The sequence below is a fragment of the Drosophila montana genome, unplaced genomic scaffold (assembly GCF_035044405.1).
Source record: "Drosophila montana isolate Dmon_TW-CO22-7 unplaced genomic scaffold, ASM3504440v1 contig_2257_1, whole genome shotgun sequence".
Classification (NCBI taxonomy): Eukaryota; Metazoa; Arthropoda; class Insecta; order Diptera; family Drosophilidae; genus Drosophila; species Drosophila montana.
Genome location: NW_026997145.1, coordinates 25,238 through 97,326, shown reverse-complemented (window position 1 = coordinate 97,326; position 72,089 = coordinate 25,238). Strand labels below are relative to the sequence as shown.

The 72,089-nt window shown below is 38.6% G+C and overlaps 1 protein-coding gene and 1 long non-coding RNA gene across 3 annotated transcripts; one reads left to right on the top strand and one right to left on the bottom strand.

The window, feature by feature from the left end:
- Positions 1-20,820: 20,820 nt before the first annotated feature.
- Positions 20,821-47,327, bottom strand: Mrgn1 (Mahogunin ring finger 1). 2 transcript variants are annotated; one of them, XM_064681353.1, is made up of 4 exons: positions 46,002-47,327; positions 22,143-22,293; positions 21,347-21,962; positions 20,821-21,285 (listed from the first exon to the last, which is right to left on the bottom strand). In XM_064681353.1, exons 1-4 carry the CDS (start codon positions 47,255-47,257, stop codon positions 21,116-21,118), a joined length of 2,193 nt encoding a protein of 730 aa, XP_064537423.1. In that variant the 5' UTR covers positions 47,258-47,327; the 3' UTR covers positions 20,821-21,115. The 2 variants fall into 2 exon arrangements, with proteins under 2 accessions (XP_064537423.1, XP_064537422.1); XM_064681352.1 differs by having other exon boundaries at positions 21,347-22,293.
- On the top strand, positions 43,945-44,916 carry LOC135427753 (uncharacterized). Its single transcript, XR_010436127.1, has 3 exons — positions 43,945-44,059; positions 44,134-44,349; positions 44,412-44,916. It is a non-coding gene; the product is annotated as an uncharacterized LOC135427753 (long non-coding RNA).
- Positions 47,328-72,089: the final 24,762 nt, after the last annotated feature.

Below are 72,089 nucleotides of genomic sequence, written 5' to 3'. Positions count from 1 at the left end.
CAAAGAAAAAATGAGAACGATGGTGAAATAAAAAAGATCTGCGACGACATTCTGAAAGTGACGCGAACAGGAAACGGTTGCATTTTATTTGCGTCAAGCCCTTCCTACATTTATTTTAATTACTATTACTGATTGGGTTTCAGCTAGACCACAAGAGTAGTCGCTCCGGCCGCTAAGAGCGTATATTATAAGAGAACACATGAAAAGAGCGAGTACGAAAATGCATCTGTGCTTAGATCAGCCGCATTGAGTAATGTCTTATCACTCAATGGATCAGCCGCTATCGCGGTTGAGTGAGCTGAATTTAGTGGCTCTCTTTTAAGCGTTCGAGCTTTAAGTCCTGCTACTTTAAGTTATCTTATTTTCTTCTATTTGTAATGATAATTACAGACTTAAAAATATATAACAATAATGGGAAAGGGATGTTTAAGTGATGCGCCTCGTTGGTAGGTCGTCGGGGTGTAGCCTTCGGAGGCGCCTCTCACTGATGGGCTCAGCCAGGGCCCTTGCGGCCGCGTTCGGATGCTGCACCAATTTGTCGGAGTATCGGCTGCTGAAGAAGTTGAGCTGATCTCCGACCTTTGTTAGGCGGAGATCGCGTTCGATGGCGTCTGTTGTTACGTACCATGGCAGGCCAGCAACCTTGCGTGCTGCCTTGGCTTGGACCACTCTTATGCGACGGAGCTGGTGTGCTGATGCCGTGCCCCAAACTTGGATCGCATATGTCCAGATAGGCGTTACCATCGTTTTGATAAGCAGTGTCTTCGTGGATATGTGCAGCTTGCTTTGAGGCTTTAGTAGCCAATCGAGCTTTTGAAGTCTTCTCAGGCATTTTGCTCTCGTTGCTGCGATGTGAGGCCCCCATATGAGCCTTTGATCCAGGTGGACACCCAAGTAGCAGAAAGAGTTGGTCTGCTCAATGGTTCCTCCATCGAACCGTAGCCCCTGGCAGCTGTCTGGGCGCAGCGTAAAAGTGACGCAGGCGGACTTGGCACAGTTTATAGCGATGTTCCACATAGCTGTCCAGGTTTCGATCTGCAGCAGCCAGTCCTGCACTGCACTTGTAGCGGCTTGCAGATATTTGTGCGAAACTAGGAAGGCAGTGTCGTCCGCGTAAGTTCTGCGTGAAGAACTCAAAAATTAAATAATTTACTATACGGTATTGTGCTATATTGTCTGTCGATCATTTTGTTCTGCAGATGGAATGGACCATTGAATGTTGAATCATTTCGACAAAAAAAAATATTTTTTTTTCTGGTTTATCTCTCGTAAATGGTGCAAATCGGATTCTGTGACTAGTTGTCATATCCTATAACAACTTATAAATAGGGCATTCGAAAAATATAGGGACCACAGCTCGAGAAATTTTGACTCAGAGGGCTCAGATAGCGACGACATTAGGCGGTTTCAGCCTCGAAGCGCAGGCAAGGGCATTGAATGAAAGAGATGCAGCTCTTAAGGAGAACTTCAACCGGCAAATTGCTAAGTTAACAAAAAAAAGTGACAGATGTGAAGGTCACAGCGCCCCCAATTGATGTGTACGAAGAAATACAATATCTCTGGCCTTAGGCGCAGTTTCTCCGATATTCCTGCTTTAGCACTCGCACAGGAAATCGAGGCTAATCACGACAGATACGCTATTGCAATCGGTTCGGAAACCCGACTAAAAGCCTAAATCCCAGCAACGATAAAAAGGCCCAGATGCAGTCGAGGCACCTACATTACACACGGCAACAAAGGTCCCAACAGCCCCAACAGCCAACAACCCAAACAGAGCAAACTGCTAAAGATTAAGAGCACTTGTCCTTAATAGAATTGAATTACCCAGTGGCATGGAGAATGCTGGTGGATCTATATGAAAATAAATGCATATTGGTTTTGCATTTCATGGATGTTTTTGATCTTCAGTTGGCAGTTCAAAATGGATACGCCGAATGTTTAAGGCGGCTTGTGCAGACCTGCCGCTCATGTGTGAATTCGTTGGAGAAAGCTGGAGTTGAGGTAAGGCAGCAATATCAAGTTTTGGTATATTATATGATGAAAAGGCTACCAAGGCAATTAACAGTGGATTGTTCATTAGTATCGTCACCAGATCTACCGACATTTGAAGAGCTTTGTGTTTAACTCGAGTCCCAAGACAGAACAATGATTACGCCATCGTCGGTAAGTTATGAGAAAACGCCACCAATAGATAGCCGCATATTGGCCTAAAAAGCAAGGCGTATATGGCTTACGTGCAAGCCAAAGAGACACAAAAGCTTCATTTATTACTCGACAAGCGGATATATGCATCGTCTGCGGCAAGGAGGAGCACCCCATTGGAACTTGTAATGTATTCAAGGAAATGTGTGCGTCGGATCGTAAGGCAATTGTATTGAAACATCGGTTATGTTTTAAGTGTCTTAGTCCGAATCATCAAGCAGCTACTCGAATCCACCTGGATAGAACGCGTGGTCAAATGGATGCGCTAGAAACGGTGCCCCAAGGAAAATGGATACAAGTGCACAGCAAGTATCTACAAAAAACTAGAGCAATTTGACAATGAGTCTCCATGTCTCTCAGCGTAGGAGAGGTGGTGCGAGGACTTCTTTGTCAATACTCATCGTCGCTTATCTTCGCGAAAATATCTTGTACGTCTACACTTTTTGTCCCATCTGGACCAAACTATGGTGATTGGTTGGTCATATCGTAACGCACTGAAGCGATTAGATTATCTGGTCAGGCACCTGCGTGCAGACCCCAAGTTAAAAGAAGCATATTGTCACACCATTAATGAGTATCTGGAGCTGGGCGAAATGGAACGGGTTACGCCTAAGGTTTATAACATCATGCAATCATCATCTGAAGGAGGAGTTCAACATTGTTATCAACTACGAAGGTCCGAGTTGTGTTCGACGGCTCGAGCAAGACAAGTAATGTGAAGTCATTGAATGACATTTTAGCAATTGGGCCAAAATTACTCTTGCAGCTACACGAAGGCATGGTCTAAGATTCGTGTTTATGGCTGATGTAGAGAAAATGTACAGGTGCATCACTATTCCAAGAGACGATGCCCAGTATCAGCGAATATTATGGAAACCCGATAAGAACGATCACATCGAGGAGTATGCATGCTTAACAGTTAACAATGGAGATATGTTCTCTGGTATGATAAATCTGCCCAGCATCTGAGTCGGGCAACTGGCGTATCTAAGATGACGTCATGTGAATTGTGGTGCCATGGACCGCAGTGGTTACAAGGGCCGCAAGAAGGATGGCCTTGCAATAACATTGATCAACAGTCACTCTCACATGTGAGTATTGAGACAAGAAGCTTGGCTTTCCACACGATATAATTGGAAAAGATGCAAGCTAGGCATGCTCAATATTCAATAGTCAATATTCATCGTATACACGACTTCTTTGGATAATGGCATATATTAAACGTTTTATTCGAAACTGTCGCATATGAATTAGAAGAGAGCTTCAGAGAAGTAATACAAATGATGCTGAAGGACTATTTTGAAAGGGAATGGAAAGCACTCTCTTCTAGCAAGCCGGTCCCAAGAGATAGAAGTTTATTACCTCTCAACACTTATTTTGATTTAACGGCTCGGAGGAAGATTGTGGGATGCCTTGTTGCCAGTGAATGAGAAGCATCTATATATATTACCCTATAAACATTATTTCACGAGTCTTGTCATAAATTATAGTCATGCTTGTACTTTGCATGGAGGCTCATCGCTCACACTCAATTATATAAGAAAGAAATTTTGGATCATCAATGGGCGTAACGCAGTTCGTTTTGGTATACATAAATGTATTACATGTTTCAAAATGAAGCCTCAGTTTTCAAGTCAACAAATGGGAAATTTGCCAGCGGTGCGTGTGCGGCCCTCAAGAGCTTTCTCATCTGTCGGAGTTGACTATACTGGACCTATTAACATTTGGCCATCAAAGGGAAGAGGACGTGTAGCACAAAAGGAATACGTTGCCGTGTTTATAAGTTCGGTGACCAAGGCCATACATTTAGAGCCAGTTGGAGATTTAACGTCAGATGCGTTTTTAGGAGCCTTACATCGATTCATAGGCAGACGTGGTCTGTGTACAGATATTTATTGTGACTGTGGTACAAACTTTGTTGGAGCTAACAGAAAACTACAAGCTGACAGGGAGGCATACTATTCGTACATTTCAAGATTGATCGCGCCAAAATTACTGAATAAGGGAATCACTTGGCATTTCAACCCTCCATCAGCTCCACACTTCGGTGGATTAAGGGAAGCATATCAAGAGAACCATTGGAGATCGAGTGTTAACCTTTGAGGAAATTGCGACCGTGTTAGCACAAATTGAGTCTTGTCTTAATTTAATGTCCCCTATGTCCTATTTCGAATTATCCTGAGATGGTGTTAACCCCCGGTCACTTTCTCACTGGTGATGCGCTCTTGCCGCCTCCTACACCTAAGGTACCTCAATTGAGTTTAATGTATCGGTGAAGAAACTGTCAATACTATTCACAACAATTTTGGAAAAGGTGGAGTTCGATGGCCGTTGGGTCGAATTACAATCACTCACACTGGTGCAGATGGATTAGTTTGAGTTTTGACTCTAAAAACAAGCAGTGGTGTTATCAAACGGCCAGTAACAAAGCTCTGTCCATTACCCGTACAAGAGAATTGGTTTGATAATGACACCATACCTTTACGTAAATGTTAAATTGTACTCTTCTATTTTCAGCTTAAGTTAAGGTACCAAGCCCGAGACTCTGAACGTTAGTGGACGTGAATTTGATGATGGATACTGCCTTCATCAAAGGGGGGAGAATATTTGGGCTATAGCTATCCGCAAGAGCAATCGCAACGGCCGAAGAGGGTATATTATAAGAGAGCGCATGAAAAGAGCGAGTAACGAAAAATGCATCTGTGCTTAGATCAGCCGCATTGAGTGATGTCTTATCACTCAATGGATCGCGCGCTATCACGGTTGAGTGGAATTTAGTGGCTCTCTCAAGAGCTTTAAGTCCTGTTACTTTAAGCTAACTTACTTTCTTGAATTTTGTAATTCTATTGAGCTTTGAATTTTCTAGCCGAGTAACAGCGGAATTTGCGACACATGTCGAAGTCTGTGAGCGTCAGTCCAAGTCACCGGACGCATGCTCTGTGTAGGTCAGTTTAATTAATATAAAAGTTAGGTTAAATTCAATAAAAGTTGAAGTCTTTTTAAATGAATAACCCCGCTCGTGAACTGGGACTCTTTTTCTAAATCTCAACATTCGCAACAATCGTGCAAAAATCTCAAGGCCGCCTCGGTTGGTAACCACGCCGCAGGCCGCATCATATCTACGGGCAGTTTGGGGCTCCGCACATGGCGCAGCCGATATCCAACATATTTTTGGTGCCTCCTGTGAGGAATGATTCTTGGCGATTGGACGCAGGAGCTTGGGATTGGACACTGGATTGTTATTGCTGAAAGCAGTGCGACTTAATTGAAAGGATGAGTGCAATTTGACACTAACGTGTTAGGTTAGGTGATCAGAATGGCCGAAAACCGCAGCCAATAGATAGCCGCAGGCATAAAAAGCAAGGCGTATATGGCTTACGTGCAAGCCAAAGAGACACAAAGGCTTCATTTATTACTCGACAAGCGGATATATGCATCGTCTGCGGCAAGGAGGAGCACCCCATTGGAACTTGTAATGTATTCAAGGAAATGTGTGCGTCGGATCGTAAGGCAATTGTATTGAAACATCGGTTATGTTTTAAGTGTCTTAGTCCGAATCATCAAGCAGCTACTCGAATCCACCTGGATAGAACGCGTGGTCAAATGGATGCGCTAGAAACGGTGCCCCAAGGAAAATGGATACAAGTGCACAGCAAGTATCTACAAAAAACTATAGCAATTTGACAATGAGTCTCCATGTCTCTCAGCGTAGGAGAGGTGGTGCGAGGACTTCTTTGTCAATACTCATCGTCGCTTATCTTCGCGAAAATATCTTGTACGTCTACACTTTTTGTCCCATCTGGACCAAACTATGGTGATTGGTTGGTCATATCGTAACGCACTGAAGCGATTAGATTATCTGGTCAGGCACCTGCGTGCAGACCCCAAGTTAAAAGAAGCATATTGTCACACCATTAATGAGTATCTGGAGCTGGGCGAAATGGAACGGGTTACGCCTAAGGTTTATAACATCATGCAATCATCATCTGAAGGAGGAGTTCAACATTGTTATCAACTACGAAGGTCCGAGTTGTGTTCGACGGCTCGAGCAAGACAAGTAATGGGAAGTCATTGAATGACATTTTAGCAATTGGGCCAAAATTACTCTTGCAGCTACATGAAGGCATGGTCTAAGATTCGTGTTTATGGCTGATGTAGAGAAAATGTACAGGTGCATCACTATTCCAAGAGACGATGCCCAGTATCAGCGAATATTATGGAAACCCGATAAGAACGATCACATCGAGGAGTATGCATACTTAACACTTAACAATGGAGATATGTTCTCTGGTATGATAAATCTGCCCAGCATCTGAGTCGGGCAACTGGCGTATCTAAGATGACGTCATGTGAATTGTGGTGCCATGGACCGCAGTGGTTACAAGGGTCGGAAGAAGGATGGCCTTGCAATAACATTGATCAACAGTCACTCTCACATGTGAGTATTGAGACAAGAAGCTTGGCTTTCCACACTATATAATTGGAAAAGATGCAAGCTAGGCATGCTCAATATTCAATAGTCAATATTCATCGTATACACGACTTCTTTGGATAATGGCATATATTAAACGTTTTATTCGAAACTGTCGCATATGAATTAGAAAAGAGCTTCAGAGAAGTAATACAAATGATGCTGAAGGACTATTTTGAAAGGGAATGGAAAGCACTCTCTTCTAGCAAGCCGGTCCCAAGAGATAGAAGTTTATTACCTCTCAACACATATTTTGATTTAACGGCTCGGAGGAAGATTGTGGGATGCCTTGTTGCCAGTGAATGAGAAGCATCTATATATATTACCCTATAAACATTATTTCACGAGTCTTGTCATAAATTATAGTCATGCTTGTACTTTGCATGGAGGCTCATCGCTCACACTCAATTATATAAGAAAGAAATTTTGGATCATCAATGGGCGTAACGCAGTTCGTTTTGGTATACATAAATGTATTACATGTTTCAAAATGAAGCCTCAGTTTTCAAGTCAACAAATGGGAAATTTGCCAGCGGTGCGTGTGCGGCCCTCAAGAGCTTTCTCATCTGTCGGAGTTGACTATACTGGACCTATTAACATTTGGCCATCAAAGGGAAGAGGACGTGTAGCACAAAAGGAATACGTTGCCGTGTTTATAAGTTCGGTGACCAAGGCCATACATTTAGAGCCAGTTGGAGATTTAACGTCAGATGCGTTTTTAGGAGCCTTACATCGATTCATAGGCAGACGTGGTCTGTGTACAGATATTTATTGTGACTGTGGTACAAACTTTGTTGGAGCTAACAGAAAACTACAAGCTGACAGGGAGGCATACTATTCGTACATTTCAAGATTGATCGCGCCAAAATTACTGAATAAGGGAATCACTTGGCATTTCAACCCTCCATCAGCTCCACACTTCGGTGGATTATGGGAAGCATATCAAGAGAACCATTGGAGATCGAGTGTTAACCTTTGAGGAAATTGCGACCGTGTTAGCACAAATTGAGTCTTGTCTTAATTTAATGTCCCCTATGTCCTATTTCGAATTATCCTGAGATGGTGTTAACCCCCGGTCACTTTCTCACTGGTGATGCGCTCTTGCCGCCTCCTACACCTAAGGTACCTCAATTGAGTTTAATGCATCGGTGAAGAAACTGTCAATACTATTCACAACAATTTTGGAAAAGGTGGGGTTCGATGGCCGTTGGGTCGAATTACAATCACTCACACTGGTGCAGATGGATTAGTTAGAGTTTTGACTCTAAAAACAAGCAGTGGTGTTATCAAACGGCCAGTAACAAAGCTCTGTCCATTACCCGTACAAGAGAATTGGCTTGATAATGACACCATACCTTTACGTAAATGTTAAATTGTACTCTTCTATTTTCAGCTTAAGTTAAGGTACCAAGCCCGAGACTCTGAACGTTAGTGGACGTGAATTTGATGATGGATACTGCCTTCATCAAAGGGGGGTGAATATTTGGGCTATAGCTAACCGCAAGAGCAATCGCAACGGCCGAAGAGGGTATATTATAAGAGAGCGCATGAAAAGAGCGAGTAACGAAAAATGCATCTGTGCTTAGATCAGCCGCATTGAGTGATGTCTTATCACTCAATGGATCGCGCGCTATCACGGTTGAGTGGAATTTAGTGGCTCTCTCAAGAGCTTTAAGTCCTGTTACTTTAAGCTAACTTACTTTCTTGTATTTTGTAATTCTATTGAGCTTTGAATTTTCTAGCCGAGTAACAGCGGAATTTGCGACACATGTCGAAGTCTGTGAGCGTCAGTCCAAGTCACCGGACGTATGCTCTGTGTAGGTCAGTTTAATTAATATAAAAGTTAGGTTAAATTCAATACAAGTTGAAGTCTTTTTAAATGAATAACCCCGCTCGTGAACTGGGACTCTTTTTCTAAATCTCAACATTCGCAACAATCGTGCAAAAATCTCAAGGCCGCCTCGGTTGGTAACCACGCCGCAGGCCGCATCATATCTACGGGCAGTTTGGGGCTCCGCACATGGCGCAGCCGATATCCAACATATTTTTGGTGCCTCCTGTGAGGAATGATTCTTGGCGATTGGACGCAGGAGCTTGGGATTGGACACTGGATTGTTATTGCTGAAAGCAGTGCGACTTAATTGAAAGGATGAGTGCAATTTGACACTAACGTGTTAGGTTAGGTGATCAGAATGGCCGAAAACCGCAGCCAATAGATAGCCGCAGGCATAAAAAGCAAGGCGTATATGGCTTACGTGCAAGCCAAAGAGACACAAAGGCTTCATTTATTACTCGACAAGCGGATATATGCATCGTCTGCGGCAAGGAGGAGCACCCCATTGGAACTTGTAATGTATTCAAGGAAATGTGTGCGTCGGATCGTAAGGCAATTGTATTGAAACATCGGTTATGTTTTAAGTGTCTTAGTCCGAATCATCAAGCAGCTACTCGAATCCACCTGGATAGAACGCGTGGTCAAATGGATGCGCTAGAAACGGTGCCCCAAGGAAAATGGATACAAGTGCACAGCAAGTATCTACAAAAAACTATAGCAATTTGACAATGAGTCTCCATGTCTCTCAGCGTAGGAGAGGTGGTGCGAGGACTTCTTTGTCAATACTCATCGTCGCTTATCTTCGCGAAAATATCTTGTACGTCTACACTTTTTGTCCCATCTGGACCAAACTATGGTGATTGGTTGGTCATATCGTAACGCACTGAAGCGATTAGATTATCTGGTCAGGCACCTGCGTGCAGACCCCAAGTTAAAAGAAGCATATTGTCACACCATTAATGAGTATCTGGAGCTGGGCGAAATGGAACGGGTTACGCCTAAGGTTTATAACATCATGCAATCATCATCTGAAGGAGGAGTTCAACATTGTTATCAACTACGAAGGTCCGAGTTGTGTTCGACGGCTCGAGCAAGACAAGTAATGGGAAGTCATTGAATGACATTTTAGCAATTGGGCCAAAATTACTCTTGCAGCTACATGAAGGCATGGTCTAAGATTCGTGTTTATGGCTGATGTAGAGAAAATGTACAGGTGCATCACTATTCCAAGAGACGATGCCCAGTATCAGCGAATATTATGGAAACCCGATAAGAACGATCACATCGAGGAGTATGCATACTTAACACTTAACAATGGAGATATGTTCTCTGGTATGATAAATCTGCCCAGCATCTGAGTCGGGCAACTGGCGTATCTAAGATGACGTCATGTGAATTGTGGTGCCATGGACCGCAGTGGTTACAAGGGTCGGAAGAAGGATGGCCTTGCAATAACATTGATCAACAGTCACTCTCACATGTGAGTATTGAGACAAGAAGCTTGGCTTTCCACACTATATAATTGGAAAAGATGCAAGCTAGGCATGCTCAATATTCAATAGTCAATATTCATCGTATACACGACTTCTTTGGATAATGGCATATATTAAACGTTTTATTCGAAACTGTCGCATATGAATTAGAAAAGAGCTTCAGAGAAGTAATACAAATGATGCTGAAGGACTATTTTGAAAGGGAATGGAAAGCACTCTCTTCTAGCAAGCCGGTCCCAAGAGATAGAAGTTTATTACCTCTCAACACATATTTTGATTTAACGGCTCGGAGGAAGATTGTGGGATGCCTTGTTGCCAGTGAATGAGAAGCATCTATATATATTACCCTATAAACATTATTTCACGAGTCTTGTCATAAATTATAGTCATGCTTGTACTTTGCATGGAGGCTCATCGCTCACACTCAATTATATAAGAAAGAAATTTTGGATCATCAATGGGCGTAACGCAGTTCGTTTTGGTATACATAAATGTATTACATGTTTCAAAATGAAGCCTCAGTTTTCAAGTCAACAAATGGGAAATTTGCCAGCGGTGCGTGTGCGGCCCTCAAGAGCTTTCTCATCTGTCGGAGTTGACTATACTGGACCTATTAACATTTGGCCATCAAAGGGAAGAGGACGTGTAGCACAAAAGGAATACGTTGCCGTGTTTATAAGTTCGGTGACCAAGGCCATACATTTAGAGCCAGTTGGAGATTTAACGTCAGATGCGTTTTTAGGAGCCTAACATCGATTCATAGGCAGACGTGGTCTGTGTACAGATATTTATTGTGACTGTGGTACAAACTTTGTTGGAGCTAACAGAAAACTACAAGCTGACAGGGAGGCATACTATTCGTACATTTCAAGATTGATCGCGCCAAAATTACTGAATAAGGGAATCACTTGGCATTTCAACCCTCCATCAGCTCCACACTTCGGTGGATTATGGGAAGCATATCAAGAGAACCATTGGAGATCGAGTGTTAACCTTTGAGGAAATTGCGACCGTGTTAGCACAAATTGAGTCTTGTCTTAATTTAATGTCCCCTATGTCCTATTTCGAATTATCCTGAGATGGTGTTAACCCCCGGTCACTTTCTCACTGGTGATGCGCTCTTGCCGCCTCCTACACCTAAGGTACCTCAATTGAGTTTAATGCATCGGTGAAGAAACTGTCAATACTATTCACAACAATTTTGGAAAAGGTGGGGTTCGATGGCCGTTGGGTCGAATTACAATCACTCACACTGGTGCAGATGGATTAGTTAGAGTTTTGACTCTAAAAACAAGCAGTGGTGTTATCAAACGGCCAGTAACAAAGCTCTGTCCATTACCCGTACAAGAGAATTGGCTTGATAATGACACCATACCTTTACGTAAATGTTAAATTGTACTCTTCTATTTTCAGCTTAAGTTAAGGTACCAAGCCCGAGACTCTGAACGTTAGTGGACGTGAATTTGATGATGGATACTGCCTTCATCAAAGGGGGGTGAATATTTGGGCTATAGCTAACCGCAAGAGCAATCGCAACGGCCGAAGAGGGTATATTATAAGAGAGCGCATGAAAAGAGCGAGTAACGAAAAATGCATCTGTGCTTAGATCAGCCGCATTGAGTGATGTCTTATCACTCAATGGATCGCGCGCTTGACGGTTGAGTGGAATTTAGTGGCTCTCTCAAGAGCTTTAACTCCTGTTACTTTAAGCTATCTTACTTTCTTGTATTTTGTAATTCTATTGAGCTTTGAATTTTCTAGCCGAGTAACAGCGGAATTTGCGACACATGTCGAAGTCTGTGAGCGTCAGTCCAAGTCACCGGACGTATGCTCTGTGTAGGTCAGTTTAATTAATATAAAAGTTAGGTTAAATTCAATACAAGTTGAAGTCTTTTTAAATGAATAACCCCGCTCGTGAACTGGGACTCTTTTTCTAAATCTCAACATTCGCAACAATCGTGCAAAAATCTCAAGGCCGCCTCGGTTGGTAACCACGCCGCAGGCCGCATCATATCTACGGGCAGTTTGGGGCTCCGCACATGGCGCAGCCGATATCCAACATATTTTTGGTGCCTCCTGTGAGGAATGATTCTTGGCGATTGGACGCAGGAGCTTGGGATTGGACACTGGATTGTTATTGCTGAAAGCAGTGCGACTTAATTGAAAGGATGAGTGCAATTTGACACTAACGTGTTAGGTTAGGTGATCAGAATGGCCGAAAACCTCATGTATTTAACTTTTGAGCAAACTGCACTGTTGGCCTCGTTGGAGAAATCATGGATGTTTTTGATCATCAATTAGCAGTTCAATATGGAGACGCCGAGTAACTAAGGCGGCTTGTGCAGACCTGCCGCTCATGTGTGAATTCGTTGGAGAAAGCTGGAGTTGATATAAAGCTGCAATCTCAAGTTATGGTATATTATATGATGAAAAGGCTACCTAAGCAATTAGAGTAGATTGGGAACGTTCATTAGCGTCGTCGCCAGATCTACCGACATTTGAAGAGCTTTGTGTTTTTTCCTCGAGTCCCAATATCGAACGATGATTACGGCATTGTAGGGAAATTGCGAGGAAACGCAGCCAATAGATAGCCGCAGGCATAAAAAGCAAGGCGTATATGGCTTACGTGCAAGCCAAAGAGACACAAAAGCTTCATTTATTACTCGACAAGCGGATATATGCATCGTCTGCGGCAAGGAGGAGCACCCCATTGGAACTTGTAATGTATTCAAGGAAATGTGTGCGTCGGATCGTAAGGCAATTGTATTGAAACATCGGTTATGTTTTAAGTGTCTTAGTCCGAATCATCAAGCAGCTACTCGAATCCACCTGGATAGAACGCGTGGTCAAACGGTGCCCCAAGGAAAATGGATACAAGTGCACAGCAAGTATCTACAAAAAACTAGAGCAATTTGACAATGAGTCTCCATGTCTCTCAGCGTAGGAGAGGTGGTGCGAGGACTTCTTTGTCAATACTCATCGTCGCTTATCTTCGCGAAAATATCTTGTACGTCTACACTTTTTGTCCCATCTGGACCAAACTATGGTGATTGGTTGGTCATATCGTAACGCACTGAAGCGATTAGATTATCTGGTCAGGCACCTGCGTGCAGACCCCAAGTTAAAAGAAGCATATTGTCACACCATCAATGAGTATCTGGAGCTGGGCGAAATGGAACGGGTTACGCCTAAGGTTTATAACATCATGCAATCATCATCTGAAGGAGGAGTTCAACATTGTTATCAACTACGAAGGTCCGAGTTGTGTTCGACGGCTCGAGCAAGACAAGTAATGGGAAGTCATTGAATGACATTTTAGCAATTGGGCCAAAATTACTCTTGCAGCTACATGAAGGCATGGTCTAAGATTCGTGTTTATGGCTGATGTAGAGAAAATGTACAGGTGCATCACTATTCCAAGAGACGATGCCCAGTATCAGCGAATATTATGGAAACCCGATAAGAACGATCACATCGAGGAGTATGCATGCTTAACAGTTAACAATGGAGATATGTTCTCTGGTATGATAAATCTGCCCAGCATCTGAGTCGGGCAACTGGCGTATCTAAGATGACGTCATGTGAATTGTGGTGCCATGGACCGCAGTGGTTACAAGGGCCGCAAGAAGGATGGCCTTGCAATAACATTGATCAACAGTCACTCTCACATGTGAGTATTGAGACAAGAATTTTGGCTTTCCACACGATATAATTGGAAAAGATGCAAGCTAGGCATGCTCAATATTCAATAGTCAATATTCATCGTATATACGACTTCTTTGGGTAATGGCATATATTAAACGTTTTATTCGAAACTGTCGCATATGAATTAGAAGAGAGCTTCAGAGAAGTAATACAAATGATGCTGAAGGACTATTTTGAAAGGGAATGGAAAGCACTCTCTTCTAGCAAGCCGGTCCCAAGAAATAGAAGTTTATTACCTCTCAACACATATTTTGATTAAACGGCGCGGTAGAAGATTGTGGGATGCCTTGTTGCCAGTGAATGAGAAACATCCATATATATTACCCTATAAACATTATTTCATGAGTCTTGTCGTAAATCATAGTCATGCTTGTACCTTGCATAGAGACTCATCGCTCATGCTCAATTATATAAGAAAGAAATTTTGGATCATCAATAGGCGTAACGCAGTTCGTTTTGGTATAAATAAATGTACCACATGTTTTTAAATGAAGCCTCAGTTTTCAAGTCAACAATTGGGAAATTTACTAGCGGTGCGTGTGCGGCCTCAAGAGCTTTCTCATCTGCCGGAGTTGACTATACTGGACCTATTAACATTTGGCTATCAAAGGGAAGAGGACGTGTAGCACAAAAGGGATATACTTAGTGCCATATACTTAGAGCCATTTGGAGATTTAACGTCAGATGCAGTTTTAGGAGCCTTGCTCGATCGATATGAATCGATCATAGGCAGACGTGGTCTATGTTAAGATATTTATAGCGATTGTGGTACAAACTTTGTTGGAGCCTAGAGAAAACTACAAACTAATAGGGAGGCATACTACTCGTACATTTCAAGATTGATCGCGCAGACACTGCAGAATAAAATAATCACTTGGCATTACAACCCTCCATCAGCTCCACACTTTTGTGTAAAGTAAGTATTATCTCAGGAGAATCATTGGAGAGCGAATGTTAACCTTAAATTGCGACCGTGTTAGCAAAAGCTGATTCTTGTCTTAATTCAAGGCCTCTATGTCCTATTTCGAATGATCCTGAGATGATGTTAAAACCCGGTCACTTTCTCGCTGATGATGTTGCTTGTTGATTTCTACCTCCTACCTGAAGTAGCTCAATTGGCAACAGGAGCGACGTAAGACGGATTTTGTCCACTATGCTTTGGGCAAAAGTGTCGATATAGTCAGGTGACTGTATCACAGCCTCTTGCGTTGATGCACTGGCACAGCACGTCGATATAGCTAAGAAGCCATTCTGTGGATGCTAGTAAGCGAGAGCAACGAACTAAGTGCATCTAAGTCAACGGTCGTTTGGAAAGCAAAAGGCTTTATATACTTCACATAGCACATATTGGTCCGTTTCGCTCCCTTCTTGGTTTCAGAGAAAATTGCGCACACCCTATATTTAATGGGGTTAGAGACGCTTTATACTGCCTGCTACAACCAGTATGCAATTTGTATAAATTTTCAATGATTTGTTATTTCTAATTGGCTAGTCGTAATTTATATGCCTGAATGTATTCGTTAAACAAGCATGCAGGCGCCCTTGTATACATACATACAGTCCAAATTTAAGATTTAAAATTTTCCTCCATCTTCCAATATATGTTACAGTGGTTCAATGTAAATAAGTTAGCATATCATGACATAGAATATTCGCCGAACCGGTCCACTCCGACAACGACTCCAACGAAAGCCGGTTTTTATACCCTGAACCCATTTAAAATGGGTTACAAGGGTATAATGTATTTGGTCAAATGTATGTAACAGGAGCAGGAAGCATCTCCGACCCCATAAAGTATATATATTCTTCATCAGCATCAACAGCCGAGTCGATCTAGCCATGTCCGTCTGTCCGTCCGTAGGTATGAACGCAAGGATCTCAGAACCTATAAGAGCTAGAGTCTTGAAATTTTAGCTGTAGGTCCTCCTAGTCCCCGCGCAGATCGAGTTTGTTTCCGATATTCGATAACTTGCCCCTTTTCCAAGTAATCAATAAAAATCGATATCGGAATCCTGTTTTTTGAGCAATTTTGGTAAATAATAAGAGCTAGAGTCACCAAACTTGACAGGGGTACTTTTCAGAACATATCAAGTGATGAATACAAGGCGAATTTCCCCGGGTACCTTCGACAATAACAGCCTTATTTCATATATGAAATATGTATATACCAGACTGCATTTGAAAATTTGTACGCCACATTGACTATATTTGTTTTGCTTGTACTTAAACCCTTTTCTATGTGGATCTTCCTTGTAGTCGATAATTTCACGAAGTTCACGAATGATTGAAGCCTTCGGAATCTCGCATATGCGCACCGCAGTCTACGCGCCACAGAGTAATGCGGCAGAGCAAGCTAACCGCACAGTGTTGTTGACAATCAGGGTATATCTGGACAATAGCTATAAAATAAAAGATATTTGACATGTATTGACTGTTTAAGAAGCTACATGTCAAAGTTTGTGACTCTAGCTCTTATAACTTACAAGATTTTCTCAAAAAAAACAATATTTTAATATCGATTGCTTGAAAACGGGACAAGTAAGAAACACAAAAGTTATTCAAGAAAACGTGTTCCTGTCAATATAACAAGAATTTCAGTAGAGAGTGGTTGCAAGTAGTGCGGTCTGTTAGGAGTTTGTGTCCTATTGAGGGATCTATATTTTTTTTTGTTAATTTATTTCTATTACTGCTAGAGCAAACGAGCTCGTACCGCATTTGGTGTTGGTAGAAGAAGGGTCGGGAACTCCCGACTACTTGTTTTACAACTTACTTGTTTTACATTTTCTTTTATTACTATGTACTTAAGCAGACCAGCTCATAGCGAGCAGCATTTGATGTTGGTAGAAGATGGCTTAGGGTATCCCCTAGTCGGGAACTGCCGACTAGGTCCTCTTACTTGTTTTACATTACTTTTCTAACCAAATTGGAGTGGTCGAATTCAGCATTCTTATGCGAGTGAGCCCCATGACTGCTTGCGACCGTTTTGTTATGCCCAGAGAGAGTAAGACTGCTGAGAGTGGCAGCCGAATGCCGAGCCTCGAGATCTGGACGATCAGTACCACGCCGTATCTCGCTCAGTGCACAACGTCGCTGCTGCTGATGTTATTTTGTTTAGAGTTCCTGACAGCCCAGATACATATGTGTGTATACATGTGCAGTGTGTCTCGCTCTCACTCATTGCTTTGTGCACTTTTGTGCATCTCATTCTCACTGTATAGCTTCACAAAAAACCCCGATATCTACAAACATACATATGTATGTATTGCATTAATGTGCGCACAGAACATAGAACAGTGCGCTTGTCGCGAACCAGAGATATTTTTTTTCTATGGTTTAACACTGCCTTCGGTTTTTTGGTAGACCTTTTTGTGCCTGTGGCGGCAGCTAAAGGCACACACATTTATTCAAATGCTATATTATGATTTTCTTCGTCTAGTCAGGCACAATGAAATCTGATTTATAATTATTTAGTTAAAATATGACATACATAAATTCAATTTTATATTGTGCTTAAAATAAAAAATTTCTTAGTCGTAGCAAGGTTAATTATCCGTTATTATTTGACTTGTTATTCGAATTTTATCAATATTCTCACGATTGTAAATATGGTGTATAAGTGGGACAATCCTTTTTAATAATTGAATTATCAATCGTTGCCTTTTCCAAGACACATTAGATAACTCATTTCAATTAAAAACCTAAATTGTGTAGAAATTGCTGATTACAAATAGCTACCTCTTTTTTTTATGTGTCCTATTTTGGTATTTAGGTTTTGTTCGCCAGATGGCTTTTGAAACGGTCCAATCTATGGTGAAAGAGCGAGTGATAAAGTGTTATGGATTTGAGTTTTATTATTTCAATGATTGAAAATGCACTCTAATCGTTATCCTCTTACCACAAAATTTATTAAGTCACCGTTTTGGTCGCCAACTCTTAATGTAAATGCATTTATTTATTAGAATGTGTTTATGGCTAGTATATGTATATATGACTAGCGGGTATAACTCTGCCTTGCCCGTAGCACGTGTATTATCAAATAAATGTTTGAAAATGATTTTGAAACTGATCGAACGGTAAACATACAACTTTCGTACAAACGTTTTCAGCCAATTTACCACTGTTGCGGGTGGAATTTTCCAAACCGCTGAAACACGTATTTATTAAGTTCTTATGTAGAGCGCTGAAAATAAGTTTGAAGCAAATCAGACGAAACTTAAAACTTCAGCAAAAAGTCTAAGAATCGCACATTTTACCGAAAATGTTTTGATTTTGCGAAAAATGTGAAACATGTATAAAATTATTTTTCATATAGGACTTTGGAAATGAATTTGAGCGCGAAACGTCACCCACCAAATCTTTCACCCCCATTTCTAGCAAGGAGTAATGGATTTTTCGAAAAGTGTGATACACCCCTTAAATGAATTTGAACGAAGATCTTTGAAAATGAGTGAAGCCGATCGAATGGTAAAAAAGTTTCATACAAACGTTTTTTGCGATTTCCGAAACCCCGTCTCAAAGTGCACCTTCATCACATAAGGTAACTACGGTGAACATTTCAGCTTCCTAGATCTTACGGTTTGGGCTGTGCCTTGATCACCAATCAGTCAGTCAATAAGTCAGTCAGTCAGAGAGATTGGTCCTTCTGTTATTTTGTATCCTGGGCCAACGGTAAGTGCAAACTGATGTAGCGTATGTGCTGATGCGTCATTTATATAAGTTAACTTAATGGTTAGTTAAAACGAATAAAAAAATATAATTCGTAAGGCGATTTCGTTCATTATTGGAAATTAATTTGCAACTGATTGGACTTAAATCAAATCTTTCTCCAACAAGCTGTGACTTAGCGGCAGCGGCGTTGACAGCGTTATCGCTGGCGAAATAGTAGTAGGACCGTTCGGCAATTCTTCTTGGAATTTTGCTGATCGGGACGTGCAGGAATGGGGGCAGTCACTAAGTCAGCATTTTGCTGCACTTCTTATCAGGTGTTGCAATGCTTCCTGTTGTTCGTACTTGACACCGAATGAAATTATCCGTTGTTAACTTATAATACATTCAACACACATTGAATTCATTTTCGTTATATCTATTGTCCTATCTGAACAATATTTCTTTCCAGTTTGCTTAGCTTGTTTCACAAATCCTTATAGTGGTCCAATTGATTATTATCGAATTAAATTGTATCTAATTCGCTAAGAATTTCCGTTTGTAATGTGGTATAATTTGCCGAAATATTAAGAAACTCAGTTTTATTTAATTTTTCATCTTCCGTTGTTTTGAACTCTGATATATCACTTAATTTATATGATCCAACGGGAATTTCTATTTCATGATTAAGTTCAATAGGTGGAAAACAATTTGCAGCAATTACTATTTTATTTATTTTAATAACTATTACAATTGTTAATCATAAATATATACAATTTTACATTCAATTCTTATGATTTTATTCAAGAGTTGTGTAAAATATTTTTATTTAAATATGTCGTGGACATATAATGCTGAGTGTCACCCACGAGTGTCTAAAATGAAAATATCCACTGTGTAGACAGTGTAAAAGACTGGCCCTAGGACACTGGCCTGAGGGACACCAGTCCACAGCGAACTCCCTGATTTCCTGGAACGACGTTCGTACCCCCAAACCATCATGCTAGCCGCGGCCAAAAGCCTGTCGAGCGGCGCAGTACTTCCTCCTTTCGAGGACGTGGATTACAGCACTGTGGACTTGCTTAACCGCATTATGGTGTCCTTGGAACCCAAATTGGTGGCGCGACGTCAAAAGCGACCACATCCAGAAGAAGGGATATCCGAATCCGAAGAATTTTTAGATGAGGAATCCGAACAGTGTGGTTCGCTGCCTTTTTTTTTTGGCACTATGACGACCAGGGCTCACTTCCATGGAGCTAGAAGGCCTAGGAGCGAGTTAGCCACCTAGCCATCGGCAGCATCGAACGGCGCCTAGCACTTCGTGGCTAGTGACAAAATTAAATGACTTAAGCCATGCCTCCAAATCCTCAGCAAATTTTTCGTCAATCTTATTGTCCGAGTGGGTCCAGAATCCATCTCTACAACGCAGAGGGGATATCAGTAAAGGCTGCCACTTGAGTTCGCGAGTACAGTTGACCAAAACAGTTATATTCTATTATTAAGCAATTCAGATTTGGCTGCATATAGTATGCGCCTGTGTTCGGCTTCGACAGCCTTCCATCCGACAAGATCGAGCGGATGTCGCGTCTTCATACAGACACGCCGTAGAGAGCGCCCACCCCTTGCCGAAACTGTCACATCTTAGAGCATGACCAAGATGGCGGTTGCGTAGGTTGCACACTGGCAACAGGAGCGACGTAAGACGGATTTTGTCTACTATGCTTTGGGCAAAAGTTTCGATATCGTCAGGTGACTGTATGACAGCCTCTTGAGTTGATGCACTGGCTTCCTGATGTCTCTACAGCACGTCGATATAGCTAAGAAGCCATTCTTGGGCTGCTAGTGCGCGAGAGCAAAGAAGTAAGTGCATCTAAGTCAACGGCCGTTTGGAACGCCAAGGGCGTTATATACTACACATAGCATACATTGGCCCGTTTTTCTCCCTTGGTCTCAGAGCGAATCGCGCCACCCTATATTTAATGGGGTTGGAGACGGTTTGTTCTGCCTGTAACATATATTTGCAAAAACCATTATACAATTTATATCAATTTTCAATGAGTTGTTATTTCTAAGTTATATGCCTGAATGTATCCGTTAAACAAGCATGCAGGCACCCTTGTATACATACGTATAGTCCAAATTTTAGATTTTAAAATTTCCTCCATCTTCCAATATATGTTATAGTGGTTCGATGTTAATAAGATAGAATATCATGAAATAGAATATTCGCCGATCGGGTCCACTCGGGTGGACTCCAACCAGCGAAAGCCGATTTTTTCTTCTTTAAAATGGCTGCGTTCCAGTATATGAACAATAATTCATCAACACCGAATAATTATTTGTTCTCTGTACCAAAAAAAAAAAAAATACAAATCATATTCATATTTTTCATCTACTTTTTTTCGGCAAATTCATACAGCGGGTACTTTTCAAAACATATCAAGTGATGAATATAGGGCAAATTTCAGAAATTGCATGTGAAAAGTTGTGCACCACATTGACTATATTTGATTTGTTTGTACTCAAACCCTTTCCTATGTTAAGCGAAATGAATATGGGTGCTTGTATTAGTATATTAAAGATCATATACCTATTGAATGATTTACTTAAATGTGCATCTGCTTGCTGACTTATAGAGTTATGTGAAATTAATATTTGTATAATCACATTTGGTGCTAAACATAAATGATCCAGTATAATAGGTTTAATTTTTATATATGCACATAAATTTTTATGTATAGATTTATAGTATTAACGAATTTTTCTTCAAACGTTGACTGCATTCTGAACTGAAGTCTTGTCATCTACAATAATGTTGGCAGCTGTTGTGGTCGTGTTAGAGCTAAGCAACTGCTTGGTCGATGAACTGGATGAGTAGCTGTCACTCGAGCTGCGTGTAGAAGCCGAATTGCCGCTAATTGGACTATCGAGCATATCTGCAAAGGCAATGAATAATAAAGGCACTTTGTGATAAGTTGATTTCGGATGCAGGCTTACCCGGAAGTGAGCTGACATTATTGCTCTTTAAATCAACACCGCAACAAGGAGTGGCCTCATTGATAGGTCCAACAATGTTACCCGCCGATGTGGATTTTTTTTGTAGACTTTGACTCCCTTTTAACTTGGTGCTATAACCCACCGCAGAAGCGTTGGGAACGTTCATGTCGTGATTTAAAACAACACAACTGCAACTCAAAGGATCACCTCTTTTAGCCCGGTCGGATGGATACAATGGACTAAGTATAGTGTTTTGGGTGTCATCAGGTGTATAGTAATCAGAGTCCTCGGCACTAAAGTTGGCTACTAATAAGCATGGATCTCTCGCTGGCGCATCACAATCGGCAGGCTCGGTCCTATGCTTTAACGAGGAAATCTTTTCCGAATTGGACTCCTGCAAATCATTGTTTTCACCACTAATGCTAACGGTGACTGCTGCATCAGTAACGTGTATGTTTTTTACTATATCCTCGCCGTCGCTGTCACCGAGACTATCCACAACTAGTTTAAGCGATTTGCTTGAGGTATTTTTGATCTTCATCCCTGGTGAGAGCAGCGGTGACAATTTTTCGTTCTCGCTATCCTCATCGTCGTCTTGAACACCAGCGTTGGTTTTCTGGTAATTAAGACGCTCGTTAATAATATGCAGCTCCTGTTTTTCTAGCGAGAAATTAAGCGTAGGAGTTAACTCGGAAGTGGGTGAGGTACAGACAGCCAAGGACTTCTTGGAATTGCTTTCAATTTCCATCACTGTTAGTGTGGAACTATCCCCAGTAGTGTGTGTAAGGGTACCCACCTCATTGGTGGTTGTGCACGTAGAGGCATGCTTTTTGATCTTGGGCCGGCGTTGGCTACTTGACTTAAGTGGTGACGTAGCTTTAATATCACCACTTGTCATCGTGGAAGCGGCCATCATGATGTTCTCACTTGCGTCATGGTCGCCTTTTCTATAGGAGCATTTAAAAAAGAAACTTAGTAATAGGTTAAAGTTTATATTCGTTATTATGGAAATTGATAAATAACAATTTCACATATTGACAATTTTTTTTTTAGTTAATTCGAATACCTTTAGATTCGTTTGATAGATCTAGACTTGTTTTTGAGCTCTAACTAAATCGTGAAAAATTGTTAAAAATGTATTATAATACCATCGTGGTTTAAGCTATATAAACAGCAGCGCACCTGCACCTTTCGAATGTATTTGTATGAAGCGTTTAAGCCTATGTATGTGTAGAATTTGGCAAATAAACTTGTGAACTAAAATTGCGAAATACAAGAACTTTTTGAGAACGATGGGCGCAGTATGTGTACGACTAGAGATATCACACTGTCGCCTGCGTGAAATATCTAATCATACCAAAGAATATGAGCACTAACTCAAGTAGCGGTAGCTTAACCATCGCTGATACAGTCTGTACTCATACACTACCTATGGATAATAATTATTCTCATGGGAAGTGGCCAAAACCAATTGGATAACAAACCTGCCTACAGGAATATCAACTTGACTAAAACCCATCACTGAAAGTTGGCTTTTAATTAACATTAGACTTATTAAGCCAGTATACACACCGCGCTCTGATGATATACCCACTTTTATGCTTACCTAAGCGTAAGAGTTTTGATTTTGTTGAACTTCTCTTTTTACTGCCATTTTGTAGAAATCGTGAATTATTCCTCGCCATAAAACGGCAATAAATATAACGTCCAAAACTCTAGAGGTATATCCAGATCGTCTGCTATATCCTAAGATTGTCAGGGAACCCACACTCACAGCAATCGCTTGGCCAGATCCCTGGCTACAGCTACACCTATCCGGTGGCTCAAAAGGCCTTGGCCTTCTCCCACGAGGGAGTTCACGGCGCAGAAGGCGTCCAGGAGGTCTCCTAAGGCCGTAATTCATGGCGAACTTAACCTAGTTTTTATATATCTACTTATTCTTAATACTGTTAATTGTACAAACCTGGCGACACCTAACTTGATTCTAAGCGCATTATAGGACACTCTTGAGTTCTGATTGGCACTTGTTAAAATAAAACTATATAAAAAAGAGTCCACACAGCAAAATTTAGTCATGGGTTTCAGCATGGGTTTTTATGATCCGCCACTACAACTGATTAAAATAAGCATTATAGGGTATCTTCTCTTTCTCGTATTAAATCTTACATTCAAAACTATCAAGTAGATTGTCTTACTCTGTAGTCTTAGTCTGTATTCGTTTTTATACTTCGCCATATCACTAACCAAATAACATATAGACTGGAAAAACCGTACTTTTGTTGGTGACATTCGTTTTTTTTGCGGCTGGTCCAAACTCGCCTTCGTTTTTGTTCGGGTTCGAGACATGCCCGCATACTCTCACAGCAAGAGAGTAAGAATACATATGGCCTGTGTCGTAGAACGGCAACGCTGTCTTTTTACTCGCTCACTCTACAAGAAACTGCTTTGGCTTACTCTCATCCATATGATTTGTGCGATAGAACGGCATCGCTGTTTTTTATCTCGCTCCCACTACAGGAAACTGCTTTGGCTTACTCTCAGTGCTCTTTCAATTTGTCTATGTACCGTTTAAATGTTTGTGAGTGTATGTGCCCGCACAAGCAAAAATGCCCACAAATTCAATTTTTCTCAAAAGTCGGTGGCATTTCTTCCCTTTTGAGGGGACGAGTAATATGGAATAATGAAAGGGTTTGCCCCGTCGATGCGAAATTCTATCATTTTAGCTCGTTCTTCTTCGCAAAATTTAAAAATATCATTATTGGCTTGGATTTAGGGTTTGAATTGATGAATGAATGTTGACCCCTTATTACCTACAGCAGCCCGTTGGGCCGAAAGGGTAAACTTTTGGCCCGCACCTGCACTTGCATATGTATGTACATAGGTCAAGTGACTGATCACTTAAATAATTTTATGACCAGCGGATATTTGTGCAAAAATTAAAATCTTCAATTATGTATATACATATGTATGTATGTATATACATATTTATTGTATTATTGATTTTATTGACTTATCATATTCAAGCTATTCAATTCAAACCCTAAATCATAAAAAGAAGGGCGCGCGTCAGACGCGTGCCAATAATGATATTTTTAAATTTTGCGCCCATGATCAGCCCATTCACACACATTTGTGTCTGTGTGTGTGTGTGTGTAGAGCTCGAAATTCAGAAATCCAAAAATATTGTCAAATTCGCATCGGACAGGCAGGCAGGGACCAACAGGCCCACAGGCACACATGCGCATAAATGCTTCTATTCATATAAAAAATACGCAAGTATGCATGAATAGCAAGTCCAAAAACTTTTAAATGCACACATGCCAACGCTTAAGTACCCTTTCGAAGAAGAACGAGCTAAAATGAAAGAATTTCGCATCGACGGGGCAAACCCTTTCATTATTCCATATTACTCGTCCCCTCAAAAGGGAAGAAATGCCACCGACTTTTGAGAAAAATTGAATTTGTGGGCATTTTTGCTTGTGCGGGCACATACACACACAAACATTTAAACGGTACATAGACAAATTGAAAGAGCACTGAGAGTAAGCCAAAGCAGTTTCCTGTAGTGGGAGCGAGATAAAAAACAGCGATGCCGTTCTATCGCACAAATCATATGGATGAGAGTAAGCCAAAGCAGTTTCTTGTAGAGTGAGCGAGTAAAAAGACAGCGTTGCCGTTCCACGACACAGGCCATATGTATTCTTACTCTCTTGCTGTGAGAGTATGCGGGCATGTCTCGAACCCGAACAAAAACGAAGGCGAGTTTGGACCAGCCGCAAAAATAACGAATGTCACCAACAAAAGTACGGATTGTCCAGTCTATATGTTATTTGGTTAGTGGCCATATCGAATTGTGCACTATAAGACTGCGCCTCAGTGTGTTGGGCTGGTGGTGTGAAGTAGTATGTTTCATGGCTATTGGGCGGGAAATACACAAAAGTGCGTACCGTTTGTCTCTATATTGCTGACATTGATACTATTATTATTGCTATTATTTTAATATTATGTGTTTTCAGTGCTGGTTTTGGCGACCTTTCCATTTTTAATTATTTTATTTGTTGCCCTTATCCGACGATAGAATTTTAATATTTTTTTATTTTCTTGTAAGTTCTGTCTGTTCCGCTGTGTCTAGTATTGCTCGATCCCTAGTGTTTTGGTTATTCTTAGTTTTATGCTCTTTAACCATTAACAAACCATTCTAAAAGAATTGAATTCTTTTCACAAGCACATTAAATTTACAATTGAATTAGAAAAAGACAGAAAATTCAATTTTTAGACTCTATAGTAAGCCGACTTCACAACACACTTTCAAACGCATAGCCTCCGGACGAATACTCAACTTTAATTCAAACCACCCAAGAAGTATGATAATAAATTCAGCACTAAGATGTACGAAAAGAATGATTAACATATCGAAACACAATATAACACAAAAAACAACACAATATAACATTTCAAACCACAAAAACAGTGGACATGAAATTAAAAAAATTTTGACGAAAAATGAATTCCCACAGTATGTAATTAAAACATTATTAAAAAGACAACAAATTAGAACAGAAAAGCCAACAGAACCTACCAAAATATACAAATCCTTAATGTATTTATGTACCACGACTATCAGAAAACCTCACGAACTCAGACTGCTGCAACAAACAAGAATTAAAAGTAGCACACAAACCTACGAATACGTAACAAAAATTCGTTCACAACATAAAGGCAAAATCCCTATTACCGACAAAAGCAACGTTATTTACCAAATATTATGTGGCCGGAAAAACAACAAGTGCAATTGTGTTAACATAGGCACAACAAAATCCAGACTAAAAACAAGGACTAGTCAACATAAATCGAACTTTAAGTAAAGACATCAAAATAATATACAAACGAGAAAGAAGTGCTATCTTCGGCACACCGAAGATTTAATACCCTTGCAGACCCAACCTTTTCAAAATGCTTATAGTGCTTTGCCCGATTCTAAGAAGCACAGGGAAAATAGTTAATGCCGAGTATGGTTAAGATACCATGAAAAACAAAACAGGTTTCCGTACAACAACTTAATTTTCGACCGATCGTTCCTATGGCAGCTATATGATATAGTAGCCCGATGTGAATAAGATTTTGCATAAGTGGAGGGAGCATAGTAAAACTAATAAATGCCGAGTTTGGTCAAGATATCTTGAAAAACAAAAAAAAATTCCATACAACAGCATAATTTTCGACCGATCGTTCCTATGGCAGCTATATGATATAGTTGTCCGATCTTAATAGGATTTTGCATATATATGGGGAGCGTAGTAAAACAAATAAATACCGAGTTTGGTCAAGATATCTTGAAAACATACAAATTTTCCATACAAAAAACTTAATTTTCGACCGATCTTTCCTATGGCAGCTATATGATATAGTTGTCCGAACTTAATAGGATTTTGCATATATATGGGGAGCGTAGTTAAACTAATAAGTACCGAGTTTGGTCAAAATATCTTGAAAAACATAAAAATTTTCCATACAAAAACTTAATTTTCGACCGATTGTTCCTATGGCAGCTATATGATATAGTTGCCCGATCTGAATAGAATTTTGCATATATATGGGGAGCTTAGTAAAACTAATAAGTACCGAGTTTGGTCAAGATATCTTGAAAAACATAAAAATTTTCCATACAAAAACTTAATTTTCGACCGATCGTTCCTATGGCAGCTATATGATATAGTTGTCCGATCTTAATAGGATTTTGCATATATATGGGGAACGTAGTAAAACTAATAAATACCAAGTTTAGTAGAGATAACTTTATAAACAAAAATGTTTTTCATACAAGAACCTACTTTTCGACCGATCGTTCCTATGGCAGCTATATGATATAGTGGTCCGATCCAGCTGGTTTTGACATATGAGCTGCGTGCAACAGAAAGAGGGACTTCTGCAAAGTTTCATAAAGATAGCTTTAAAACTGAGAGACTAGTTCGCATAGAAACAGACAGACGGACAGACGGACAGACGGACATGGCTATATCAACTCGGCTGTTGATACTGATCAAGAATATATATACTTTATGGGGTCGGAGATGTCTCCTTCTATGCGTTACACATTTCACGACAAAATTATAATACCCTCTGCAAGGGTATAAAAACGGCTTTAATGACCCACTGTATGAGAAGCAGCCAAACACCAAATTTTAATGCAACAACAGTCCTGCAACAAACGACTAATATTGGACATGCTACACATAATAACCACACCAACCAACAAACGATTTAGCTACAAAACAGATCCATAAAATTGCGTTCACTTGTACAGACACCTATTGAATAGCCAAACAGTTTTAATCTCCTCGTCAAAAAGGGCAGACATTTAAAATAATGTATGTAAAATGTTCACTTAATTGTTTAACTTAATGTAGTTTAATGGTAATTGTTTTTTTTGTATTCTGGTGTTTATTCCCGACGGTTTTGCCGATGTGCAATCAAACATATCAAGAAATGTAGACAGTGGAATAAGGCTATATTGAGTTAACATACTGCTCTCTTTTCTAAAGCTTACCTGGTTCACTTCATCTTGCCACACATGAAATTTTGTATTAATAGGTATATATTATTAAACCTTCTACACTAAATTAAGAAACGTCTGTAAATTTACTATAGACCAGTTATAAAAAGAACATACCCATCATTAATAAAAAATGAATTTGACCAATAAACTGACGAATTAACAAAGTAACATTGCACGCTATAACTTAAAAGGCTATAAACGAAATCGGATCTGTATAAAATTCTTAATAAAACGTTTTACATATTCCGCTCTTTATATCTAACCTACTGTGTTTAAACTGCACGTCTAAAGTTACATTTTTCAATGATTTTTTAAAGTAAGTTCATTGAATAAAGAACCAAAGGTTGGAATCAACTATCCCGCCCATGTTATTCTTGTGGTGATATTCTTGAAGCCGAAAAGTAAACTTGTCCCTTACTTAACCTTTGACACGCATTTTCCATCGAAGAGAGGTTGACTTTGCGAAAAATTTATCACAAATTTTCGCGAAAATCTTTGGAATTAGATAGTAAGCAAAGAGTTGCCGATTTCCGCCAAATTTCGACAGTTGCAGGTGGATATTCCAAAACCACCGAAACATATATTTATTAAGTTTTTTACTTTTTTTTGAAAGTAAGTTTGTTAAAGATCGGACGATTCTACAAACTTCGCCCAAAAAGTCCGAAGCGCATTTTGCACAAAAGAAACCACCCCCAATGAATTTCAACAAAGAATTTTGAAAATGAATTTGACGCCGATCGGATTGTAAGCTGAAACGTTTCATGCAACCGTTTTTCGCAATTTAACCACCAAATGCATCTCGCGTTACGAGCTGGTTTGCTTTAGCAGTAAAAAAGTAAATTTAAAAAAGTTATCTTTATTGCACTCGAACCCGCAACCAGGCCAACTGCTTGCTACCGCTTTTACTCGACAGCCTCACCCACCCATCGATTTACTCTGAGAGCCCGACACCCGGACATCAATAGCATTGGATTGAGCAGGGCGCCCACTTCTGTGTTTCTTAACCTATGTTGATGAAGTAGATTTTATTGTGCTATAGAATATTTGTATATTCTCAAAAACACAATAGCATTAAAATAGTGGGGGAGGCGTGGGGATGGCTATAGAAATAAAATGAAAGATACTTGATATGTATATTCTATTACTAGCAGGTAATGCCCGGGCTTGCCCTTGGAACGTTTTGTGCTAAACATTTTACATATTCCCTTTCACCAAGTACACGCCCGCGGAAAATTTTAATCTACCCGTACCATAAATTTAAAGTGCATCGAATAAAGAACCAAATTATGGAATCTACTGTTTCCGCCCATGTTAGTCGTGTGGTGAGAATCTTAAAGCCGAAAAATAAACTTTCATTTATTAAACCTTTGACCGGCTATTTCCATCCAAGAGCGGTGAGCTTTGCAAACACGGATCAAGCAAAGATCTTTGAAAATGGGTCTTAAGCCGACAATCAACAAAAAAAATTGCTAATTTTGCAAAGAGGATACCCTGAACCCTCTTCTACCAACATAAGCCCATTAATAAGACTCGAACCCGTAAGACTATTTACTTCCGCCTCTACTCGACAGCCATACCAAAGACAATATAAACACTAAGATGATTAAAGCCATACAACAAAATGCAAAATACTATTCAGCAAGATTTTTTGAAAATTGAGAACAATAACGAAATCAGTATCATTGCGCTCTCCCAAATTAAAGAGCGAAATAGCTAAAAATAGAATATACTCTCTCAGCTTCGGCTCTATGAGGGCCGTGCCACCAAATTTGATTGTATGTGTGTTAATTTACACACATACCAGCATATTTGAGCGTATTGTTATTCAATGCCCTGGCTTTTGCTGGCAAAAAAATTAATTTTGTTAGTTTTCTAGCGCTGACCTAGCGTGCAAGCACCTAAGTTTGCATGTGTGAATCATGCATGCATAAGCACATCAAAAATTATGTATATATTTGTTATTCACTGCTCTGGTTTTTGCTGGTAAAGAAATAAATTTTGTTAGTTTTCTAGTGCTGATCATGACCTATCCCAAATTTGTATTTACATATGAATGCATGTTATGTACTGAGGTTGGCTCGGTAGAAAATCTGTATTTTTAAGTCGAAGCAAATATTTAAAGAATTTCTTTAAATTAAATTATTATTATTATCTATATATAAAACTGTTTGTCCTGACTGACTGACTGACTGACTGACTGACTGACTGACTGACTGATTGGTGATCAACGCACAGCCCAAACCGTAAGAGCTAGGAAGCTGAAATTTTCACTGTAGCTACCTTATGTGATGTAGGTGCACGTTAAGACGGGGTTTCGGGAAATTCCACCCGCAAGTGTGGAAAAATCGCGAAAAACGTTTGTATGTAACTTTTTTGTTTACCATCGGATCGGCCCCAAACTTATTTTCAAAGGTCTTTCTTCAAATTGATTTGAGGGGTGTTTCGCACTTTTTGGAAAATGCATCCCTCCTTGGAAATGGGGGTCAAAGATTTGGTGGGTGACGTTTCGCGCTCAAATTCATTTCCAGAGATCTATACGAAAAATCATTTGAGACGTGTTTCACACTTTTCGCAGAATTCAAACTTCTTCGGGAGGAATGCGATTTAAAGATTTTTTGGGCGGCGTTTTAAGTTGTGTCCGACTTGCTTCAAACTTATTTTTAAAGCTCTTCATAAGAACATAATGAATACGTATTTCGACGATTTGGAAAATTCCACCCGCAACAGTGGTAAATTGGCGGAAAACGGTTGTATGAAAGTTTTTTGTTTACCATCTGATCGGCCTCAAACTTATTTTCAAAGATCTTTGTTCAAATTCATTTGAGGGGTGTTTCACACTTTTAGGAAAATCCATTCCTCCTTGGTGGAAATGGAGGTCAAAGATTTGGTGGGTGAAGTTTCGCGCTCAAATTCATTTCCAGAGATCTATAAGAAAAATCATTTGAGACGTGTTTCACACTTTTCACTGAATTCAAACTTCTCCGGGGGGAATGCGATTTAAAGATTTGTTGGGCGAAGTTTTAAGTTGTGTCCGATTTGCTTCAAACTTATTTTCAAAGCTCTCAAAGCTCATCGAAATGGGAAGTTCCACCCGCAACAGTAGTAAATTGGCGGAAAACGGTTGTATGAAAGTTTTTTGTTTGCCATCCGATCGGCCCCAAACTCATTTTCAAAGATCTATGTTCAAATTCATTTGAGGGGTGTTTCACACTTTTTGAAAAATCCATCCCTCCTTGGTGCAAATGGGGGTCGAAGATTTGGTGGATGACATTTTGTGTTCAAATTTATTTCCAAAGATCTATAAGAAAAATCATTTGAGACGTGTTTCACATTTTTCGCAAAATCTAAACTCCTTCGGTGGAAAATGCATTTCAATTGTGAATTTTAAGTTTTATCCGATTTGCATAAAAGTTTTTTGATCCCGTACGATCAGTTTCAAAATCATTTTCAAAGCTTTTTGAAAACATTGAATCTATAACATACGTGCTACGGGCAAGGCCGGGTTACAGCCGCTAGTCTTTAATATAAATTGAATAATAAATTTTCGAACGTACCCTCGCCTTTTTGTTGGCTACTGTTTATAAGCACTTCTAAGCTATTTTGCATCAAGAGATATTTTTGTTTCTTTTGTTGTGACATTAAATATTAATATCACCAGCGTTCACCTAGGCTAGGTTTATCAAGATGGAAACTATAAAATATAAAATTACTAGAAGCATTTTTTTAGAAATATGTTACGAAGTTTCCATATTTCTAACGGCAGCTCGGAGATGGATTCAGGGGATATCATAGTCGGACTCTCCCGATTAGAGCAGTCTTAGTTGTTAATTTTTAAAAGTGATTTCTTTATTTACCACGAGAAAAAATAAACAAGACGAATATAAAAATATTTTTGCTTCTCGAAAAACGCGTTGCTTGAATCCACGATCCCTAGGCTAATGACGTCAAGCCTTCATGTACACATCCATGGCTGTGTTGTTGTTTATGTCTTCAAACAAACTTTGACTCCGAGGTCTAATAAATCGTCCTAATGTTCAAATTTTTGTTTACCGATCTTAATGAAATTTTCAAGAGTATATCCTATTATGGTATTCTCAAAAAGACAATTGCATAAAAATTATGGCTTAAATTGGTTGGTTAATCAAATTGGTTTATTTATTTGATTTATAGCTTTGTGGTGGTGGCGGGGGTGACGATAGCTATGAAATGAAAGATAGTTGATATACATTTACTATTCAAGAAGTTACATGTCAAGTTTGGTGGCTCTAGCAGTTACGACCCAAGACATTTGCTCAAAAACAGGATTTCGAAATTAATTTTTATTGATTTCTTGGAAACGGGACAAGCTATCGATTTTCGAAAACAAACTCGTACTGCGCGGGCACTAGGAGGACCTTTATCCCAAATTTCTCTAGTTCGTTTAGGTTCTGAGATCCACGCGTTCATACATACGGAAGGACGGACAGACTGACTTGTCTAGATCGTCTCGGCTATTTATGCAGATCAAGAAGACAAGCAAGACTATGTGAATTCGAATTATGTGAATGCACCCCACAACCTTATATTGGTATATACCTATGACTGCTACTGACATATGTAAATTGAATTATTGAATTATTTTTGAGCATTCTGTGTATAGAGCACAACGTTTTGTTTATACGGCCGAAAAAAAATATTTCATGGGAGTCTCTCTCTATTCTTGGACGCGCGACTCACAAAATTGTTGTGCCCTTTAAATTTATAACATTTATTTGACTTGTGGAGCGCCGGTTAATTTCTTGATTCTAATAGATATAATAAATAAATATATCAAAAATTAATTAATTTTCGACCGATTATTCCTATGGCAGTAATATGACATAGTTTTCCGATGTTACCAACAAAATTTCGCATATATGTAGGGAGCATTGTAAAATTCATAAATGACGAGTTGGGGTAAGATATCCTGATAAACCAAATAGTTTTTCTTACAACAATCTACTTTTCGATTTATAGTTCCTATGGCAGCTATATGATAGTGTTCCGACCTATGTAAATTTTCAAGACGATAGCCTTAAAACTGAAAGACTAGTAGTAGAAAGACGGGCGGACATGTCTATAGCAACTCGGCTGTTTATGCTGATCTGGAATATATATCACTTTATGGGGTAGTAAATGTCTCTTTCTATTCGTTACACATGACAAAATTATAGTTCTCTCTATATGCGGACCTTAGTCAAGATATCTTGAAAAATAAAAATATTGTCCATACAAGTACTTAATTTTCGACTGATCGTTCCGGTGGGAGTATTATGATATAATGGTCCGATGTTGATAAGATTTTGTATATATACGAGGAAAATTGTCAAATTTAAAAATGCCAAAGTTGGTCGAGATATCTTGATATCTTTTCAGACGATAGCTTTAAAACTTGTGACGCGGAGTCACAATAAACTCACCAAAATTATAAAATATAAATAATCATAGGATAAGGGCAAACAAATGAAGTAAAATGAAACATGAAAATAAAAATACTTATCATTTAAGAGAACATTTATTAAGTTAAGAGAGGCCGATTGCAAATGAAATCGAATCACATGCAACTCTGACTCCTAACGACGTTAACAGTAGGAGTAGAAGAGAGCAAATGTTAGAAAGAGAGTTTTCGCCGCAGAACGAAAAAGGGTCGTGAGCTGCTGAAGTTGATCAGTTAAAGAATAGAAGTCAAGAATTGACGGTGCAGCATGGCCAGAGAAGTTTAGTAAAATAAAAAAGTAACGATTTTACATAAAGTGCATCAGTGTTTACATATTGCTTCCTATCACGATTCGGCGGTATAGTCCGAATAGAGATTGTGATTTTTCAGGCCTTTCGTTCTGCGGCGGAGCGATCCCAGCAGCACCCATCACGCTGACCTACCATAACCTAACCGCGGCGGAGCGATCCCAGCGACTCCCTCTCCTTACTAAAATTAGCAATCACTTTGTGGGGGAGCTATCCCTACATCTCCCTACCCCCCTTTTCAGCTGCACGTCTCGGAAAACTACAAATTCCTTGTAGAGTGGACTTGGTAAGACTGAGTTTATTACCCCGACTGCGAAACTACTTTACAAACTGATACTAGTTCGCATAGAAACAGACAGATGGACATGGCTATGTAAACTCGGCTGTTGATGCTGAGTTAGAATATATATATTTTATGGGGTCGGAAATGTATCTTTCTATACCTTACACATTTCATGAAAAAATTATAATTCACTCTACAAGGGTATAAAAACAAAAACCATGAAAAGTTGTGTTATGTTTGTCTTTAATCACTAACCATACAATGCATCGTACAGTTAGTGCTTTCATTCAAGCTACTATCGATAAATATAACTTCTTAGCATGTAAGTTATCGCCCTTTTTGAATTACGATCTCTATATTACTTTTATGATGAAATAGCTTACCACACGACTTGTGAAATTACCTAAGTAAAATAAAGATGAATGAAGAACATAAAAAGTTGTTTTTAGTAGCCAAAGTCAACACTGCATATGTTCCCATACATACATGCTAAAGCAGGAGCTTCTTTTCACAATAGATATGGTGATATGAAAAAGATAGACGTATTTTTTTCTAATGTGTAGTATAGCTGGCTTGAACGAGCTCTGACTATCTTCATTGGGGCAGTCTACAATACAATACAAATATAAATCACAATACAATATAATACATCACAATGGAACAAAAACACAAAACGAACATATGGAAAAAAAGATGACTCAGGAGCATTTTTTGAAAGGCGAGCAGAATTTTCGAAAAATAAGCAACAACTATTACGGAACGACATAAAAGGAAACACGAGATCGTGCAACATTAAAACAGAGGAATTAATACCATATAAGATTTATGAAGATATTGAAGTTTAAAACAGGATAGGACAAAAGAACAAAATAATTCTGTAGATAGACTCTTCGTGCTGAAGATAACTTAAAATGCTGAAAGGATAGCGATACCTCCCGAAACATATGATTGACCAAATTTCACAAAAAAAGAATGCTACTGAGACCAACACCTCCGCGAACTCATCTTCACACAAATTGTGTAAATAAACATCGAACTTTCTATAAACGATAACTAGTAATTTGGTAGATTTTAAAAATACAGTAAGCACTACGGCTATTTGTGATGACAAAAGACTTATTTGTTTACTTAGCGATAGAAATGATTAAAAAAAAAGTACAGAGGCAACAGCAGATAAAGAACAATTATTTATGACGATAGTACCATTCTTTATTAACGAGAACATATATTCGCAATTTAAAGACAGCAGAAAGGAATACGCAAAAGATCACCCGCATCACAAATTGATGCAGATATAGTAATGGACGAACTTCTACATATAATAATAAATGGCTGATTGGTGTTCAACGAATAGCTCACACCGTAAGAGAAAAAATTTTCACTGTAGTTACCTTATGTGACAGAGGTCCACACTAAGACAGGGTTTTGGAAAATTCTATCCGCAAATGAGGAATAATCGCGAAAAACGGTTTACTAAGGATTGTCTGCTTACCATTCAATCGGCCTCAAACTTTTCAGGGTTTTTGATTAAATTCATCTGAAGGGAATCTTCGGAAAATCTATACTTCTTTGGTGGAAAAGGAGGTGAGTGGAATTTCGAGTAAAAATCCAATTTAAAAGGATCATTATGAAAAATCATTTGAGATGTGCTTCACATTTTTCGCTGAATCAAAGCTTTCTTGCTGTTAAATGCTTTTAATTGGCTTTAAATTAATTTTTATAAATATCCTTGGAAAATAATTTTGATAGAAACCAAAAAATCAAGCCCCGGTTTTATCATTACCTTTTCTACTGGCGCATTAACATTAGTTGCAGCGTCACTAACTTTAGATCTTGTGTTTGATTATCAAAATGTTGGAAGTCTTAAGTCTAAGTTTTCTAACCTTTCGATTTCGATATTATCGCCTTTACAGAGACTTGTTTAAAACCAGTCATTTCAGATTCTTCTGTATTTCCATTCAAATACAACTACAAAACTTACAGATGTGATCGAGCATCCCATATAGGAGGATATTTAGAAAGTGTCGAGTCTGCTCATTCGTCGGAACTCATTGAGCTTTCTACATTGGAGATCGAGGTTCTGTGTGTAAAACTGTTATTTGGCAGCTTTAGCATTTATTTTTTCATGTTCATATATTTCCCCACTATATAACACGTCCATTTACTGTTTAATCTTTATTTATTTTTATTTTATTTTGGCTTAGTCGTTCTTAGCGACTTCTATCTACCAGATTTTGCTTGGCCCTCCCCTTTTACATTTCATTAATTTTTTTACAGTTCACAAATGTTGTCCTTATCGTTGATTAACCTGGTGCTTAAGGGTGCCTTAAGAGACGGATCTCTTGGTTTAGTTTTGTGTTTTACTGATTCAGCAGTGTTGTGCCGATTTCACGTCGACTGGTCCCAACTGTACAATTGTGCAGACATTGATGTTGCCATTTGATGTCACTCTTGGATATCTGCGTTACACTTAATTTCTCAGTGAGGTCTGAAAGGCCTCCTTTGTGCCCAAAGGAACTAATGAGATTAAATATTGTATAGCGTTATAAAAATGAGAGGTGTAAATATGTTATAAAAATTTTAAGAAATCGGGAAATCACTGTGATTTCTAGCGGTTTGCGGTTGCCATATCAAATTTTTCTATGCAAAATTCTATATGCTATAAGAATAGTTTTCGCTGTTATCGCCTCTAGTTTTCACACACTCCTAAGCAATTTTTCAAATCTGTTAATGCCAAAAGAGTCTTGAGAGAATCGTAACCTCTCAACATTTATGCAGCTCTATTATTTCACCATCCTAGCGAAGCAAAGATTTGCAACCACTAAGCTTCTTTTTACTTTCCTAGTAATTTATGTTTTTAAGAAAAGAAAGGAGACTTCCTTAATCTTAATCTATACTAATTTAAGTAAGACTTTACATTCAGTGAATCACTCCGTATTACTTCACAAATAATACTTTCTCGGCTTCCCAGAATTCTAAAAGGTTATTTTGAGAAATTCATTTTCTAAATATATATAGGCGACTTGTGGGGTTCCCCAAGGTTGTCACCTCGGTCGGTCGCTACTCTTTACTCTTTTCATTAATAATGTTCCCTCGATATTGTCTCACTCCCAATTACTAATTTATGGTGATGATGTTAAGTTGTACCCTGCTTATAAAGATACATAATATAAAAATTCATGAGGCCTACAATCTTGGAAGTCGACATTGACCGCTCGATCGTATCAGCATTACGGGCAATGAAGTGATGATATAGGTATCTTCTTGATCATAAACATAAGTTCGACTCTCTTACGACGACAGTGACCAATTAGGTAAGAATCGCTTTTCTTGAGTATGACACTTGAGCCTGGTCACCACAATATTCGATTTTTCAAGAAAGAATAAAAAAAGGAAAATTTTCTAATGTAAACTATTTAGCAAGAAGTCTTAAAATATGGTCTTAATTTTTATTTGATGCATCGCATTAAATCGGGATTGCGCGAAAATAAATAGATAAACCGTTGTTCGCTAGATTTCAACTATTCATTTTAAAATCGCTGAAATGCGTATTCATTAAGTTCTTATGTAGAGCTCTGAAAATAAGTTTGATCCCGAACGGACGAAACTTCGCCTAAAAACTCGTTGAATCTCATTTCACATAGAGAAGGCATAGATTTAACAATGAGTGTGAAACACGTCTTATACAAAATTGCATAACGTTCCTTGAAAATGAACAGCACCAGTACAGAAGTAGCAGTAGTAGGAAATTTCGCATTGTGAAAAAGGCAATACAAATTCTTTAATTCGCAGCTACATCAAATTTCGGTTACCATCTTGACAAGGATAAAAGATAGCTTCTAATTTGAGGATTTTAAAACAGTCGACTTGTCTAGCTATGCGATTTCATCTACGAATGCTGACTGCTTTATTAAATGGACAGTTGCGAGAAATTAAAATTTCAGTTTAACTGCCGTTGTGCAAAGAAGCACAGTAGATCAACTCTTGAAATGTATCTGCTCTTAACGTTCATCGACCACGATCAAAGTAGTTTTTGCGAAATTCATTTCCAAAGGGTATGTTTACGTTGTAGAAATTCTAGTCCAACAAAACAACGCGAATCAGTCAACTAGGTCGAAACAACACACTTCTGACATAAGCTCTTGAGCATCTGTCACTCTATTGACAACGAATGTTTGAAGATGTGATGCGTTTCTAACAAAAGAAGCACCACTTCACAATCTGACCATAATACAATTCGTTAAAGGGAGTGTGTAAAAGGTGTCTGTCTTACTTTGTCCCACAAATCACTGCTGTTATTATTTTCAGATTCAAATCTGAAATAAGGGTACCGGTATGATCATACACTGTTATTGTTTTTGTTTCGTACTCAGCTGGTAAAATATGTCTTTTTTGGGGGTTGAAAAATTCCTGTGTACGTGGCTCTTAATGAAGAAAGGCAACAAATTTAATTTCTATAGTGAGGTAAGTAAATAAAAAGTGTTTATTAATAACTAAACTATTCTGTGCCCTCTTAGAATATTATTCATTATTTTAATATATATGTCGGATCAGAAAAATCACTTTCCTTATAATTAGGTATACTAGCAGCACAGCGATTCCCGAGTGTCGTTGTAGTCACCAAAAAAATATCTTCTCAAGGGCACGTCCATTTTTCTCTGACTTTTAGTACTGTTAGTACGCACTCAACACTGTATACCAAACTGAACGATATACAACACACTGGGGCCATGCTCAGCAGAGACTATCTTCTTTGTCTCACACCATGCTTTCAGTAGCAACCCCAATACAAGTAGAACAGTAATATTGAAAAGCCGTACCTTCTGTCAAATTCTCTGTTTATTACTAACACTTAATCGTTAACATTCAAAAATAATACTCACAATAATTTGTTAGATATACGACACGGCCTTCCTGACATTTTACACGTCCTCGTGTGTACATCAGGCCATGCTCAAAATTTTTGGGTAAAATTTATTAGTCATAATTTCACTTTACAAACAGCAGTATAATTGGACATTGTAGGTTTTTTTCTTTTTTGATATTGTTGTTGTTCTGCTATCACACGTCTATAGGCTCTTGCTGCCGAGCAACGATAATATGGAGCGCATCCATACAGGTCTTTCAACCTCTGACCCCCGCCACAATATCACCTGCTTCAGCACGCCATTATCGGGCACTTGTGCACGGCGTGACTATTGTGGTGCGGTCTTAGCCATTGTGCATAAGCCCAACCGTACTCTCTCTAACTGCCACAGTGTCTTGACCCATGTCCTCAACAATAGCACACTCATCATCTGTAAAATCTATCAACTCCTCTTATACATCGTTGCTTACCTAAGCTCCAAATGCTCATGCGCATACCTGAACGTGCGCGTACTCGTCAATGACTTTAATAAATACCTGTCTCCTTCAAGTATTTTAATTATCTCAAAGGTCCCTTAAACTTGGGATCTAACTTCGATTGATTTCGTTCTTCTTTCCAAGCTTATGTTTTATAATCTTGCTTTATTTTTGCCGAACCTAGCCTTATCATATTTGGCGATATTCATAATATTATCTTTGGCTTGTGCTCTTATTAAATCTTTATCAATTTTTCTTTCATCTGCTATTGTTATCATTCCTAACGGCCTTGCCTCATTACCGATTAACAATTCTAACAGACTATATTTCGTCATCCGATTTGTCGTGCAATTTATTGCCAGCTGTATGTCCTTTAAAGCGTCTTTCCAGGATCGCTGACTATTCTCAACCGGTGTTAACATGCTCTTCATGGAGCTCATGACACGCTCTACTTGACCGTTTGCTTGACTAGCGCCCGTCGCAATCAAGTGTAAACCAATCTTCTGAGAAGAACAAAATTTCCTAAACCTGGTGCTAGTAAAACATCTACCCTGATCAGCTATGATGCGTGCCGACACTCCGAATAGTGCAACAGTTTCTTTGACTGCCTTAATGCAGGTTTCCGTATCAAGGTTCAGCGTATGTTGGAGGTGAACACATTTTGTGAACGCATCAACTTAAACTATGATGCTCTATCGTTTTTGCCACCTAACACTCCGGTTATATCAATATGCACAGTGTGCCAGGGTATGCCATCTTTAGGAATCGGGTGCATTTCTATTAGTGGCTTGCCAGCTGGTGGTTTTGGCACTTTACAGGTAATGCAATTTTCTACAAACTTTCTCACATATTTAGACATTTTCTCGAACCAGTAGTTGGCATACATTTTCTCTAGAGTTTTCGTTCACCCTAAATGCATTTTTGCTTCATGGACATTTTTAATGACTAGCCATCTGAAGGCTCTAGGTATTACAGGCAAACATTTTGTTCTGCCATTTATTTTAATCTTTCGATATAACACTCCTGCTCTTAATTCGTACGTCCCTGAGATAGCTTCTCCCATTTCATGATATCGCAATTTTAAGATTATAGAAGCAATGTCAGAATCTCGTTGCTGGTCGGCTAGAAACCAATCGTCGGTTATCTCAGATAGGTTTATGCGCATTTCAACCGTTTTCGCTGAGGATTTATAATCAATGGGCAATGGATTGCGCGAATAGAAATCAGCATGCGACATGCATTCTTTCTTCTTGTATTCAATACTGAAATCGACTGATTAAGGATTTGCCCACCATCGATGTACCCTTGGAGTCAGGTCAATTTTTTTGATACTTGCTTTCAAAGAGTTGCAATCTGTATGCACAATAAATTTTTGACCATGTAAATAATGGCGGAAGTGCCTTACTGCGTTGTAAACCACGAAGGTCTCAAGCTCGTATGAGTGATATTTTGCTTCAGCCATTGTCGTACTTTTGATGTAATATTCAATAACTCTGGGTCTATTTTCTATCTTGTGCATTAAAATGGCACCATATCCAATAGAACTTGCGTCCGTGTGTAGTTCAATTGGCTTTAATGGATCGAAAATAGTCAAATTGGAGTCATTAGTCAATATTGACATAATTTTTTGACGAATTTGCTCATATTCTGGCTTCCAGACAAAGCTTTTATTTTTGGAAGCGAGATTATATAATGCTTTCATTTGCTCAGAAAATTTTGGTACGAACTGCCTAAAATAGGAGGCTGGGCCTATGAATTGTCGCACCTGTGTTACTGACTGCGGTGACGGCAATTTGACCCGCTTCAACTAAGTATCCTAGATATTCTATGCTCGTTTTCAAGAATGAGCATTTTGTAATATTAATGGAAAACCCAGCTCGAGACAATTTTTTCCAAAACCGCTTGCAGCTTTTCATATGCCCCTTCCTTTGTCTTCGCTACAATAAACACGTCATCTATGTAGACGATGGCATACGTTTGAGCCAAATCGCCTAATGCTCTTACAATTGCGCGCTGAAAAAACGAAGAAGCATTTTTTTAATTCAAAAGGCATGGCTAAAATTATATTGCCCTTCTGGTGTGACAAAAGCAGTGCGCTCAATAGAGTCAGCGTGTATAGGTACTTGGTAAAAGCCACTTGCCATGTCTACACTAGTGAAATATTTGCCTTCACGCAGTCTCTTAATTTGATCAGCAATCAAAGGCAGCGGATATTTGTCAGCGACCGTATTGGTATTTAGTTCACAATAATCGACGCATATCAGATAAGCTCAATTTTTTTCCTAACTATTAACATTGGGCTTGCAATTGGGAAGCAACTCGGACGTATGACGTTTGATTCCAATAATTTTTTTATTTTATTTCTCACGACTTCCTTTTCTTCTATAGTCAACCTATACGGACGTCTTTGTACAGTTTTATCTGTGTTGCTTAATGCTTAATGCAAATGAGACTTCAGACCCTAATCCTATTTTTTTTACATTAGCCAGATTTACATAGTATTATGCACAGGATTTTCACCAATGCCCTTTCGAACTACTTAATTATTAGAATTTTTCAGCACAAATCTCTTGATGAGCGTTTATTTAGCTACAGAATAAAAACAAAATGGAACGGGCTCACCATATTAACGCAGCATTTGACATTTGCATTGCTCTTAATATCTCGAAAAATTTTCGGTTTTGAGACTCCAGAAGCTGAAGACTTGCACGTTCGAATGAATGAATTTTCATCGTCCTCTACTACACCTCTACTTGTCATTCTACATTCTTCTCTGACTTTTAGTACTGTTAGTGAGCACTCAACACTGTATACCAAACTGAACGATATACAACACACTCGGGCCATGCTCGGCAGAGACTATCATCTTCGTCTCACACCATGCTTTCAGTAGCAACCCTAATACAAGTAGGACAGTAATATTGAATATCAGTACCTTCTGTCATATTATCTGTTTCTTACTAACACTTAATCGGTAACATTCAAAAATAATACTCAGAATAATTTGTTGGATATACGACGTATAAATAAAATTTCTAATAATTTTATTTTGATTTTAATTTGTGAAAATGCCTTAGAAAAGAAAAAGCAGGCAATATATTTTAATGGCTCGGCATGTAAAACGAGTCGCAGAAGGAAAAAAGATTGTCAAAAAAAAACGAATTAGAAATTAAATTTGAATCGAATTCATTATTTTCAGATAGCAATAAATTTGCATCTACAGATGGCTGTCCGTTAATGAGGACAGGCAATGATTTGCCTTACTTGTTGGTCGAAAAAATTCCTGGGTTACCACGGTATGTATGTACTTTAAAATTTACTCTACGTGGAATTGTATAACGAATTGGTGAGCCAGGCGAGTATGTTCACAATGGTTTAAAAGACGCGTTAACTGATTTCCGTACTAATTTTACATATCTTTCTCCTAATATATGTTTAAATATTAATGTAGAAAGGCTACCATTGTCTAAAAGCACAAAAGAACAAAAATGGCCCATTTTGATTAACGTCAATGGTACATTAATTATTCCAAGCCCCGTGATCTAAAAAATATTTGGACGAATTTGTCTGCGAATCAGGAGAATAAATCACAAAGGGCATGATATTTAAAGATGGGAAATTCCGAATACAATTTATTTGCGATGCGCCAGCCCACGGCTTCATTTTAGACAGTGAATTATAACTTCGAATTTTATTCATGTAACCATTGCGTTCAGAAGGGAGAAACTTTAAAATTTTCAGAGGATCATGTAATCCACCACGAACCAATGATAGCTTTTGAAACCGTCTTCAACCAGAGCACTACAACATACATGGCAAACTTATTCGTGAACATTTGCCGATTGATTTGGTAAATTAGTTTCCCCTAGACTATATGCACGTAGTTTGTCTGGGCCTCACAAAATCGGGTTTAGTGGCTTTAACGAGAGCCAAAAGCTATACGTCTTGAAAGACATTAAAAAATCAAATTTATACAATCATTTTATGTTAGTTAGCTTAGGAATTAAACTTCTTCTACACAAGGAATATTGTGTCACACAAAACTCTCTTGCATCCTGTTTACAAATGACTTTGTAAGCCAAGTGCCTACTTTCTATATGTTTCTCATCCTTACATTTAATTTTCATTGTTTAACATATTTCAGCAAACTATCTTTACTATATTGTTCTCAGTAGACAATATGCTGCTTTCCATTCGAAAACTTTCTAGGGCATCTAAAAAAAAATTGTGAAGAAGTCGGACTCCTTGGATCAATTATACAATCGAACTACTGTAGAACGAAGTATTTTAAAGTCCTCCTTAAAGAAAGAACTTTAAATTTCAATGGGTCTAACGGTAAAATTTCATATGAGCACTGGTATTTTTATCTTTAAGATGGCGATTGTTTTTTTCGTCAAGGATGGCAATATATATACAATATATAAAATTATTGAGATTGAAAATAAAATCACTAACCATTTGTATGGTTAGTGTTAAATGTGTCATAGCCGATTAGGTTTTGACATATAGCCATTTTTTACTTATCCCATAAACTCCACCTTTGTAGGCATATTCTCTTAAAACCAACTCAATTTCGACTCAAAAATAGTGTTACATAATGTTGAAAAAATATCAGGCAAAATGTTTAATTTTGAAGACAATGGTATACACAATTACTTTCCTTTAATTTAATAAATTCAGATAATAATGAGTTCCTCGTACAACTTTGTTTTGGATGGCAGTGAAAGTGGAGTAAGCTACGAAAATAGTCCAAATTACAGATTAGCAGGTAACATTCTGACATAATTTTACATTTGATATATATTCTATTCATTTTATTTAATCTATTTTCAAATACTTAAGGAAAAAGTATTTCAAATAATCAGTGCAATCATTCCGGTAATCCAAAATGAATGAGATGACGAAAAGTGATCATTAAGAAGCGGAAATTATTCCCTTAAGCAACGAAATTTTGTTGTAAAGGGACTAGTTTGCGGAGAGGCACACAAAGAGAAATTGACGCTGCCAAGTGCATCAAACGCTACGCTTGGGAACTTTAAGGCATTTGAAGACTGTCTGGTAAGGAAACTTTAAATAAAATAATTTAATTACTCTCTTATAAATCATTCATTTTTCTCAAGATCATTGAATTAGTCGCAAACTCTGAAAAACTTACGACAAATTCATCGGATGCTCCTGGCGCCAGATAATAAGAGACGATGTTGCAAAACAATGCTCCTGGCGTGGGATAGAGAAGAAAATGTGTGTTAGAGGACTTCGAACCAGATTAGCCAAACGGAGTAGGTCATACTTTTATAACTTGTATATGTGCAAATTACTATTATTTTGTTAATGTCTACATATGCATTTAAACAAAAGTTTGCGCTGGAAGACGGCGATTTTGAGTGCGTAACACAAACATTTTTTCAATACGCGTAGGAAAGAGTGGCGAGGTTAGAAAAGTCGGATGCCAAAAATATGGAAATAAATATTTTTAGTAAAAATATTTTAATAATGTAAAGAACTTTTTTTTTTATAATTTTTAAGTTGCCAAAGTGCGTTAAAATTTTAAGATATGTTAAAATGTTAATTATTTTTAAAATGAAATTAGAATTAAAAATTATAAGATATACAAGAGCTAGAGACTTGAACATTTCAAGTCTTTAACTCCTATAGGTTCTCAGATCCTTGCGTTCATACATACGGACATGGCTAGATCGACTTGGCTATTGATACTGATCAAGAATATATATACTTTATGGGGTGGGAGATGCTTCCTTCTGCCTGTTACATACATTTGCACAAATACATTATACCCTTTTTACCCATTTTTAATGGGCTCAGGGTATAAATAGAAATATTTGAAAAAATAAGAAGAATCAATTTAGCTACAAAATACCTTTCAATGATGACGAAAATTAACAAATTCAACAAAGTTTATGTATATTAATAATATATAGTATAATATAGTATATGTATATTAATAATATATAGTATAATATAGTATAGATTTGAGTTTCACCCGTCCTCGAACCTATAACACAAAAAAAAAAAAATAAAGAGGAATTTTGTCTTGCGTTTAAATGTATGGTCGTAGTTATAATGTAGACTATCTTGTCTTTGATTTAATGGTTCTATTCAAATTTATGCTGCCGGGAGAAGGCTTCCCCGATTCCATAAAGTACATATATTTTTGATCAGTATCAAAAGGTCTAACCTGTCTTTATGTACAAACGCTATATCAGAGCCTTGAGAGACCTCCACCCTGCAGATTAAATTGACAGATCGGACAATAGAAACCAAAGTTATTCCAGATATCATTTTTGTGTATAAATCTAGAATGTTTTTAGGAGCAGTTCGGCGCTAAATCCAGCTGATCTATAAGTTTGCAAATTATAAGCACTATTCTAATGATCCTAACATTTTGGCAATAACTTTGTAAGAGCTTCATTATGCTTCTAACAATTTGGCAAAGATGTATCATTAAAGACTAAATCACATAACTTCCTTATGGTTCAATTTTTTAAGTTATTTCAACTGAACTCTCATCCGTCACCTAAGCTTAAAAACTATCAACATAAACTACTTAATCATATGTGTTTCATAGTTGAATTTTGAGTTGACATTCGCCTTTCTTTTGCCACCCCGAAGAAATTTATTCCTTTTAACTATACCGTAGAGCATTAGTGGAAAAAAATCATTATTAGTTTCGGCATTTCTTGTTTTAATACCTGGCACGAGTCACATACTGCGGTGGTCCATTGAGCGCCTCTATAAGTGAGACGGGTATGTATCCAGGGGGAAGATCGGGAGGGGTGGGCTCGCCAGCCACTGAAGTTGGTGTATTCTGGTGCAGCATGTGTGTGCTGATGCCTTTTTGCACAGCTCGTATTTGTAACAGAGCACGAAACGGTGCTCGGCAGATAGGGCAGTTGTTTGCCTGGTAACGCAGAGAGTCGGCACAAGAGTTGCAAAGACATAGATGGCGGCAGGGCAAAATAAGTGTGTCGCGGGTTTCGCTCATGCAAATGACGCACTCACTTCCATGGTCATCAATCTCTTCATCCAGGGAGGATTTGTTTACTGCTTTGTTCTCAATGCCGTAGATCTCCTGCAGCAAGTAGCATAGACCGTCTACAAAAATTTTCTGCTTAAGCGCGCGCAGCACATAAGTGCATGTCTCTGGATGGTGGTCTATCACGCAAATCGTAGTATGCGACTGACGACATTCCTCGTTACCTTCCTCAATGACACAATGTATAGCAACTGGGTATTGTTCGCGGCTGGCATTGTATGTAAGATCATCCTCAGGTATAAGCTGCGGGTTGAACACGTGGTTGGGTTGCGAGAAAAATTGATTGATACCTTTTTCGTAATGGTAAGTATCTGATGAAAGAGACAATCCTTCGCGAGGCGCTAATGTGACGCCACTGGGACTCACATCTTCCGTGCAAACGTAGTACACGGTAATGGCACACTTTGCGTCCGAGTCGAATGTAAACTCAATGTTATAGAAGTAGTTTGGTAGCACCGTCTCTGCACTGCTACTGACTCCAACCATGTTGCAGAGGACATTGCCGTCAATTTGTTCACCGGATGCTGATCCGCTGCTTTCCTTAAGGTTCTTGTTCTTTTCATTCTCCTGCAAGGTATCAGCATCAGCACAGCTTGGCCTCTTGTCATTTGGTACTCGCACAAATCGCACAGATTCTTTTCGTATGTTGACAAGACTTTTGAGCGTTTTTGTTGGCTCATTAGCTTGCGGCGGTGGATAGGGAAAGGCTGTGGGTCGATTGCCTAGAAAATTAAGGTCCGCATTCTCACCAAACAAATAAGACTCGGGTTGGGGCGTGTCAAAGCGCTCACCACCCATTATAAAGTGAGTGCCGAAGAAATTGCCAATACGAGGCGGATATTTGTAAGCATTATTGGTGATATGGTCTGCTTCCTCGACAGCAGCGTTTTGTCTGCTCACTAAATTACCCATTTATGCACTGTAAATTGTTTGATTTCACCTTGCACTGGCTGCTTTGTTCTTTTCCTATTATTACAGTAGTGATGAAAAAAATGGGAACACGATTGTTCTCTGCATCGATATTATTTCGATGTTTTGGTAACTCTTCGTTTTGGTCACCCATCATAAGGAACAGCCAAATAGTCGGATATGGTGTCTATTTAACGTAGTTATTTTTCAGGACTCCATTTCCGGCAGCGGAACTTAACTTTATTGTGTATTTTATTAAATATAACCAATCAAAAGTTGCGATAACGTGGTGGCGGCACGATTGTCGAAAATCGTTCAGCAACGATACTACTTGATGATGAATTTCCTTAATTTTGAAAAATCGTCAACGCTTTGAAATGAGCGCATTAGAGCTGCTCATTATCTATGTCGAGTTATTATAAATATCGAATTTACGATTTGGCGCAAAAATATAAAAAGGACTTTTAAATTTGAAATGTTATCTTTTCAATGATTAAATACATACTACAATTTTATTGCAACTTTTACTATCTTAATATACATGTAACCCATCAAATGGAGTTATATAATACATTTCAAAAATATAAATACGAATAAAAATGAATATGTTAATTATACTTCAGCTATACAATATTAACAGAAACTATGAAATTTAGTTCTGCTCGAAAACTATTAAAAGCAAGAACAGGCGTTTTTGCTTTGTATTTAAATAATCAATTTTCAGTTGAAAATTATTTTTTTCCTGCACCAAAATAAACCTGATATCTTAATTTATATTTTACTTATAGCCTAATTCCACTGTCCACATATCTTAGATTTTTTTTTGCGTATGTTACAATTTTGTCTGATGTTAAAAATGTGGCTAGTACGTTTACCCATAGGAAAACACATTTTACAAAAATGTGGCATATTCAAAAAATGTGTGTATTCGCCCCAAACAATTAGTTTTTTTGGGATGATTTATCGGATTTCGTATCGATGTTATGAAAATTATGAAAGTATCATTACCATAAACAGGTGATTTCGCTACATAGGCAAGCGGTAACTTTAAATAATAATTTTAAATTTTATTAATCCCACAGTTTTAACATTTAAAGATCCCGCAAGGATCCCATTAAATGGAGAAATTACTTTGAGGTCATATTACATGACTTTTAGAAGGAAAACTTTGCGGCGCTCAGGTGTTTATTTAAAGAAGCGGTACTTTTTCCACTCACAGGTTACCGACAACGGACACTTGCTAATGGAACTACAAAATGTGAGGTTTGAAAATGCAACATTTTTTGAGCACTAGGCTAATAGACATTTAAATATGAGTTAAAGCACTAACCAAATGACATATAGACTGGACAAACCCTACATTTGGTGGTGACAAGCGTTTTATTTGCGGCTGGTCCAGAGTCGCCTTCGTTTTTGTTCGGGTTCGAGACATGCCCGCATGCTCTCACAGCAAGAAAGTAAGAATACATATAACATGTGACGTAGAACGGCATCGCTGTCTTTTTACTCGCTCACTCTACAGGAAGCTGCTTTAGCTTACTCTCAGTGCTCTTTCAATTTGTCTATGTACCGCTTAAATTATTGTGTGTGTATGTGTCCGCACAAGCAAAATGCCCACAAATTAAATTTTTCTCAAAAGTCGGTGGCATTTCTTTCCTTTTGAGGGGACGAGTAACATGAAATAATGAAAAGATTTGCCACGTCGATGCGAAATTCTTTCATTTTAGCTCGTTCTTGTTGGAAAGGGTTCCTAAGCGTTGGCATGTGTGCATTTAAAAGTTTTTGGACTTGCTATTCACGCATACTTGCATATTTTGTATATGAATAGAAGCATTTATGCGCTTGTGTACCTGTAGGTCCCTGCCTACAAACACACACACAGACACAAATGTGTGTGAATGGGCAGATCATGGGCGCAAAATTTCAAAAAATCGTGTGCCAATAATGATATTTTTAAATTTTAGGAAAAATCGGAATTGGCAACACTGGACGCGTGCGCTGTTTCAACCGTGTGCATTATTTTGTTGAATTTTAATTTGTCCGAATAGGTAATAGGACTCTCCTTCGTTTTTATGCTATGGGTAACATTAATTATTTTGAATTAATGTTAATAGAGACTTATGAGTACTTACCGGTGATGCTTGCCGTTAGCGGAGGGATCTGCAAAGAAGGCTGGAAAAAATGATGACGAAATACGCATTTTATATGGACACATGCGTGCATACAAATCCAATTTACAAAACATTATATAAGTGTATGCATGCAAAGTATACATAATCTGTGTAAAGAACGCTCATTGTGCATGCATTAATATAAAACTATTGAGATTGCGAATATTGAGATTGTCCTTAAACTTTTAAAATTGTTTTGAGGTTTAGGAGACTATAAGTATCTCGATCGGATATATAGAATTATAAATCAATATTTTTATACCCTGAACCCATTGAAAATGGGTAAAAGGGGTATAATGTATTTGTGCAAATATATGTAACAGGCAGAAGGAAGCATCTCCGACCCCATAAAGTATATATATTCCCTGATCAGCATCAACAGCCGAGTGGATCTAGCCATGTCCGGCTGTCTGTCCGTATGTATGAACGCAAGGATCTCAGAACCTATAAGAGCTAGAGACTTGAAATTAGCTGTAGGTTCTCCTAGTAACCGCGCAGATCGAGTTTGTTTCTGATATTCGATAAATTGCCCCGTTTCCGTTTTTTAGCAATTTTGGTAAATAATAAGAGCTACAGTCACCAAACATGACATGTGGCTTCTAGAATAGTATATATATCAAGTATCTTTCATTTTATACCTATCGCCACCTTCTCGCTACCACCGCAAAGCTAAAAATCAAGTTAATTATCCAACTTGTATTGTGCGCACGTTAGCAGCAGCTAGCGTAAATTCCAAGAATTTCTATATACATGTACACACACATATTCATGCGCGTCTTCTTTGAATTCTATCAACAGCATTGCAATTGCGATTGTATTGTTTTCTGTGCTGCTATTTTAGTTGGTTTTTTTTTCATTAAAACTCAATTACTGCTGTGGCTCTTGAGTAAAGGCGGCGGCAAGTGGTGCGGTTAGTTGCGAGTTCGACGAACCCTGCCAAGGGAACAATTTTTTTTTATTTTAATTTTTTTTATTACTATTGAAGCAAACGAGCGCGTAGCGCGAGCTGCATTTGGTGTTGGAAGAAGAGGGTTCAGTGTATCCCCTAGTCGGGAGCTTCCGACTAGAACCTCTTACTTGTTTTGTATGCAGCCCCTAATAACGATATGGATTCATACAATAGACAAATTTTTTTTTTTACATTTTGTCTGGTCTGGACTGTATTTGCCATAACTTTCTTTATTCTCGACCGATTCCAAAAAGCTTTAAGTCAACGGAAAGCCAACATACATTTGTATATATGTATAAATATATCAACAATTAGATCATTTACACGCTATAAAAATAAAATAAAAATTAGCGAAAACTATGTCATTTTTTTACAGAACTTAGTTGTGGCTATATCTATTGGCTTTCCATTGAATAAATCGGTTGCTGAATATAGTAACCAACCCCCATAGCCAAAAAAATTTTATTATAATAATTAATTATAATTAATCTATTTCGATATTAGGGGCCCCAAATTTATCCAAAACAGTGGTTTAATTAAAGACGGTAACAAAACATAATTCCTTTGCATAGTGTAATTAAGTGGGCTTTGAGTTTCTTTTGCATTTTTGGAGCAGACCAAGACGTTAATTTTTTGAAGTACATAAACACATACAGGGACAGACATCAATTTGATTTCATTTCGAGAAAATCCAGTTAAAATAGAAACGAACTTAAACATTCAACTTAATTTGTGCGTTTCTTTACATTTTGTATTTGTCCACCAATCACATAAAGGAAGCGTATTGACCAGGAACGACTAGCGCACCATGCAGAAGTTCGCAAGGGACAATTGGTTGGCGAGGGCAGCGCATAATAATATTGAAGCAAAACATCAGAAGCAGTGTGATTGTAAGTCGAAATCTTTAGAATAAACCAGTAATAGTGCCCTACTAGGGTCTAGTCGAGAGTGTCCTACTAGGGTCTAGTCGAGAGTGCCCTACTAGAGGATACCCTTACCCTTCTACTAACACCAATTCTATTTGTATATATGCGTATGCGTGTTGCGTGTGTGTACAAAAACTCTTGTGCTTTGCGCTTGCTTCTTTATTAACTTCTGCGTTTCTTAACCGATATTGATGAAATATAAGTAGATCTTATTGATCGATAGAAAATTCGTAGATTCTCAAAAAGACAACAGCATTAAATGACTTAGTGGTCTAAATCGGTGTGCAGTTTCAATTGTTGTATAGCTATGTGCGGAGGCGCGCACGGTGTCACATTACGATTGCTTACGTCGAGGAGCGTTGCTCGCAACATTGTCGCTGACTCAACTTCTGGTGCTGTTGTGTAATATCCGCAGACGGTGTCGAAATTGCACTTTTACCGGCTATGCATTGTAGTAACGCTTGAAGTGAGAGAAAACAATTTTTGTTTATCTCTATATATAAAACTGTTTGTCCTGACTGACTGATTGGTGATCAACGTACAGCCTATACCCTAAAACATAGGAAGCTAAAAATTCCACCCGCATGTGTGGAAAAATCGCGAAAAACGTTTGTATGAAACTTTTTTGTTTACCATCCGATCAGCCTCAAATTCATTTTCAAAGATCTTTGTTGAAATTCATTTGAGGGGCGTTTCACACTTTTCGTAAAATGCATTCCTCCTTGGTGTAATGGGGGTCAAAGATTTGGTGGGTGACATTTCACGCCCGAATTCATTTCCAAGCATCTATATGAAAAATCATTTGAGACGTGTCACACATATTTCACAAAATTAAAGCCTCCTCGGTGAAGTTTTAAGTTTTGTTCGATTTGCTTCAAACTTATTTTTAAGCTCTACATAAGAACTTATGAATATGTGTTTCAGCGATTTGGGAAATTCCACCCGCAACATTGGTTGATTAGCGAAAAACGGTTGTATGAACGTGTTTTGCTTATATAAGTTATCACCAGCTAGTCCGATTGGGCGACCGGATGCCGTCGCAACAATGTTGCGACACTTGCAAAAGACGCTGACAGTGCAGTGCCGGCCGGTCAACGGCCAGCGCCTAGAAATATGATCCCGCACATGCGCGCGCTGAGTGGCTGCTAAAGAACGGCACGAGGCGCAGAGTCAGCGATCTGCCCATGCCGCTGCCGGAGCGTCGCGGCTTCATTATAACTTAAGATATCTTTGTAAAATCAGTTTTCTCTTACCCACGAAACAATCCAGACGGATTGTCTAATAAATAATATTAACTAAACAGTTTAATTATAATTAGCGCCCAATAGTTTGGGAAACTCCACAATTAAAAGTGATCGGTTGAGCTAGCGCCGCGAGTATCATAAATTGTGAAAAAAAACAACAACTTAATAAATGATCGCTCCCGCGACAAATTTTTTTTTGCTAACGCTGTGTGACAAACCACACAAAAAAAAATTCCCAACAAATAAAGTGTTGAGTGTGTGACAACAACAACAAAATTATATTAAAAAAAAACACCCCAACACATAGTGTTGAGCGAGTCGAACAAAAAGAAAAACAACAACAACAAAATATATTAACACCCCAACACATAGTGTTGAGCGAGTTGAAAGAAGAGCAACAACAACAACGACAACTGCAACGACGTATCTTAATCCTTGCCAATCGTACCGCATCCGCACCGGCTCACCATTAGAAATATGAAATTCATGTAAGTGAAGTATTTGTATGGTCATCTTTCATTTTTTGTAAAGAAAAAAAATAATTTCTTTGCTTTGCCGATCAGAGTAATTTGTAAAAAATAATAAAAATATAAAGAAAATATTTTTGTGTTTGGTGTAAAAAATAGAGCAAAAAAAAAGCCAGTGTTTCGTACAAATGTACAGATCCCCGACCGAAAACAATAGTAGTGACGAGGATATAATACCCAGTGCTAGGCAGGCCAAGATGAACACCCAAGAAATTGTGAATCTAATAGATGCGGCGGTAAACGCCGCCCTTACACACCAAGCGACACTTTTTAAAGCTGCATTAGCAGCCATCACACAAGAGACAACCACTGTTAAGGAAGAATTGAAAACAATTACAGACCATATTCACTCTGTAGGAGCCAATATTCCCCAAGTAGAAGTTTACCAAAGGGTACAAGTTATCGAGGGAATAAGGTGTGAAGAACCACTAGATATAGTAAAATATATTCCAGAATTCGATGGAAAACAAGAAGACTATGTGTCTTGGCGACAGGCAGCGATCGATGCCTATGAAATTTTTAAACCATTCAATGGCAGCTCAAAACATTACCAGGCAGTTTCAATTATACGCAACAAAGTAAGAGGTTCTGCAAACGCAACGTTAGCCTCTTATAACACTGTCCTGAACTTCGACGCGATTATCGCCCGGTTAGATTTCACATACTCTGACAAGACACCAGTGTGTGTCATTCAACAAGAGCTGAGTACATTGAGGCAGGGCGAGATGCCCTTACTCAAATATTACGATGAAATCGAAAAGAAGCTTACGCTTCTTACAAATAAGACCCTCATGTCATACGACACAGCGGCAGCAGCCGTCTTAAATGAAAAATATAGGAGTGAAGCTTTGCAGACATTCGTCTCCGGACTCAAGAAATCACTTAGGGTAGCGGTTTTCCCAGCCCAGCCAAAAAATTTGCCAACAGCTCTGGCCCTTGCACAAGAGGCAGAGGTGAGCAATGATCGCTATGCGTTCGCGACAAATTATGCCAAATACAATGAGGAAAAAACTCAAAAACCCGGAAACCAACGGCAACAGGGTCGGCGTCAGAATGATCGACAACAAACCACTGATAATTCTAATTATCAAGGCAAAAACCCATACTTTAGTAAAGGCAAGCCAATAATAGCAATTTACCAAACAATCCGGCCAATAACCAGCTGCGACAAACAGGTAGCTCAAAACAACGTTTTTTTAATCAAAAAAATAATAACAACCAAGGCTCTGAACCAATGGACGTAGACACGTCAGCACGCTTTAGACAGCCCACACAGGGTTATAGAGGCAACCAAAATTACGGGGATCAGTCTATGAGAACCCAACGAAATCTTAACCATTTGCCCCAAGCAGAGGGTAACGGGGGTTACGAGTCGCAATCGCAACATGAAGCAGAGGCAGTCGAAGACGACCTGTCAGGAGCAGAAAGCTGTAATTTTTTAGCGGAAGCTCCCTGCTTCCGTTTATAAGACGTACGGTTGCAGGGCGAACAATAAGACTCCTGGTAGACACAGGAGCATCCAAGAATTATATAGAACCCCTTCCCGAGCTGGCACATTGGAAGCCAGTCAACAGCCCATTCCAAGTCAAATCTATCCACGGGCATACAAATATTGAACAGAAATGTCTCATTGACCTCTTTAAAGTAAAATCCTACTTTTTCATGCTGGAATCATTAAAAGATTTCGACGGCATAATTGGCCTTGATCTGCTAAAACAGATTAACGCCCAAATAGATTTGACTAACAACATTATAAAATATGACAGGGGGACAGAAAAAATTGAGTTCACAACATGCAAGCAAGTGAACCATTTCCAAATTAGTGACGCGGATGTTCCCGTTGCAGTCAGACCCACCTTCAATCAAATGATTGACCGAATGGCTAAAGCCTTTGCAGACATTAATAAGTCACTAACATATAACATAAACACTATCGCCACAATCCGAACGGACGGCGAACCAGTATATTCAAAATTATACCCATACCCAATGGGTGTATCTGAATTTGTCAACGAAAAAGTTAAACAACTACTGGCGAACGGCATAATTAGACCCTCAAAGTCACCCTATAACAACCCAATATGGGTCGTCGATAAAAAAGGGGTCGACGAGTCAGACCACAGGAAGAAACGTCTGGTAATTGATTTTCGAAAGTTAAATCAGAAGACAACCGACGACAAATACCCTATCCCATCCATTTCGACTATATTGTCAAACATGGGTGAGGCCCAGTATTTCACAACACTGGACCTCAAATCGGGTTTCCACCAAATAGAATTGGCAGAAAGGGACAGAGAAAAGACTGCATTCTTTGTAAACAATGGGAAGTATGAATTTTGCAGGCTTCCATTTGGGCTAAAAAACGCCCCTAGCATTTTTCAGAGGGCAATAGATGGCGTCCTCAGGGACCAAATCTGGAAAACTTGTTACGTCTACATAGATGACGTAATAATTTTCTCCCCTAACAAGGAAGACCACATCAAGCACATCGAGTGGGTCTTGAAAAGCCTTAGGGACGCAGGCATGAGGGTTTCCAAAGAAAAATCCAAATTCTTCAAAAAGAGTGTGGAATATTTGGGATTTACCGTATGCAGAGGCGGAATCCACCAATCGGCCGACAAAACTAAGGCCATAAAGGATTTCCAACCACCAAAAACATTATTTGGCCTTAGATCATTTCTGGGGTTAGCAAGTTATTACAGATGCTTTATAAAGGGCTTCGCCACCGTTGCAAGACCGCTAACGGACTTTCTAAAAGGCGACAATGGCAAAATAAGTGCTAATCAGTCCAGGAAGGTTCCTATTAATCTAAGCTCACAGCAGCTACATGCCTTCAACAAACTAAAAGACATATTGGCATCAGAAGACGTGCTTCTGATATACCCAGATTTTAAGAGACCATTCGACTTAACGACATACGCTTCGGCACACGGCCTATGGGCAGTGTTAGCCCAAGATGGCAGCCCAATCACAATGATTTCCCGGACACTACGGGACAATGAAATAAACTTTGCGACGAACGAACGGGAACTCTTGGCCATAGTATGGGCCCTCAAGAACCTACGAAATGACCTGTATGGTGTTAGGAACTTAAACATTTACACAGATCATCAGCCACTAACGTTCGCGGTGTCAGACAAAAATCCTAACTCTAAGATAAAGCGCTGGAAATCATTTATCGATGAACATAACGCAAATATCATCTATAAACCAGGTAAAGAAAATCAAGTGGCTGACGCTCTGTCTCGCCAAAACCTGAACGCTTTAAGCAACGACTCCGATTCACATACGGAGGTTGACTCAAATATCGCCACAATTCACAGTGAGCAGTCCCTTACATACACCATTGAAACAACAGAAAAAACAATAAACTGTTTCCGTAACCAAATCCTAATTGAGGAAGCAGAATTCCCCTCGGTTAGAACGTTTATCCTTTTCAAGGACAAACTAAGACATGTGGTCCGATTCACAGACAGAGAGGCCTTATGGCAGACACTACAGGACCTGGTAAAAACTGACGTGGTCAACTCATTACACTGCGAACTTCCGATACTAGCTTTTATCCAACACAGGCTGGTAGAGACATTCCCCGCAACAACTTTCAACTATTCTAAACACCTGGTCGCGGATATAACCGACCAAACCGAACAAAGGGAAATTGTTATCACCGAACACAACAGAGCGCACCGCGCCGCCCAAGAAAATGTCAAACAAATATTGCGTGACTATTTCTTTCCCAAAATGAGCAGACTAGCTACGGAAATTGCCGCAAACTGCAAAATCTGTTCAAAAGCAAAGTATAACCGTCACCCGGTCAAACAGGTCATAGGCAGAACCCCTATCCCATCATTCACAGGGGAACTACTGCATGTCGACATTTTTTCTACCGACAAAAAATTTTTTTTGACATGCATTGACAAGTTCTCAAAATTTGCCGTGGTCCAACCAATAAACTCACGAGCGATCGTTGACATAAGGACCCCAATACTCCACCTGGTAAATTTTTTCCCGGGAACAAGAACAATTTACTGCGATAACGAGAAAGCATTAAACTCCGAAACCATTCGAACTATTCTGGCAAATAATTTCGACATACAAATCTCGAACGTACCTCCCCTACATAGTACGTCAAACGGACAGGTGGAAAGATTCCACAGCACCCTCGCGAAGATAGCCCGTTGTTTGACATATGAAAAAAAAGTTGACGACACTATTGATCTAATCCACCTATCCACCATCGCATATAATAGAACTATTCATTCCGTCACTAACAGAAAACCAATAGAAATAGTGCACTCAGCCCCAATAGAGCTAGAATCTCAGGTAAAGGAACAACTCCAAAGAGCCCAAGACAAGAGCCTCAAACAATCAAATAAAGATAAGTCGCATAGAGAATTCCAACCAGGAGAACGAGTATGACTAAAAACAAACAGACGACTAGGTACTAAGCTAACACCACTATGCACTGAAGAAACGATCAACGCCGTCCTTGGCACGACGGTTCTTATAAGAGGGAGGGTGGTCCATAAGGACAACCTCAAGTAACAAGTTTAAAGATACCTCTAGTATTTAAGCAAAAACGTTTATACATTTCTCCTAAGATACATTTACTCCTTCTAGGCTTATACGTTTTTTTATCCTGATACCAACAGCACTTACGACCGCAACAATGAAACTGACAAATTACACTCACTCTGAATACATAGCAGACATTGACGTGTTTATTTGGGACAAGTACGGCTACCTGGGACACACTACGAACATGACAACGTACGAGACTTACGTGGAAGAGACCAAGAACACAATACAACTATTCAACCAGGAACACATCAGGGAAGTACTGACTACAGACCTTGCACATATCGACACGTTAATAGCAACACTAAAGGTTAATCATAGACATTCTCGCAGTATAAATCTTTTAGGAACAGCCTTAAAAGTAGTAGCAGGAACTCCCGATTTTGACGATTGGGAGCAAATAAAGTTTAGGCAGATGCAGTTAATAGATTCAGAAACCAGACAAATAGAAATAAATACAAAACTACAAACGAGACTCAACGAACTAATAAAGACCCTAAATTCAATACACAAAACTGACGGGACCGCTATAGATCACCTCTACGAAACACTTCTTGCAAAAAATAGAATGATAATTACAGATTTACAAAATTTAATCCTCGCCATCACTCTGGCAAAAATAAACCTGATCAGCCCAGCAATATTGGATGAAATTGATATAAAAGAAATGACCTTTAAACACTTCACAAATGCTAGTGTAGCAGACATATTAGAAGTAGCTAGAATTAAGGCCTTTCAAAATAACGAAATATTGTACTTCCTAATTAAATATCCAAATCCTGATTTAGCCTGTAAGAAAATCAACATTTATTCCAGTTCAGCATTCCAATAGAATTCTAGATCTTGAAGACAGCAATATAGTTGCAGACTGCGGCGCAAATACCTACGCCGTCGGTGAATGCGATGCGGCGGTGAGTACCACGTTCTGCAGGAAGCTACGATCACCGAACTGCGCTCAACAGCTCATATCCGGAATTTCTGCACAGTGCAGCACGCGCCCGGGCCATCTGAGCCCGCTTACTATCATAGATGACGGCGCAATTATTATCAACGATGCTACCGTCACTATCATGGACAATGCTGGCGCACAACAATCTATTTCCGGGACATACCTAGCTACCTTCGATGATAAGATCGAGATAAACAAGACCACATTTATCAATAGCTATGGTGTCCTTAGGAAAAAGCCAGTCGCGTCCGCCGTCACGCAGATCAATGTTACCGAGTACCGGGAACATCTGAGTCTGCCATTTCTACATGAATTAAGCGTGACGAACCTGCAACACATCGGCCACCTACGGTCTAAACTGTTGTCGGGACCAATCATCAGCAGTGGTACCACCCTGGCCCTAGTCTTCATATGTCTAGTCGCCATCCACATGGTTCGTCAACGTCTTAAACTCAAGCGGCAGACTGCATTGGTGGCAAACGTGCTGGCAAACGTACGGAAGCCCGAGGACGCCCTTCACTTAGCTGAGGGAGGAGTTATCACCAGCTAGTCCGATTGGGCGACCGGATGCCGTCGCAACAATGTTGCGACACTTGCAGAAGACGCTGACAGTGCAGTGCCGGCCGGTCAACGGCCAGCGCCTAGAAATATGATCCCGCACATGCGCGCGCTGAGTGGCTGCTAAAGAACGGCACGAGGCGCAGAGTCAGCGATCTGCCCATGCCGCTGCCGGAACGTCGCGGCTTCATTATAACTTAAGATATCTTTGTAAAATCAGTTTTCTCTTACCCACGAAACAATCCAGACGGATTGTCTAATAAATAATATTAACTAAACAGTTTAATTATAATTTATATATATAGGCATTTGTCAAAATTTCCCACCACCATAAATCTGTCAAATCTCATCCGATTTCCACGAGGGCAATTTAGCATCCAAATCTGGCAACATTTTTCTTGGTCAAAATTCATATAAAAATGGTATCCTTAAATATCCTATAGGTCAAAATTTCCCAACCCCATAGCTCCGTCAAATCTCATCCGATTGCCAAGAGGTTTGGCTCTTTGATAATTTATTTTACTCGTACCACGGGCAAGGCCGGGGCATACCCGCTAGTGTAAAATATAATTATATTTATGTACATATATACATATATATAAGTATGTATTAAAACTCTTAATTTATTTTGTCCACTACTGCGGTTGTAAAAAACAAATATCGTATATGTAGCTTGTGCCATCTATGAGTTACGATCGGCGGTGCGAACTGGCGAATGATCCATAATGCCCTGTTTTCGCTTACCCGAATCTAGCTACTAGCATTTTTTTGTAATCTGCTCGTCATTGTGCTCTCGAAAAAAAATGTTCTTGTTACAAGTGCGAAGACTTTAAATCGCGCAGTCCATAGACAGTTGTTTTTTTCGGCCACATAAGTAAAAGTTCCCCATTACGGAAAATAAAAATGTTATAAAATAATGAAAAGTGCCAAAAGCCAAGGCTTTTTTTCTTCTTTCTTTGAGCCTTCCAAAGATTTGTTTTCCTTTGTAATTACCGGATTTGCACTTAGTAAGAGATCAAAACGTAGTACCAGACTAAAGTTAGTCCCTATCTTACTTGAAATTCAGAAATCCCAAAATTTTGTCAAATTTGCATTGGACAGGCAGGCAGGCAACCAAAAGGCACACATAAAGGCGCATAAATGCTTCTATTCATATACAAAATATGCAAGTATGCGTGAATTTGTGGGCATTTTTGCTTGTGCGGACACATACACACACAAACATTTAAACGGTACACAGACAAATTGAAAGAGCACTGAGAGTAAGCCAAAGCAGTTTCCTGTAGTGAGAGTGAGATAAAAACAGCGATGCCGTTCTATCGCACAAATTATATGGATGAGAGTATGCCAAAGCAGTTTCCTGTAGAGTAAGCGAATAAAAAGACAGCGATGCTACGACACAGGTCATATGTATTTCTTACTCTCTTGCTGTGACAGCATGTGGGCATGTCTCGAACCCGAACAAAAACGAAGGCGACTTTGCACCAGCCGCACTGAAAACGCTTGTCCCCGTCATTAGTACTGGTTCTCCAGTCTATATGCTATTTGGTTAGTGTTAATATTAAACCATTTAAAAAAAATGCGAAAAACAAGTTAATCTCACTTTTAAAAAGCCATAATTCCCCCTGACCGCTGTTTTCAATTTTTTCCCGCAGAAAAACGGGACGGGAAAAGATCGGAATTGGCAACACTGGACGTGTGCGCTGTTTGAACCGTGCGCATCATGTCGTGGAATCTTAATTTGTCCGAATAGGTAATAGGACTCTCCTTGGTTTTTATGCTATGGGTAACATTAATTATTTTGAATTAATGTTAATAGAGACTTATGAGTACTTACCGGTGATGCTTGCCGTTAGCGGAGGGATCTGCAAAGAAGGCTGGAAAAAATGATGACGAAATACGCATTTTATATGGACACATGCGTGCATACAAATCCAATTTACAAAACATTATATAAGTGTATGCATGCAAAGTATGCATGTGTGATAATCTGTGTAAAGAACGCTCATTGTGCATGCATTAATATAAAACTATTGAGATTGCGAATATTGAGATTGTCCTTAAACTTTTAAAATTGTTTTGAGGTTTAGGAGACTATAAGTATCTCGATCGGATATATGTAACAGGCAGAAGGAAGCATTTCCAACTCCATAAAGTATATGTATATATTCCCTGATCAGCATCAACAGCCGAGTCGATCTAGCCATGTCCGGCTGTCTGTCCGTATGTATGAACGCAAGGATCTCAGAACCTATAAGAGCTAGAGACTTGAAATTAGCTGTAGGTTCTCCTAGTAACCGCGCAGATTGAGTTTGTTTCTGATATTCGATAAATTGCCCCGTTTCCGTTTTTTAGCAATTTTGGTAAATAATAAGAGCTACAGTCACCAAACATGACATGTGGCTTCTAGAATAGTATATATATACCAAGTATCTTTCATTTTATACCTACCGCCACCTTCTCGCTACCACCGCAAAGCTATAAATCAAGTTAATTATCCAACTTGTATTGCCCATCAATTTAAGCCACAATTTATATGCAATTGACTTTTTGAGAATACACAAATATTTTATATTCTATTCTACAATAAGATCGGTTAAAAAACACAAAAGTAATGTGCGCACGTTAGCAGCAGCTAGCGTAAATTCCAAGAACTTCTATATACATTTACACACACATATTCATGCGCGTCTTCTTTGAATTCTATCAACAGCATTGCAATTGCGATTATATTGTTTTCTGTACTGCTATTTTAGTTGTTTTTTTTTCATTAAAACTCAATTATTGCTGTGGCTCTTGAGTAAAGGCGGCGGCAAGTGGTGCGGTTAGTTGCGAGTTCAACGAACCCTGCCAAGGGAACAATTTTTTTTTTTTATTTTAATTTTTTTTATTACTATTGAAGCAAACGAGCGCGTAGCGCGAGCTGCATTTGGTGTTGGAAGAAGAGGGTTCAGTGTATCCCCTAGTCGGGAGCTTCCGACTAAAACCTCTTACTTGTTTTGTATGCAGCCCCTAATAACGATATGGATTCATACAATAGACAAATTTTTTTTTTTACATTTTTTCTGGTCTGGACTGTATTTGCCATAACTTTCTTTATTCTAGACCGATTCCAAAAAGCTTTAAGTCAACGGAAAGCCAACATACATATGTATGTATGTATAAATATATCAACAATTAGATCATTTACACGCTATAAAAATGTTAGCGAAAACTATGTCATTTTTTTACAGAACTTAGTTGTGGCTATATCTATTGGCTTTCCATTGAATAAATCGGTTGCTGAATATAGTAACCAACCCCCATAGCCAAAAAAATTTTATTATAATAATTAATTATAATTAATCTATTTCGATATTAGGGGCCCCAAATTTATCCAAAACAGTGGTTTAATTAAAGACGGTAACAAAACATAATTCCTTTGCATAGTGTAATTAAGTGGGCTTTGAGTTTCTTTTGCATTTTTGGAGCAGACCAAGACGTTAATTTTTTGAAGTACATAAACACATACAGGGACAGACATCAATTTGATTTCATTTCGAGAAAATCCAGTTAAAATAGAAACGAACTTAAACATTCAACTTAATTTGTGCGTTTCTTTACATTTTGTATTTGTCCACCAATCACATAAAGGAAGCGTATTGACCAGGAACGACTAGCGCACCATGCAGAAGTTCGCAAGGGACAATTGGTTGGCGAGGGCAGCGCATAATAATATTGAAGCAAAACATCAGAAGCAGTGTGATTGTAAGTCGAAATCTTTAGAATAAACCAGTAATAGTGCCCTACTAGGGTCTAGTCGAGAGTGTCCTACTAGAGGAAACCCTTAACCTTCTACTAACACCAATTCTATTTGTATATATTCGTATGCGTGTTGCGTGTGTGCTCAAAAATTCTTGTGCTTTGCGCTTGCTTCTTTATAAACTTCTGCGTTTCTTAACCGATATTGATGAAATATAAGTAGATCTTATTGTTCGATAGAAAATTCGTAGATTCTCAAAAAGACAACAGCATTAAATGACTTAGTGGTCTAAATCGGTGTGCAGTTTCAATTGTTGTATAGCTATGTGCGGAGGCGCGCACGGTGTCACATTACGATTGCTTACGTCGAGGAGCGTTGCTCGCAACATTGTCGCTGACTCAACTTCTGGTGCTGTTGTGTAATATCCGCAGACGGTGTCGAAATTGCACTTTTACCGGCTATGCATTGTAGTAACGCTTGAAGTGAGAGAAAACAATTTTTGTTTATCTCTATATATAAAACTGTTTGTCCTGACTGACTGATTGGTGATCAACGTACAGCCTATACCCTAAAACATAGGAAGCTGAAATTTCCACCCGCATGAATAATGAATACGTGTTTCAGCGATTTGGGAAATTCCACCCACAGTGGTTGATTAGCGAAAAACGGTTGTATGAACGTTTTTTGCTTGTATATAGGCATTTGTCAAAATTTCCTACCACCATAAATTTGTCAAATCTCATCCGATTTCCACGAGGGTTGGCTCTATGTTCATGGGTTGGCCTCTAGATCAATTTAGCATCCAAATCTGGCAACATTTTTCTTGGTCAAAATTCATATAAAAATGGTATCCTTAAATATCCTATAGGTCAAAATTTCCCAACCCCATAGCTCGGTCAAATCTCATCCAATTGCCAAAAGGTTTGGCTCTTTGATAATTTATTTTATTCGTACCACGGGCAAGGCCGGGGCATACCCGCTAGTGTAAAATATAATTATATTTATGTATATACATATATATAAATATGAATTAAAACACTTAATTTTGTCCACTACTGCGGTTGTAAAAAACAAATATCGTATATGTAGCAAGTGCCATCTATGAGTTACGCTCGGCGGTGCAAACTGGCGAATGATCCATAATGCCCTGTTTTCGTTTACCCGAACCTAGCTACTAGCATTTTTTTGTATTCTGCTCGTCATCAAAACGTAGTACCAGACTAAAGTTAGTCCCAGGCTAAATTAAGCACCAGACTAGATAAGTGCGGACTAAATTGCTGCCGAAAACCATAGAATTCACCTTATATATAAAAACCATCAGATGTTCCCTCTGGAGATCAATTAATGCGCTCCCAACATTAAAGTGAATTCGCTGTCTATAGTGGAGCTTATGGGAGAGAGTGTTGCTGCGTTGCCGCCGAATTACTATTACTTCGGACCTTAGCAGCAAACATCGGTGGTGAAGTTGCATATATTACGGTTTTTTTCTTGTGATCCCTTTATTGGCTGGGCTAAAAAAATTAATATGGGCATTTTTAGTGGTACCGCGCAATGAAAAAAAATGTATCATTAATATAAATCAATTTTTACTTATACCGTCCAATTTATTGAAGCAGCCAGAAAATGTATCATGATCACCATCGGAATAATTGAAGTAAATTCAAATTTTTTTTTAGTTTACGAAAGCTGCATGTACATTTTCAGTCGGCATTTCTCTTTCAATTTATTTTTATACCCTGAACTCATTAAAAACGGGTAAAAAGGGTATAAGAAGGAAGCATCTCCGACCCCATAAAGTATATATATATTCTTGATCAGCATCAATAGCTGTGTGCATCTAGCCATGTCCGTCTGTCCGTCCGTCCGTCAGCATGATGGACGGAAGGATCTCAGAACCAATAAAAGCTAGAGACTTGAAATTGTAGCTGTAGGTGCTCCTAGTGCACGCGCAGATCGAGTTTGTTTCCGATATTCGATAACTTGCCCCGTTTCCAAGTAATCAATAAAAATCTATATCGAAATCCTGTTTTTTGAGCAATTTTGTTAAATAATAAGAGCTAGAGTCACTAAACTTGACATGTAGCTTCTAAAATAGTATATATATATATCAAGTATCTTTCATTTTATAGCTACCACCACCTCCCCGCTACTACCTCATAGCTATATAAGCCACAATTTAAATGCAATTGACTTTTTGATAATATACGAATATTCTATAGTACAATAAGATGTAGAAAATTGTGTCCAGATCGGTTAAGAAACACAGAAGTTATTAAATAAAGCATGTTGTTGCTGGCCTCGAGTTTGGGGCAGCAAGCGCAAGCTCCAAGAATTTCTGTTTAAAACGAACGCGTAGCGCGAGCTGCATTTGCTGTTGGTAGAAGAGGGTTCAAGGGATCTCCTAGTCGGGTACTCCCGACTAGAGCTTCTTACTTGTTATACCCTGAACCCATTGAAAATGGGTAAAAAGGGTATAATGTATTTGTGCAAATGTATGTAACAGGCAGAAGGAAGCGTCTCCGACCCCATAAACTATATATATTCTTGATCAGCATCAACAGCCGAGTCGATTTACCCATGTCCGTCTGTCTGTCCGTCCGTCCGTCAGTCCGTATGTAAGAACGCAAGGATCTCAGAACCTAAAGGAGCTAGAGACTTGACATTTTAGCTGTAGGTTCTCCTAGTCCATGCGCAGATCGAGTTTGTTTCCGATATTCGATAACTTGCCCCGTTTCCAAGTAATCGATAAAAATCAATATCGATATCCTGTTATTTGAGCAATTTGGGTAAATAATTAGAGCTAGAGTCACCAAACTTCACATGTAGCTTCTAGAATATTATATACTTATATATCTATCAAGTATCTTTTATGTTATAACTATCAGTACCTCCTCGCTACTACCTCTTAGATATAAATCAAGTAAATAAATCAATTTATACTGCCCACCAATATAAGCCACAATTTAAATGCAATTAAAGTGTTGAGAATTTACAAATATTCTATAGTACAATAAGATCTGTAGAAAATTTCATCAAGATCCGTTAAGAAACACGGAAGTTAGTCAAAAAAACGTGTTTTTCAATTATTAATGTGGCTCTTGAGTAGAGGCGGCGGCAAGTAGTGCGGTCTGTTGCGAGTTTGAACTCTACTATTTTTTTTTTTAATTTATTTTTATTACTACTAATATAGCAAACGAGTGCGTAGCGCAAGCTGCATTTGGTGTTGTTAGAAGAGTGTTCAGGGTATCACCTAGTCGGGAGCTCCCGATAGAAGCTTCTCACTTGTTTTTATGTACAAAATGTATATAAGTGGCATAATTATTTAGTATCATAAATCAAAACTCCATTTAATTAACAGAACGTAAAACCATTTTCAAAAAGAAAAAAAAGTGATCAAACTTTTTTAAGATCAACCTAAATAAGGAATAAAAAGAAAAAGAATAATTTAAAAATCTGAAATTTTTAAGCGATTACAAATTAAAAGAAATCGAAAAATTACAGACTTCTAAAGTAACTGTCTTTTTTTTTACTAGCTCCGCTAAAAATACGTTGTATGCTACGGCATGATCGGCTCGGCAACCTATTTGTTGCGTTGTGTTAACTTGTATATGCTATTCTATTCTATTGTATTATTGACTCTAGCTCTTAAAACTTATGGATATCGATTTCGATTTTTATCGATTGCTTGGAAACGGGGTAAGTTATTGATTATCGGATACAAACTTGCACTGCGCAGGCGGGGGGACCTACGATCAAACATACATTTGCACAAAACCATTATATAATTTTTACCCATTTTAAATAGGTTAGAAAAAATTGGTGTAGGTTCACTATCTGATATAGCAAAAGCCAAACTTCGTATAGAACAGAAAACTTCTGAATATACATATCAGTTTTTAGAATCTGGCAAAACCGATCTCAGGATTAACTGCGTTGAGCGAAAAAAATGTGGGAGAGAGTTGGCAATCAGCCGCCCGATTCCCTTGGATGCGAGTGAGCGAAAACTGAACCCTTTAGGATGCCCTTGGTCTATGCAGCTGTGCATATGGGCAGCAACGCACAGCATTTTAAATGTACGAGTATGCAGATTTATGCATCGATTTCGATGCTGCCCATGGCAACAGCAGCGTTTGATTGCTTAATAAAATTACAGGAGGGCTTGTCGAACAAGAATCAACAAATATAAAATGGGTTAAGTCGACCCCTACACCGGCAAGCAACCCAAAATATACAATACAATAGCAATTAAACAAATAAAAATAATAAGTGGTTTCGGCTCGAAGAGATCCACGCTGAGGGCGCCAGGCTGGTCCACCAAACTCTCAAACCAGAGTGGCCGGCCGATCTCCAACAAGGCGAGAAGGTTCCGGTTCAGAGGCTCACGTTGTCCGATCCCTAACTTTTAACCCGTCGGTGAGCCTAAGGACTGACCCGAGAAGCAGCCCAGGCGGGACACCGGCAGTGAAACTTAAAGACCGTTTGAATCCGTTCCGCGAAGCCCTTCCTCACCCCAAGCAGCACAGGCAGAAGTAGCACGAAATATAATCCCGGCTCTTGTTGCTCCCTTGTTTTTTGTTTTCCGCCAAAAAAATAATATAATTTAAATTAAAAATTCTATATTTCGAGGAACGAGGAGTGAACGACCCATTAGTTATTCCATCTGCCAAATGAACCTAAGAACTTAACATTTTTTCACACATTCATATATACATTAACATACCCCCTCCAAGCCCCCTTTGCCGTCCCCAGAGAGCTCTTTAGGCAGGGTAAGGTTGACTAAGCGATTTAAAAAATATCCCAATATTACACTTTGGGCCAACCTACATCTCCATATATAAAACTGTTTGTCCTAACTGACTGAACGATTGGTGATCAACGCCTGATGTTGATCGCATGTGTGGAAATTTCACGAAAAACGTTTGCAGGTTTGTACGTTTTGTTTACCATCCGATCGGCCATTTTCATTTTCAAAGATCTTTGTGCAAATTCATTTGAGGGGTGTGTCACACTTTTAAAAAAATGCAATTTGTGAAAATTTATTTCCAAAGATCTATACGAAAAATTATTTGAGACATATTTCACACTTTCGAAGAATCCAAGCTTCCTCTGTGCAAAAAGCGATTCAAAGATTTTTTGGGCTAAGTTTTAGGTTTTGCCCGATTTGCAGCAAACCTATTTTCGAAGCTCTACATAAGAACTTAATGAATACGTTTTTCATCGGCTTGGGAAATTCCACCCAATACAGTGGTTTATTAGCGAAAAAAGGTTGTAGGAAAGTTTTTTTTGCTTACCATCCGATCGTCTTCAAAAACTTTTTTAAAGATATTTGTCGACTGGCTGTTTGTATACTGGCTGGCCAGCACTGCCCCTCGAAAGATACGTAACACATTTTTAGTTGATGGCTTAGCTGCCTCGAGGTGAGAGTTTAGAATTTGAACAAACAAGTTGTATTTTTCTATCAGCCAATATATTTCGACAGGGCTCCAGAAGTCTTCTTCAGAGCTAACTACGAAATATAAAATATGTTAACATTATTAAACAATCAAGAATCTCTAGTCGGGAGTTTCCGCAGCTCGCGCTACGAGCTCGTTTGCTTTAGCAGTAAGAAAAAGTGAGAGGCTCTAGTCAGGAGCTTCCGACTAGGGGAATCCGTGAACCTTCTTCTTCCAACACAAAATGCAGCTCGCACTACGCGCTCGTTTGCTTTAGTAGTAATAAAAATAAAATTAAAAAAAAATAGTGGGGTTCGAACTCGCAACAGACCGCACTCTAGCTCTTATTACTTACGAGGATTGCTCAAAAACAGGATTTCGATTTCGAATTTTATCGATTACTTGGAAACTAGGAGGAACTACATTTCAAATTTCAAGTCTCTAGCTCATTAAGGTTGTGAGATCCTTGCGTTCATACATACGGACGCACGGATAGACGGGTATGGCTAGATCGACTCGGCCATTGATGCCGAGTCAGGTTTCGACTCCGAAGTATCTACTGCAAGCCGAGGAATCATTTTATAAAAGCTTTTACCCCGTTTGCTGGGCGTATGCGAGATAAATGTTTAAAAGTTGTCAAAAAAAAAATTCGCGGTGAATCAAATACTTGAGAAAGCGTCATACATGATTGCAAATCAGGTGGTTGCAATTTGTCAATTATGTCAAAGCTGTCTCGGATAAAGTCAAACTGGCAACTGCTGCCCATTAAAGCTTGGTTCATCGTATGAAACGGCTAAAAGACGCTTTCTTTCACCTTCGCCGTTTGCGTTGTCCATGAAATTGCTAAAATGTATCGAAAAGTCGAAACCGATGTATCACATTGCGAATTTCGCATCATTGCTACTCTTTGTAAACGAAAACCCTCAGACCCCCGTCAAATATATAAGCTGAACACCATTATATACGCTACCGCTTCTCACCGTTTTTGGCGATTCGGTATTGGCCATCAACTTGTGCCACATAAGACATCAGGTTAGTGGATAAGGTTCGGGAACCTAGTTATGTAACACCGTTGACTTTTTAAATTTTTTTTTAATTCAGTACCGACTTCAACGTTACCATGTGCTTTTTCTATATTGGGCTTGTCCCCTTTGTATAAAAGAAAAGTACATACCAAAATCCCATTGGCCTTGGATAATCCGTCCGCAATTATTTTCCCTTTTAGATACAAGGCTTTTGTCTATTTCTACTATCTTGCCCTCTCCTCCTAGCTTTCCATGGCTTAACTCCGCAGCCCAATCCTGGCATACTTCGCGCCAATTCACAATTATTTCATTTGTCAGTGTGAGCTCATTTTTTAAAAATGATATAATGGATTCTACTGCTATGAGCTCGAAATAAACAATAAAGCAAATGTTCCTGATACTTAGATGCGATGATTTAAAATATAATAAAAACATAATCGTAACATCTTGATGATAAATATTGAGGCAATTTTATCCGATTTATTTTAAATAAACAAAAATATATGCAAATGTAAATGATGAAATACGCATTTTTATGTATGCATGCATACAAAATTTATTTGCAAAATAATGTAGTCTGTATGTGTGATAAACAGTGTAAAGTGTGATCATATGTGCACGCATATATATACATATATATACATGCGCAAGGGACGTAAGCATTATTATAACTTTATATGTTATTATTATCAACAATTAGGGGAGTGTCTTCCGGATATGTTCAACGAGGGCGAAGATATATGGCCAGACATCTCAGTTAAACTGTCAGCACCCGCCACGATCAGAAGATGGACTTTTCTGCTGAGATGCCCGTAAGTATCCATCAGCTTATCTACGAAAGCAGATCGTTTTCTCATTTGCAATTTAATTTTTTGCAGATGACGATGTCAGACAGGATATTTAAAGCTCCGCATGATTGTATACAACACTAAGAGCAAGCATCATTGTTAAGTACTCCAAAGTCCCTATTTACTTCTATACAAACTAATTAAAATGTTATCCACAGCAGACATAGCAAGGAGCCCCTTTACTAAAGGATGTGTGCTGTAAAACTTTAGCCTATTCGGAGAATTGTAAACTTTTATATTCGTATAATTAAATTAAATTGAATCTATTTACATCCAATTTTAAAAGACAAATTAATCCACAAGTGTCACAAAATGTTTTAAATAATGTAACTCTTGCGCTGTTTATTTATCATAAATGGCTTTGTTATTTCGATTGGTTCAATATCTATAAATAATATTCTTCTGTTTTTTTTTTTTATAAATATGTTAGTAAATATAAATATTTTGATTATGTGGATCGTTTAATTTGGCATTGATACATGAGCCCTTTGTTTAGAGACAACAGAACATTGCGTTTGTGACTCACTGCTAGATTTTTTGACATTATTGGTAACTGAAGTTTACACTCCATGTTATGTGTACCGCATATATGTATTCTTATACAAACTAATTATTGTTGTCCGCAGCATACATACCAAGGAACTACCGCATAAATGTGAAATGTGACTTAATACGTTTAGCTATTCGGACAATTTGAAATTCCACAATATGATACTCAAGGGAAAAAACCGCAATTGTAAGTTTTGTGTAAACCAAATAGTAACCTCCAAGGTACAATTTCATTATTTATTGCAGTTGTGGTCTGTGCGGCAAAGGTATTGTTATCGCTCATAAAATTCGATGTGACGTATAAGAAACGCGATACCCGTTGACTCAGACATGCAGACGCAAAACATATTAAAAATGATATTATTGTTGACCTGTTGCCATCGACTTTCTACAAATTATAATTTTAAACGCAGCATGTATTTGAAATTGTTTGTCTCTTGATAATTGTGTTTTAATTCTTTAAAATGATCATTGATAAAATATTCCATTCAATAAAAAAAAATAAAAGAAAAATAAAAATACATAACTTTACGAATGTGCGATATTAAGTTGTATACCGTCCGGTTGACTTTAAACTCATTTTAAAATATATGTATATTCAAAATATATTTTAAAACGTCAGGTTCATTGGATTGCGGAAAGATACTAATTTTCCAAACTCGGGAATGGGGAAAATTGATTGTTTAAAGTTTGAATGACATGGCCTGGCCTGTTTAAAGTCGAATGATATATGCTAGTCAATTAATATATATTTTTATACCCTGAACCCATTAAAAATTGGTAAAAGGAATATAATGTATTTGGGCAAATGTATGTAACAGGCAAAAGGAAGCATATCCGACCCCATAAAGTATATATATTCTTGATCAGCATCAAAAGCCGAGTTGATCTATCCATGTCCGTCTGTCTGTCCGTCGGTCCGTGTGTGTGAACGCAAGGATCTCAGAACCTATAAGAGCTAGAGACTTGAAATTAGCTGTAGGTCCTCCTAGTTCCCGCGCAGATCGAGTTTGTTTCCAATAATCGATAACTTGCCCCGATTTCAAGCAACCGATAAAATAAATATTGGAATCCTGTTTTTCAAACAAATGTCGTAAGTTATGAGAGCTAGGGTCACCAAATTTGACATTTAGCTCCTTGAAAAGTATATACATAAATACACTGCCGCTCACTTGAATAGCGCCGCTTCTCTTGAAATGAAAATACGAATATAATCACAGATAAATTCCCTTAGTTGAAAAATTTCTTTTTCATTTTGTTTCTATACCTTCTACCGATTCCAGGAAAAAAAATGTTTGAATTTGGGAACTTACCCGAATTTTAATAGGCGACTCCGA

Bases quoted from the DNA above. Each gene is read 5' to 3' on its own strand.
- Mrgn1 (XM_064681352.1), bottom strand. From the start codon at position 47,257: ATGGGTAATTTAGTGAGCAGACAAAACGCTGCTGTCGAGGAAGCAGAC. The intron at 22,294-46,001 runs GTATTAAAACAA...ATGCTCCTATAG, and splicing joins CAGTATGTGACTCGTGCCAG to AAAAGGCGACCATGACGCAA. The intron at 21,286-21,346 runs GTAAGCCTGCAT...TTGCCTTTGCAG, and splicing joins TAATGTCAGCTCACTTCCGG to ATATGCTCGATAGTCCAATT.